This window comes from Cornus florida, unplaced genomic scaffold (assembly GCF_030987335.1).
Source record: "Cornus florida cultivar Cherokee Brave unplaced genomic scaffold, ASM3098733v1 CherokeeBrave_3.0.0_Hap2_Chr03, whole genome shotgun sequence".
NCBI classification, from domain to species: Eukaryota; Viridiplantae; Streptophyta; class Magnoliopsida; order Cornales; family Cornaceae; genus Cornus; species Cornus florida.
This window is the reverse complement of record NW_026775573.1, coordinates 51710537-51782625: the sequence shown is the minus strand read 5'-3', so window position 1 is coordinate 51782625 and position 72089 is coordinate 51710537. Positions and strand designations below refer to the sequence as shown.

At 37.3% G+C, this 72089-nt stretch overlaps 1 protein-coding gene and 1 pseudogene across 2 annotated transcripts; one reads left to right on the top strand and one right to left on the bottom strand.

Moving 5' to 3' along the window:
* Nucleotides 1–19813: 19813 nt before the first annotated feature.
* Nucleotides 19814–19912, top strand: LOC132301856 (small nucleolar RNA R71; annotated as a pseudogene).
* A 33237-nt stretch (nucleotides 19913–53149) lies between these two features.
* Nucleotides 53150–61597, bottom strand: LOC132300512 (disease resistance protein RPV1-like). 2 transcript variants are annotated; one of them, XM_059797620.1, is made up of 6 exons: nucleotides 61280–61597; nucleotides 59417–59970; nucleotides 55502–56618; nucleotides 54959–55414; nucleotides 53943–54869; nucleotides 53150–53852 (listed from the first exon to the last, which is right to left on the bottom strand). In XM_059797620.1, exons 2-6 carry the CDS (start codon nucleotides 59926–59928, stop codon nucleotides 53280–53282), a joined length of 3585 nt encoding a protein of 1194 aa, XP_059653603.1. In that variant the 5' UTR covers nucleotides 59929–59970; nucleotides 61280–61597; the 3' UTR covers nucleotides 53150–53279. The 2 variants fall into 2 exon arrangements, with proteins under 2 accessions (XP_059653603.1, XP_059653604.1); XM_059797621.1 differs by lacking the exon at nucleotides 61280–61597 and having other exon boundaries at nucleotides 55502–56487; nucleotides 59417–59479.
* Nucleotides 61598–72089: the final 10492 nt, after the last annotated feature.

Genomic DNA, 72089 nt, shown 5'->3' with positions numbered 1-72089 from the left:
TCAGATCGATCTTGAGAGATCGATCGAACTCATGTCCCCGATCGATCGAAGTTGTGAGATCGATCTCACTTATTTTCGATCGATCCAACTTTTGTGACCGATCTCACTCCTTTTTATGATCGATCAAACTTTACAGATCTCACACACACACTTCATTCATCATATCTTATGTTCATGCTATCTCATATATGTCCAATGCTTGTGATATTCCACATTGGATGCATTTCATACTTACATTGTTTAGTATGTTTCATATCCTGCCACTTGCATAGATTCATGTCATATTTGTTTTGTCTATTTTACTTGACATACATGTTTCTATATTGTGCTTGAAATTTCTTACTCTGGTACTAACTTCCATTGCAATTTTTTCTTTTTCTTTTTGCAAGCCATGGTTAAGAGGAAGATCATTGCCAACAGGAAACACGGGCCCAACCAATACATTAGACCATGGACAGAGAAGCTAGCAGAGCCCTCTTATGCATGGGAGGAGCCAGCACAGGCTACCCCACCGCAGTCACCATCTCATGAGGCCGAGGATGACCATATACCATCCACCTCTGCGGCTCATCCTGCTTTTACACCATCACTATCTCCACCGCAGACTGGAGCTGAGCATTCACCTATACCAGCTCAGCTAGCTCATCTGGAGCATGATAGGCCCGCACCTAGATATACGCATATGATGGTCGACCATGAGTCAGTGTTCGACACGGCCTTTTTCTCTAGATCGGTGCTAACCCAATCCACTTACCATGATATCATTCAGAGGGGCCTAGCCGCTATTCTTGCCCCCGTCACAGAGCCGGTATACCCGCAGCTGGTATGGTTGTTCTACTAGAACCCCTGACCATCCCCGCATACCACAACCGAGCTGGTTACTTCTGTCGATGGACATCCGATCACCATCACATGGACTCACTAGCCTGCTCTTGCCACTGTCCACATAGATGTCCTCCGGAGCTTCAGGACACATATCCGAGGCTATTCAGGCTTTCATATGCCGACATGGCGGTTTTTCTTACAGGTTATCATGCCAGTGGCGAGACCTTCACCACTCGGACATTCTTTCTAGATGACCTTAGGTTTACCGATTCCGTTCTCTATCGGAACATTTACATGGCCGGGCACAAGATTCAGAGGAAGGGCGATTATCTGACAACCCTCTACGCCTTCTACACCGGGCACTGGGTGTCCATTCTCGCACTCATCTAGAGCGTGATGAGGAAGCTTTATGCCGAGTACATCAGCAAGGAGACGTTCGGACGGGCTAAGTCTCTTCCATTCAGCCACCTCATCACTCAGATTCTCATAGATCAACGCTACCTTATTCACCATCGGAAGCACCCCGAGAGAGGTTCATGTCACTTCTTGAAGAAGAACTGGGACAAGAGCTACCGATCCATCATTACTCGCCTACCGGACCACGCAGTAGTGTCTGTAGGGGAGTTAGAGGAGGAAGAGGCACAGGCAGAGGCAGTAGCAGCAGATCCCGCAGCGGACGACGCACCAGTCCATCCAGCTGTAGATCATATAGATATTGACTTAGAGCACCCTGCAGATGATATAGAGCAGTACTCTCCAGCTGGGTCACCCATTCATGAGCAGGAGCAGACTCAGGAGCTTTCTTCTGATTCATCTACGCCTGAGGCTCTAGATCTGACCCCCGGCTTTGGAGTACTTCTGCAAACGCTTAAGGATGTTGTTGTTGCGATCCGAGCTGATCTCACAGCCCACAGAGCTGATTTTACTGCCTTCCGCACGGATGTCGCGACTATGTTCCGAGATCTATTTAGAGATATCCGCGGAGCCCGACCTGCCCATCCTACCTCATCCTCTTGAGTTCCCAGTTCCTTCTATCTCATGATCCCTCTCTCCTATTGATACTTTACTTTTGTCACTGTACATTATTATTTTTTACATCCAGTCTGTCGACTTTGATATTTCTGTTATACCTGTACTTTATCTGTTTTATATATATCTGTTTTTTCTATGGATGTCATATGAATATATTCTCATATCTATATGTTTGACTCCATCAGGTGCATCACAGTGACTTCAGTGAGAAAGTACTACCTAATATCAGGACCACCCTTATACTTCTCTCATCTATTTATCTGTTTATCCCATTTACACTTGCATGTCCACTGTGCACTAATTATCCCATTTTGTTATCTGATAAGTTTATCTAAGTGCCAATTTTCAGGACCACAGTTCATCCCAAGTTTGGGGGGGTCATGCCACCCACTTCGGATACTTCAGTCCTAATCATTCTATGCCATAGTTGCACTGGTATACTCTTTCCTTTGTTCTCTTGCACATTGAAGACATTGTGCCATTTAAGTTTGGGGGGAATGGTGCTTTACAGTGCTAGTTAGTTTTAAATTCAAAAATTTTGAGTATGACTTGTGTATTTGAGGGATATTTCTATGATTGGTCCATATCTAGCTATGATTTTGATCTTTTGAGGACTATATTGCTTAAAATTTAAAAATTGCTTGACTTAAGAGTCCAATACTCCTTGTATGCCTTGTGGATTGCATTTAAGAGTAAATTTTTCGAAAGATTGATATCTTGCTTGCACTTGTGGTCCACATCATCCTGATTTTGTGATTATTTTGAGATTCACTCTAGGATTTTACATTAGCACAGGCGCACACTAGCATTCATTTTTGTGGTACATGCTTTGTTGATTATTGAATTGGTTATATCCCAATTAAGCTAGTAGTGCATTGAAAGCTTTCATCCTTGATAAAGTTGGATTACAACCCCTTTTCACTAAGTAGCTGGGATTTTAGCCTTATCAAGCAATGAACTTCTCGCGCCGAAAGGTGGAGGGCCCAAACTCTAAGTTAATAATTGAATTAAAAAAAAAAACAAAAAAAAAAAAAAAGAGAAAAAAGTTGCAAAAACAGTAAAAAGGGAGGACTTCTCCCAAAAGGTGAGAAGTGGGAAATGATTAGATGGTTGTTGTCTTGATTTGTAGCCTAATTGATTTGAGCTTGTAAGTCCGTAGGGGTATTTGAATACCTAATGCCCTAAAGCCGTCTGGTTTGGGAGTCATTGACCTAACGCTCGACCTCATGAATCGCTAGAAAGCTTAATAGATTAACGCATTGCACCATGCTTCCATCTTTGATCCTAAAAAAAAAAAAAAAAAAAAAAAAAAAAAAAAAAAAAAAAAAAAAAATCGAGTGAAAAGAATAAGCACACGTAGAACAATAAAGCTTTAATAAAAGGTCTACTTTTTGTCTTGATGATTGGTACTAGATTTGTGTGCTAGTTTGAGGGTAAGGATGTGATTAATTCTTTAGTTGGCTAAGATAGCAACACATTTGATGCCGGTCCACTCAAAAGGATTCTAGAATTGTTTTAATTTGCATGATCATTTTCTTGATGTGTGGAGGACCATATTTGTTTGCTTGATGTTAAAATTTTAGGAGATTGCTCAGAAATGTTTGAAAAATTGCATACTTGAGGTAGTTTTCTCCCAATGCTTGTCTGCAATATTGGTGCCTCTTTTGAAAGAATGAGCTTAATGTTTGTGGGTACCTTTTCTGGAAACCCTCACAAGACTTCACTCGTCCACTAGGGGTAACCTAGGGGTTTAAAAGGCTTGTTGCATATGCTAAGTGCAATCGTATTCCCTACGAAAGTGACATTATCCATTTATTGTTTTCTGGACTCATACTCGTATAGTTGTTCATTTCATTCCTTTACTTTCTAGTTCATTACTAGGGACTAGCAATATTTAAGTTTGGGGGTGTGATGAGCGCTGAAAAGTGCGTAAAACCCTTAAGCTTAGGCATTCTAGTACCTTTATCTATCTTACTTTACCGTTTTAGATTGATTTCGTATTATTTCTATTTTCAGGCACTTATCCCAAAAATAAGCTAACTTAGACAAATAAGAGCTTAATTAAAGCAATTCTGGGATTAAACAAAGAAAGGAACAAAGTGGAGAAAGAAGAAAGCAAATGAAGCCAAAGGTGGGAAGCAGCAAAGTTCGATCGATCCAAGTTCAAGGTTCGATCGATCGAACAATGATCGATCTCAGCACTTCAAGATAGATCCAAGCCTTGGCCCAAAAGCATAAAGTCCAAATGTTTGATCGATCCAACACCACCCTTCGATCGATCGAACACTTTTGCCCTTATTCAAATGATTGATCCTATCCACAGCTATACCACCCACTAACCACTTTTGTCTGTTTCCCATAAATATCTCCGAAAATATCTCAGATTTTTCTTTTCCCAAAAAGCCCAACCAGTTGGATTGATCCAGCCTAAGTTCGATGGATCTCAGCCAGTTCGATCGATCCAAGTCCAAGGTTCGATCGATCGAGCTTCCTCCAGTGCGAAAAAGTTAAATTTCCATCTCATTGAAAGTTGTCCTTTATCCAATCATTAGGGAATATTGTGTGTACGACCCCAGCTCATTTTGGGTGTCATTTTGACATACCTATATAAGGATAAAGATTGTTTTTTACAAGAGGAGCCAATATCATTTTCATATCATCTCTTGGAGAGCAAGCTTAGAGGTGGAGGAGGCTAGAGACACCATTGGAGTTCTTCATCAACAAGGAGCAGATTTCAACCATGGAGTTAGCCCTTGAGGGTTGCAGCAACATCACCATGAGTGGCTAGACATCCTCTTGGGGCTAAAGTTAGCCCCAAACATGCTTTTTATATCTTAATCTTGTGTATTATTGAGGGATTAGTGTTGTAATAGATGTTTTGACACTTTGATATATATAGATCTTGTTTATTCAATGGTTTATATGGTTTAATACTTCCAATTGATCATTTCATTCTATCCATATGTCTATGTATGCTAGAGTAGATATTCATGTGCTTGTCTTTAGATTTTGTGTTATTGATGCATGTCTTTGTGTATTGATGCTATACATTTGGAGATTATCAAAACATAGTGCTTAAAGGAATGCTCTTGTGATTCTTTTGATAGTTCATACTTATTCCTTGATGGATTATGCCTCTCCCCTAGTTTATTTTCATGCTAGTAGTGTAGATGTAGTGTAGTTGTAGTGTAGTGTTAAATGGGAGGACAATCTATACTTGTTGTTTGATGATCCATGCTTTTGAATACAAGAAGCATATGTCTCTATCCTTGTGTTGTATTTGGATTGTGAGCTTAATGAAAGGATTAATGACTTGTCTTGATCTACTGTGCCTTTCACAGGTTGTTTAGACAATATATGCTTCATTGCTTAGATATATTGTGCCTTTCACATGATGTTTAGACAATACATGCTTAACTAGTCATCCTTGCTTGTTGAATCAACCAAACACACACACATTTCAATATTGCAACACACCATTTGCCCTTATTAGTCACTTGTCAACGGTATAGAAATGCATTGCTCGGTGGTGTTGCTTGGTGGTGATCTCTAAACCCTAAGATCTCTCTATCTCTCTTACTTACTCTTAATTGTATTCTTTTGTTATCACTTAGTTGAATTTAGTTGCTCTCTAATCAACCAACCAACCAATTGTTTGATCACTCAACCTACTAGCCCTAATAACAATTCCACGACCTTGTTCGATCCTCAGAATCCCCTGGGACGTTCCCTACTCGCCCTATCTATATTTATAATGAAAGGTAGTAGTGGCTTCTATAAATGTAAAACTCTTGGCCCTTGCCTTAATGCACACTCTTAAGTTTATGGTAGGACGACGACCAGTAATATCTTTCTAACTCTCTTTTGTTCTCACACATTAAGGACAATGTGCACAATAAGTTTGGGGGTAAGGTTGTGTTGGGAAATTAATTTTTTTTTTTTTTTTTTTGTTTAACACAAGGCTATGATTTGATAGTTGATGATATAAGCATATTTTTGTTTCTATTGATGGTTATATACTCTGTTTACAGTCTAATATTGGTTAGAAATGGTTTGTATGCTAAAATACTGTGAAAAGGATTCCTTAAAATTTTTGAAATCAGTTGGTGGCTTGTGGTCTACTATGTTAGGATGATTATTGTTTAATGATGTTGATCTCTGAGATGTTACACTTTGCACATATTCACACTTGCATGAATTCTGTGGGGTAGAAATTGGAAGTCTTGTTTTGTTTTGAGTTAGACTGAGATGGTCAGGTAGATTTGATAATTTTGATAACTGAGGCAGAGGAAAAAAAAAATAGAAAGATTTGGTATGTATGCAATGCAATAAAGAAAAAAATTCTTCACCAATGTGAATAAAAAAATGAAAAAAAAAATTATGAAAAAAAATAAAAAAATGATCAAGTTCAGGTTTGTACTTAGATTGCTTGAGTGATTAAGTCCTTAAGGGTGTGTTCAGACACCTAATGCCCTAAGATCATCTGGTCTAGGAGTCATTGGCTAAAAGCTTGTTACATAAGGGGTTTAGGTTGCCTAGATTACTTGAACAATTAAGTCCTTAGGGGTGTTTTAACACTTAATGCCCTAAGACCATCTGGTCTGGGAGTCATTGGCTGAAAATTCGTTACATGGGTGATTTAGAAAGCTTAATAAACCTGAACATTGCACAGTATCCTTTTTGAAAAACGCATACCCGAAAAAATAAAATGCCTTGGGATTTGGAATTTGAAAAGTCTGCCTGCGAATTGAGGAATAACAAGGAATAAATGTAAGGTGGATAGTAAGCCACACGTTGAATTGCAGGATCACTATCAGAAAGTGTTTTAGAGATTAAAATTGTTGAATAATTGATTAAACTGATATGTGGGGACTATGGTTGCTTAATTGAAATTAGAAGTTGAAAGTTTTTTTGATTACATGATTGGTATACTTGCTGTATTTGACTGATTAATGAACTGCAAGGGAGGATCTAATTTGGAAACAGGCTTGAATTAGCTTGTTGTGCAGTAAGGCACTAATTTGAGAAGTTTATGGGTATCTTTAGTGGAAACCCTCATGAGATTATAACTCGTCCACTAGGGTTAACCTAGGGGTTTAAAGGCTTGTTGTATAGGCTAAATGCAACCGTGATTCTCACGAAAACGGCTTTTTAGTTCTCTATTGTTAAGGGACTAGCAATATGTAAGTTTGGGGGTGTGATAAGCATTGAATATATGCATATTCGAGCCCCTAAATGCGTATATGTTAAGGCCTAAAGTGATACTTCTATCCGTAGTAAGACTAATTTATGTTTAGTGTGTGTTTGTAGGTACTTTCCTAGAGAAATGGTTAAAACCGAGACTTTATGATAATATCGAAGCTTACAGAGTCGTTGCCGGTCATTCAGAGCAAGCCGAGAGCTTAAATGGTGAAGTTTAAAGAAATTCAAGCCCTAAAGCTTGAGCCTAAGTGTTGAGATTCGAGCATCACAACAAAGAAAAGAATAAAAGTCAACAAAACCCAAAAGCTCGAGCCTTATACCTTGGTGCTCGAGCCTTACCATAAGGTGCTCGAGCCTTAACCAAGGGTGCTCGAGCCTTGACCCTCAAGCTTGAGCATGAGGTGTCAAAAATTAAAAAGTTAATTTAATTGAAAGGCTATGCTTCCAGGTCCCGTGCCTCACCTCCAAGATCGAGCACTATCCACTGAGGCTCGAGCCTGGTGTCCCAAACGCTCGAGCCTGGTACCTAGTGCTCGAGCCCATGAAGCTTGGATCGAGCAATGTTAAAAGATTTCAATCCCAAAAATATTTTAAGTGTTGAAGAAAAATATGCTTCGAAAAATAGTTGAAGAAAATTGGCTAAGTGTCAAAGTAAAGATCGAGCACCATTTATTGAAGCTCGATCATCCATTCAAAGAAGCTCGAGCCTTGTTCCTGAAGCTCGAGCCTGAACCTTAAAGCTTGAGCCTTTACTCCTGAAGCTCGAGCCTTCCATGAAATATTAGATTAAAGTTACGGGATTGCTCTCTTTATCAGCCGTATTTTATCCTAGTTGGGCCAGAAGACCTAAAAGCCCACCAAATACTTATTTTTTTCTATAAAAAAAGGCGTAAGCCTCAATAGAAGAGGATCAAAATTTCAATCTCTTTTACGGTGTTATTCAAAAGGCTAAAGGTGTGATGGCTTTTAGGGTTCCTACAACCTTAGAAGTGAAGATCCTGAGAAGGGAAGTGTCGTCCGTGACGATGGAGATGAACTCAACACAGATGATATCCAACCTCATCATGAGTAGCTAATTCCTCTCTTAAGGCACTGATGTAACCCAACCTAACATTATGATTTGATTGTTTTAACTCTGGGATAATTTTTAATATATGTTTTTTCTTGATTATATGATTATAAGCACCTGAGACAACTCAAGTGGTTTTCATGCTTTAGTAGATTCTAAACTGTTACTACCTTATCTTAGATGTAATAGTCTATTTTCTATCCTCAACCTATCTTATTGGACGGTATCTAGTGGAGCCTTGCCAGTCATAAGAATAGAGGTCATATAATGGTGTTCCAATATATTTTACAAAAGAATGTTTTCATAGTCTATGCTTAGGAATTGTGGAATGCTTGCAACGTAGTTAAAGTAGTTAGAGTAGGTAGGTGGATAGTCCACGCTAACTATAGTTAGCTAATTTTGTAAAACATTTTTCTTTAAAACCCAATTGAACGAATGCTATTGAGTTCAATTCATTTGAAAAATATCATTGTCAAATTCCCAGAGTTAGTATAATTAACCATAATGTGATGGTTGTGGTGAAGTCAAAGCCCTAAGATTCCTCTCTTTCTGATAATTCAATTTAGTTTAATTCGCTTTAATTTAATATTTTGTTTTAATTTTAGCTTGTTAAATCGTGACAACCAACAAACTCTCCAACCAAGTTACCTATAAATCATGAAATTAACTTAAAAACTAATACAAATCCCATCTCCCTGTGGGTTTGACATCCTTTTTACGTAGAGCTATCCTATACGAAATTATTCTATTGTGAGAGACATCAACAGGGGAAATGCACCTTTCTGATGAAGCCTGCTTGAAATAACTTGTCCACCTCATCGGCAATTATTTGGTTTCTTTCAGGGGCGAATCTCTTATACTTCTATTTGATTGGTTTGAATAAGGGATCGACTCCAAGGCTGTGGCATGAGACCTAAGGATTGATCCCTGGCATGTCCATTTGGCCCGAAGTAAATACGTCTGATCAATATTTCATTTTCCTTGGGTGAGAATAAAGATCTTACATAAGTAATTTTTTATGTCTCACCTGGGATAACTTCAATAGCTTCAAGCAATTCTTCAGTGGCCTGTCATGCCTCTACTTTTGCTAACAAACATCTGGGCAGTGGGCTCTGTAATTGCTATTTAGCAGTGACTTTGGAAACCACGTTCGACTCATGTGGTTTGTTGCCCTTTTGTGCTTCTTTCAGCATGACTATGTAACATTCCTTAGCCACGACTTAATCTCCCCAAAGGTTGATGACTTTTTTACCCTCTAGAGACAAACATCGCATCACTTGATGTAGAGTAAATGGAACACCATTCATTCGGTGAATCCACCATCTTCCTAAGATCAGGATGTAAGAGGGTTGAATTTTCGTTAGAACGAAGTTTTCCTTCAGTGTTCTCTTCGCAGCAGTGACTGATAGATCTATCCCCATAGGGTCCACTTTGGTTCCATTGAATCCCATAAGTGGGTTGAACGAGGTCCTGATAAATGATGATGGGATCTCCAGTCACTTACAGGCGACCTTTGTGATGATGTTGGTTCTATTGCCAGGGTCAACTATGACTCTTTTGATAAGGCAAATTGCTACTAGAAGGCTGATGACTAGTAGATCTTCATGGGGGAGTTTCACCCTAGTCAAATCTTCATCTCCATATCCGATTCTGATATATCCTGAGGAGATCAAATTGATCGAGGATAATTTCCTCAACTTGTGGACTGCTCTCAGTCTAGAGCGATAAACTTCTTCTGGTTCCTGATCTTCCTCAGACTTTCCATATATCGCATGGATAATGCTGTCGGTTTCCTTGATGGAGTCGCCACAACCAACAAAGCTTGAAGAGTTGTGAATTTAGGAGGTGGCCAAGTTTTACATTTATAAAAAGCCACTACTACCTTTCTCTATATAAAATATAGATAGGGCGAGTAGGGATCGTCCCAAGGGATTTGATGGTGTATCGAATTGTGAAACTATGGTAATTAGGGTTAGTAGGGCGAGTGATCACACAATTGATTGGTTGGTTGATTAAGCTAAATTGAATTCAACTAAATAAAATAATATAAAGTAAACAAGAGAGAGAGAGGTCTTGGGGTGTAGAGATCACCACCAAGCAATACTTTTCTATACTACTAACAAGTGATCAATTGAGGGTAATGGATGTATTGCAATATGATAAGGGTGTGTGTGCATTAGGTTGATTCAATTGGCGAGGATGACAAATCAAGCAAGTATTGTCTAAACATCATGTGAAGAGCACAATATATCTAAACATTAGAGCATATATTGTCTAGACAACATGGGGATAGCACAATAAATCAAAACAAGTCATTAATCCTTCATTAAGCTCACAATCCACATACAACACAATATTAAAGGAATATGCCATTTGGACTCACAAGCATGGAACATCAAACATCAAGAGTAGATTGTCCTCCCATCTAACATTACACTACCACTACACTAAATCTACACTACTAGCATGAAAATAAAGCTATCTAGACTAGGGGAGAGGCACAAACCATCAAGAATAGGCATAAACCATCAAATGAACCAAAATAGCATTCATTAAGCATATCATCTTGATAATCTCTAGATCTATAGCATCAATACACATAGACATGCATCAAAAACACTAAATCTAGGGATAAGCACATAAATATCCTACTCTAGCATACATAGACATATGGATAGAGTAGAATAGTCAATTGGAAGCATTAAACCATACAAACCATGAAATAATCAAGATTTATATATACATAAATATCAAGATGTATCATACAATACTAATCCCTCAATAATACACAAGATTAGAGTATAAAAAGCATGCTTGGGGCTAACTCTAGCCCCAAGAGGATGTCTAGCCACTCATGGTAGTGATGATCCAACCCTCAAGGGCTAACTCCATGGCTGCTCCTTGTTGGTGAAAATCTCCTCCAATGGTTGCTCTAGCTTCCTCCCTTCTTCCTCTCCAAGAATAGCCTCCAAGATGATTTTCAATGTGTGACAAGAGACTCTAGAGACCCCCTCAAAAAGTGTATCATATTCCTTATATAGGTAGGTTAAATACACCCCATGATGAGCTGTGGTCGTGCAAGGCATATTCTCCAATGATTAGATGAAGGACGGAATAAATGAGTTGGACTTTAACTTTTTCTCGCTGGGGGAAGTTCGATCGATCGAACCTTAACTTGGATCGATCGAAAATGGGTTCGATCGATCGAACTGCATCTTGGATCGATCGAAGTGGTCTGAATCCTCCGGATAAGGACAAGGCTGAGATATTTCGAAGATATTTATGGGAAAAGGACAAAAGCGGTTGGTAGGCGTACAGCTGTGGATAAGATCAATCATTTGAATAGGACAAAATAGGGTTCAATCGATCGAAGGTGATGTTGGATCGATCGAACTTGGAATTTCAGCAAAGGCCAAGGTTGGATCTATCGAGAAGTACTATGATCGATCATAGATGTTCGATTGATCGAACTCTAAGTTGGATCGATCGAACTTTTCAGCTGCAAAACTTGATTCCTTTTTGCTCCTTTCTTTCTCCACTTTGCTCCCTCCTTTGGTTTATCTCAGGATTGCTTCAATTAAGCTCTTATTTGGCTGAGTTAGCTCAATTTTGGGATTAGTGCCTGAAAATATAAATATCACGTAATAAGTCTAAAACGGCAAAGTAAGATAGATAAAGGTGCTAGAATGCTTAAGCTTAATGGGTTTAAATGTGCACTTTTCAGTACTCATCAGATAACTTTCACTTGATTGCCCTTGGCCATCCTGTGATTAACCTTCTTCGGCCTCAGCTGATTCTTCAGCCTAATGTATTCTATTAGATCTCCTTTAGCTATCATGGATTCCACTTGTCTCCAGAGGGTCCTACAATCATTAGTAATATGCCCATAATCTTTATGACAAGCATAATGCTTACGTTTGTCTCTCCATTCTAGAGGCTGTTTAATTGGCTGGGGGGCATGAATCGTGCCTTATTCTCCTGAAATCATCGTACCAAGGTTGTTCGGAGAGGGGTTTACTTCTCGTTAACTCTTTGATTCTTCTTTGGTGGTAGGACTACTAACGTCGAGGATTGTTGACCCCTCTAACTCTTGAGGTTTATTTTCCACCCTAACGAGGGTTACATGCTGAGATCTATTGACCACATTCTCCTTGAGTCAAATGTAGGTATGTGCCTTGGCATTGAGAGTTTCCAAGTCATGTTCGATCGATCAGAGAAGTAAGTTAGATCGATCAAACTTTTGGGATCTCTGAAAATGACATCATGGCTTAGATCTATCTTTGAAGTGCTGAGATCGATCATGTTGGATCGATCAAACTTTTCTCTGAGATTGATCGAAGATGCTGAATTTCACCCTTTGCTTCCTTTTACTTCTCTTTTGCTCCTTTCTTTGATTTATCCCAGAATTGCTTCCTTTTTGCTCTTATTTAGCTGAGTTAGCTTATTTTAGGGATAAGTGCCTGAAAATGGAAATAACACGAAATCAATACAAAGTGGGAAAATAAGATAGATAAAGGTTCTAGAATTACAAGGCTTAAGGAGTTTAAATGCACACTTTTCAGTGCTCATCACACCCCCAAACTTAAATATTGCTAGTCCCTAGCAATGAACTATAAAGTAAAAGATTGAAATGAACAACTATACAAGTATAAACTAGAAAGCAATAAATGGATAACACCACTTTCGTAGGGAACACGATTGCACTTAGTACATGCAACAAGCCTTTTACACCCCTAGGTTACCCCAAGTAGACGAGTGAAGTCTCGTGAGGGTTTTCAGAAATGATACCCACAAACATTAAGCTCATTCTCACAAAAGAAGCACCAATATTGCAAACAAGCATTGGGAGAAAACTACCTCAAGTATGCAATTTTTCAAACATTTGCAAGCAATCTTCCAAAATTTTAACATCAAGCAAACAAATATGGTCCTCCACACATTAAGTAAAATGATCATGCAAATCAAAATAACTCTAGAATCCTTTTTGAGTGGACCGGCATCAAATATGTTGCTATCAAGACAACTAAAGAAATGATAACATCCTTACCCTCAAACTAGTACACAAATCTAGTACCGATCATCAAGACAAAAAGTGGACATTTTATTAAAGCTTATTGTTCTAGGTGCGCTTATTCTTTTCAATCATTTTTTTTTTTTTAATCCTAAGGATCAAAGATAGAAGCATGGTGCAATGTGTTGATCTATTAAGCTTTCTAGCGATCCATGAGGTCGAGCGTTAGGTCAATGACTCCCAAACCAGACGGCTTTAGGGCACTAGGTGTTTAAACACCCCTAAGGACTTACAAGCTCAAATCAACTAGGCTACAAATCAAAACAACCTCCATCTAATCATTTCTCACTTCTCACCTTTTGGGAGAAGTCCTCACTTTTTTATTTGCTTTTGCCACCTTTTTTTTTTTTAAAGCAAGTTTAATTATTAACCTAGAGTTTGGGCCCTCCACCTTTCGGCACGAGAAGTTTAATGCTTGATGAGGCTAGAATCTCGGCTACTTAGTGAAAATGGGTTGTTATCTACCTTTGTCAAGAATGAAAGCTTTCAATGCACTACTAGCCCAATTAGGATATAACCAATTTAATAATCAACAAAGCATGTACCCCACAAATGAATGCTGGTGTGCACCTATGCTAGTGTAAAATCCTAGAGTGAATCTTAAAACAATCACAAATCAGGATGATGTGGACCACAAATGCAAGCAAGATATCAATTTTTCAAAAAATTTACTCTTAAATGGCATCCACAAGGCATACAAGGAGTATTGGACTCTCAAGTCAAGTAATTTTTAAAGTTTAGGCAATATAGTCCTCAAAAGATCAAAATCATAGCTAGTCATGGACCAATCAAAGAAAATCCCTCAAGTACATAAGTCATGCTCAAAATTTTGAATTTAAAAACAAACATTACAAAGCACCATTACCTCCAAACTAAAATGGCACAGTGTCCTCAATGTGCAAAGCAAACAAAAGGAAAGAGTATACCAGTGTAACTAAGTCAGAGAATGGCCGGGACAGAAGTATCCAAAGTAGGTGGCATAGCCCCCCCAAACTTGGGATTAACTGTGGTCCTGAAAATTTGGCACTTGGATAAAACTCATCTAGATAACAAAAGGGATAATTACAGTGCACAGTGGACATGCAAGTGTAAATTGGATAGCAACTGAAAATAGAGAAAGGTATAAGGGTGGTCCTGAAAATCGGGAAGTACTCTCTCTCACTGAAGTCACTGGGATGCACCTGATGGAGTCAAACAGATAGATATAAGAATAGGAAAATATAACATCCATAAAGAAAGCATATATAAACCAAAAATAAAGTACAGTACATCCAGTATGAAAGCCGACAGACACGGCTGCAAAAATAGTATACAATGCCAAAAATAAAGCATAGATCACAGAGATAGAGTATAAAAAGATAGAAGGACTGGGAAGCTTAGGAGGATGATACAGGACGGGCAGGTCATGCTCCGTGGATGTCTCTGGATAGATCTCTAAATGTCGTCATGACATCCGTGTAGAGGGAAGCAATGTCGGCTCTAATGGAGACAGTCTCTGCACAGATAGATACCACGGCAACCTCCAGAGTCTTAAGTCGCTCTCCAAAGTCGGGAATATGAGTAAAAGCCTCAGGTGTGGCTGGATCAGGAAAATGATGATCCTGAGCCTGCTCCTCATCTTGAACGGGCGATCCAACTGGAGAGTGATGCTCTGGGTCCTCAGCAGGCTGCTCTAAATCAATGTCCATGTGTACGGCAGCCGGATCGACTGCGACATCGTCCGTTGCCGGCTATGTTGCTGCTGCTGCTGCCTCGGCCTCAAGGTCCTCTGTATCTAAATCCTCTACCGCCTGTGCCGTATCCTCCTGTAATCTTAAGATAATGGCAATGTAGCTCTTATCCCAATCCTTCTTCTTGAACGAAGAGGATCCTCTCTTAGGGCGCTCCTGTGGATGGAAAGGATAGCGTTGGTCTAGCAAGATCTGGGTGATGAGGTGGCCAAATGGGAGAAACTTAGCCCTTTTGGGCCGTTCCTTGCTAATGTGATCATCATAGAGCTTCCTCATCACACTATAGATGAGTGTATAGAAAGCGTACAAAGTTGTCAAGTAGTCGCCTCTCCGCTGAATCTTATGCCCGGCCATAAAGGCGTTGCGGAACAAAACTAAGTCAAAGAACCACAAATCATATGGCAAATAGGTGCGGGTGGCAAAGGTCTCGCCATCGGCATAATGTCCTGTAAGAAAAATGGCTATATCTGCATATGAAGGCCGGTATAGCCTAGGATATGTCTCCTGTAGCTCTGGAGGGCAGACATGTGGACAATGGCACAATCTGGATAATGTGTCCACAGTGATAGAAATCAGATGGCCATCAATGATGGTCCTCAGCTCTGCCGTGTTACGCGGGGCAGGCCGGAGGTTCTGGAAGAACATCCGTACTAGCCTCGGGTACACCGGGTATGTGATAGGGGCAAGAATGGCTGCAAGGCCCCTCCGTAGTATATCATCATAGGTTGGTCAGGTAAACACCGATCAAGAAAAGACATCTGTATCAAAGACTGATTCATGAGCCACTGAAAGGCATGTCTATCTCAGCAAGGGCTGGTCTAGCTCCTGAACTGGCTGAGCTGGTGGTGATGGTGATGGTGTAGGCTCAGCCTCAGCTGAATGAGAAGGTGAAGCCTCAGCAGATGAATGTACTCTACTATCAGAATGTGGAAACTGTGTGGGCTCTACTGGCTCCTCCTATCTATGTGAGGACTCCACTAGCTCCTCTGTCCTAGGCCTGACTCATCACTGTGGGCCGTGTTGCCTCTTGGCAACAGTCTTGTATCGAGTCATAACCTACAAAAGAAAAAGAAAAACTTACAATGGAAGTCAGTGCCAGAATAATAAATTTAAAGCACAAAATAAAAACATGTATGTCAAGTGGGATAGACAAAACAGATAAAGACATGAATCTATACAAGTGACAGGATGTGAAGCATGCTAAGCAGTATAAGTATGAAATGCATCCAATATGAAAAATCACAGGCATTGGGAATATATGAGATAGCACGAACACAAGATACGATGCATGGAATGTGTATATGAAATTTGTGAAGCTCGATCGATCATAAAAAATTTTGACATCAATCTTACTAGATCAATCTGAGAAACAAGTTCGATCGATCGAACTATGCGAAGAACGTGGACAGTCACAGATCTGTGACGTGGATGGCACGAGGCCTTCACAAACATGGTTGTGGGCCCATCAACACAAGAAACATCAATCCTAGTCACTTAATGAGGCCCATACTCCCAAAATCAAATCAAAAATTAAAAATCTAACAAAATATATATACACATATATACATATATATACAAAGTGAGTCGAAGCTTCATCAATGGCAGAAATCATCATCAAAGCAACCTAGATCTAACATTTAAAGCATAAATGCATCAAATCGAAGCTTGAAATCACAAGAGGGTTCGGATCTCACCGGAATCAAGAGAGAGATGGAGATACGAAGGGGGTGAGATGCGAAATCCAAGAGGAGAGAGAGAGAGAAACGATGCTCTAGATGCTCGCCGGAGATGGAGAAGATTGGGTGTAGCGGCGATGAGGGACAAGGGGTTAAAGAGTGAGAGAGGGTGAGATCGATCTTTGGAATCGATCTACAAACCCTCAGTTCGTATTTTTAAAAACTTTCCCGAACCAATTCGATCGATCAAATTGTAATGATCTCTCCTTTGAAAAAAAATTTTAGAATTTTTGAAATTTTTGAAAAATTTAAAAATTGAAAATATTTTTGGGTTTTTGAAAAATAAAATAAATTAAAAGAAAATATTTTTGGAATTTTAAAATAAAATAAAATATTTTTGGAATTTAAAATTAAAAAGTCAAAACAAAGTCAAAGATAGTGAGATGAAGAACATAGATCGATCTGAACAAAATGTTCGATCGATCTCACAGGGAGGTAAAAATATGCAGGTTTTTGGGTTCAAAAATTTTCTAAGTGTTGGGCACTGCAGATCGATCCAATGGTTAAGTTGGATCGATCGCAGAACTTTAGATCGATCTAGGAATATCTTCGATCGATCTAATAGAGAGCTGAAATATGCAGGTTTGTGCAAGCTCAAAATTTGTCTAAGTGTTGGAACTGAAGATCGATCTAACTTAAAGTTTGGATCGATCAAAGGACTTCTGATCGATTTGAGAACAAATTTGATCGATCTGACAGAGAGGTGATTTGGATGCAGGTTGAATGGAGGTCAAATTTTTTCTAAGTGTTGGATGCAGGTAGAAGTTCGATTGATCGAATCCTCCTTGGAGATCGATCGAATTTAAGCAAAATGCTCAATTCCAACATGAAAGCTCATGCAATCCTAATCACAAGTCCTAACAATGCATATAAACCAAAAACAAGTATCTAGACTTTGCAAGAAATGAAATTGAAGATAGAAATGAGGGAGGAATAGGGTTTTGACACCCTACGAAATACTTTTGCTAGTCTTTAACGTCTCTAGCAAGACATTAGGCTTTTTTAACCCGGATCAAAAATCTTGTTATGTATCCCCTCCTTGACGGGGTGATAAGTGCTTTGAACTCCACCCAACAAATGGTACTTTGAAGAACTTGTTGGATTAAGCTCAAAAGAAGCTTTTGGTCCTTAGTCAATGCAATCTTTGGGCTTCCATGCCCTTTCATAACAAGAATTCGAAATAATTTTCTTAGAATGCAGGGTTGAAGATGAACTTTTTGAAACTTTGGTTTCACTCAAAAACTCTATTCCTTCACTTTTAAGGTCATAACATTTTTCTACAACATTAACCTCTTCATACTTATCAAATGAGTTGGGGGTTAGATTGAAGATATTCAACTTAACCTTCATGTGGCCAAATGAGATTTTCATTAACCCCATCCTACAATTAATGTTGGCATTCGCGGTTGCCAAGAAAGGACGGCTAAGGATAACGGGAATTTGGCTCTTAGAATTTGGAACTGGTTCCGTGTCAATGACAACTAAATCAACGGGAAAGAAGAATTTATCAATTTTGATCCAGACATCCTCAATGATATCCCTAGGCTTTTTGATTGATCGGTTGGCAAGTTGTAAAACCACCGACGTCGGTTTCAAGTCTCCTAAGCCTAATTTGACATACACCGAATATGGAAGAAGATTAACACTTACTCCTAGGTCAAGGAGAGCCTGATTAATGATATGATCACCAATGATGCATGAAGTGGTAGGTGAACTGGGGTCCTTAAACTTAGGGAGAGTGTTATGCTGCAAAATTGAGCTCACTTGCTCGGTTAAGACCACTTTTCTAGGTGGTTGGCTTTTGTTCTTCCTCTTTTGGGTGCACAAGTCTTTCAAGAATTTAGCATAAGCCGGAATATGCCTGATTGCATCCAAAAGTGGAAGATTGACTTTCACTTGCCTAATCACATCCATAATTTCATTTGTTTTGGCATTTTGCTTGTCAATTGAAATGGATCCTTTTAAGGCATCCGAAAATGGAGCTTTTGGCTCAAAAACCTTTTCAGAATTTTTCTTTGAACTCTCTTCAACACAAGAAGTTTTCAAATAATTTTGTTTCAAATCACTTTTCAACACATTCTCATTTATATAGTCATGCACATGCAATGAAGGAGGAATATGATAAGAAATAGGACGGGTATCAACTTGTGGTTGCACCGGTTCACTCTCTTCATTGGACATACCCACTTGGTTGTCCACAATCTTTCCACTTCTCAAGGTAGTCACCGCATTAACATGCTCTATTGTGTGACCTTTCGATGAGGAATGAGTTTCCACAACACATTGTTGCTTTGGTGGGGCATTCAAAGGCATTTTTCCCTTTTCTCTTGCATTTAATGTGCTAACTATTTGCCCTACTTGGGTTTCTAACTTTGCAATGGATTAAGAGTGAGAATGAAGTAATTGTGTGTTTGCCTCTAAAGTGCCCAAAGCGGTCAAAAATTTCTCCTCAAAAGCAGGACTTCTAACATTTCCTTGGGAATATGATTGATTGGGAAAATGAGAATTTGAGAATTAGTTGCCTTGTGATTGGTATGGTCTATATCCTTGGGAACCTTGGCTTTGTAGTGGAGGTGGAATGTACTTCCCTTGAAGACCACCTTGGGGAGGGTTTGAGCCTTCCCCTTGGCTTTTCCAAAAGAAGTTCGGGTGATTTCTCCAACTAGGATTATAATGATTGCCATAAGGATTGTTCCCTTGGTTAGCAAAAACAACATTCGCTTGTTCATGGTGCTTACTTTGCACATATCCATGGGGACAATTGGAAGTAGAATGTAAAACACTTGAACAAGTCATACATGATTTATTAGTTGCATGATGAGAATGGTTGGGGAAGGAAGATACTTGATTCCCCGAGTTTTGGTTGATCACGAATTGATCAAACCTTTGAGATAATGATTTTATCTCGGCGACAATTTCATTAGAATGGTCGACTTGATGTAAGTCAACACTCTTCCTACCACTAGAATATCTACCATTCTTGGAAGATAAAGTTCAATGCGAAGAATTTTCACTCATGCTCTCATAAAGACGCCACACACCATCCTCATGCCTATCAATGTAAGAGCCACCCATAGAAGCATTAACCATGCCTTTGTAATTGTCTGATAAGCTCTCAAAGAAATATTGAACTAATTGCTATTTGGGCATATCATGATGTGGACACTTCCTAAGCAATTCATCAAAGCGTTCCCATGCCTCATGAAATGTTTCCCCATCCCTATGTGAAAATTCCCTAATTGAAGTTCTCATGGCATTGGTCTCAGACACCAGATAGTACTTCTTCAAGAACTCCTATTGCATTTCTGCCCAAGAAGTTATTGAAAAAGGCCTAAGATTGTTAAACCAATATTTTGCCTTGTCTTTGAGGGTGAATGGAAAAAGTTTAAGCCTTAAGACCTCTTCCGGCATGTCCGTGCATTTCATGGTATAACATACTTCAAGAAACTCATCCAAATGCTTGTAAGGTTCTTCACTTGGAAGTCCATGATAATTAGGAAGCATTTGAATGGTTTGTGGTTTGATTTTATAGTGGTGTGCTCTAAATGGTGGCAATTGAATGTATGTGGGTGCATTGTATTCATTAGGCACATAGTGATCTCTTAAAGCAAGAAGTGGATTAGCAATTGGAGGTACAATGTGGGCACCTTGATTTCCTTAGATGATGGGAGGTTGTGGAGCATACATTGGCCTTGCCATTCCCAATGGAACTTGGCCTTGTTGTTGTGGTTAGTGAATGAATGGCCTAGGCATGCCTAATGGTACTAGCATGTTTTCATTATGCACATTGGGTTGGAGGATACCTTGTTGGTCTATGTGACCAAGGTCCTCTACATGCTCTTTATTAAGGACGTCCATTGATGAAATGGATTGAGTAGAACTTCCTCTTCCCCTAGGGTTTCTAACTACGGATTCAAGATGTAAATCAAGAAGGATAAGAGTAGGTCTCAACGATCGACAACCATGCATGCACAATGCAAAACACAACAAGCAAAAATGACAAACACTTCACCTTCACAACAATTCAATTAAACTTCCTCCACAAACAATAATCCCATACTCCCATGCTTTAACAATATGCAAATAACAATAAAAATGCCTCCACGCGGGCTCACGATTTATCTAGAAATGGAAAAACAAGCCTCCATGAGGGCAGACAATTTAACTAAGGGATTGAGTAAAGAAAAGCTCACAAAGGTCCTTTAGCACTTCAACTCCAATTTTCAGCTTTTAGCTTAGCAATTTTTTATGATTTTTAGCTTTTTCCGTTGCCTTGCTTAGCTCCTTGGTAGCTCATTTGTTCACCTTCTTAGCTCAATACTCCTAGTCAAACAAGAACAAACACAATGAGCAACCAAAATGAAAATAAAAATAAAGTAAAAACACGATCAAAAGAGTACTAATTCTGAATTGATTCCACAAATACGATGTTGCCTTCAATCAATACCTGGCAACGGCGCCAAAAACTTGTTGCCGCACCAACGTTTAAGAGTGTGCTAACAAGGTGTGTCCAATGTGGCCAAGTTCTACATTTATAATATGCCACTACTACTTCTAACTACAAAATATAGATAGGGAAGGTAAGGATCGTCCCAAGGGATTGGTGTCGTATTGGACTGTGGAAACAAGATTAGGGTTAGTAGGTCGAGTGATCAAAATAGTGGTTGGTTGGTTGAATTACAGTAGATACAAATTACACTAAAGTAAAAATAATAGAATGCAATAAAGAGTAAGTAAGAGAGAGAAATCTTGGGGTTTAGAGATCACCACTAAGCATAGCTTTTCTACACCCTTAACAAATGATTAATGAGGGAAGCATATGTTGCAACATTGGTGTGTGTGTGTTTAGTTGATTCAATTAGCAAGGCTAACCAATTACATATATATTGTCTGAGCAACAAGTGAAAAGCACAATATATCAAAGTAAGCCATTAATCCTTTCATCAAGCTCACAGTCCAAACACATCACAAGGTTAGAGACATATGCTACTTTTATTCAAAAGCATGGAACATCAAACAACAAGCATGGATTGTCCTCACATCTAACAACTATGCTACAACTACACTACAATTAAGCTACTAGCATGAAATTAAACTAATTAAGCTAAGGAAGAGGCACAATCCATCAAGGAATAAGCATGAACCATCAAGCAAATGACAAGAACATTCCATTAAGCACTTATGTTTTGACAATCTCTAGATCTATAGCATCAATACACATAGACATGCATCAATAACACAAAATCTAGAGACAAGCACATGAATATCTACTCTAGCATACATAGACATATGGATAGAATGAAATGATCAATTGAAAGCATTAAACCATATAAATCACTGAATAAACAAGATCTATATATATATACGTCAAAACATGTATTACAACACAAATCCCTCAATAATACATAAATCAAGATGTAGAAAGCATGCTTAGGGCTAACTCTAGCCCCGAAAGGATGTCTAGCCACTCATAGATGTGCTCCTCCAACCCTCAAGGGCAAGCTCTATGGAAGAAATCTGCTCCTTGGTTAATGAAGAACCTCCTATGGTGTGTCTCTAGCCTCCTCCTCCTTTTGTTTTCTTACTAAAAATTCTTTAAAACCTCTCTAGATGAATGCTACAAGGTATGATATGATATATGTAAAAAGTAATCCTTATCCTTATATAGGTAGGTCAAATGACACCCAAAATGAGCTGGGGTCGTACAACAAATATTCCCCAATGATTAGATAAAGGACAACTTTTTATGAGCTGGAAATTTAACTTTTTCGCACTGGAGGAAGTTCAATCGATTGAACCTTGACCTTGGATCGATCGAACATGGCTAAGATCTATTGAACTTAGGCTGAATCGATCCATGATGGCGGCACCTTTTTGGATAAGAACAAGTCTGTGATATTTTTAGAGATATTTTTAGGAAAAGGACAAAAGCGGTTGGTAGGGTGGTACAGCTGGATAAGATCAATCATTTGGATAAGGACAAGAATGTTCGATCGATCAGAGAAGTAAGTTGGATCGATCGAACTTTTGGGATCTTTGAAAATGACATCATGGCTTAGATCTATCTTTGAAGTGCTGAGATCAATCATGTTGGATCGATCGAACTTTTCTCTGAGATCGATCGAAGATGCTGAATTTCACCATTTGCTTCCTTTTGCTTCTCTTTTGCTTTTTTCTTTGATTCATCCTAGAATTGCTTCCTTTTTTGCTCTTATTTGGCTGAGTTAGCTTATTTTAGGGATAAGTGCCTGAAAATGAAAATAACACGAAATCAATACAAAGCGGGAAAATAAGATAGATAAAGGTTCTAGAATAACTAAGCTTAAGGGGTTTAAATGCGCACTTTTCAGCGCTCATCAGTTCCAATAATCCTAATAGTATCAAAAATAAAATATTCCAAGTAATAGAAAAATAATAAGAGCTCACAAAAGGTTTAATAATCCGAAGCTTTTCTCCCTTAAGTGTCTTTGTCCTCACTGCTAATTTGTACATGAAAAGAAATAAAAATAAGATGAGATATCAAAAAGTCCGAAGACTGGTAAACCAAAATAACTAATTAAAAACTAAACAAATATAATCTCCCCGGCAACGGTGCCAAAAATTAATGTGTCTCTCGCAATCGAATGATATCGTGTAGGATAGTTCTACGTAGAGAGAATGTCGAACCCACAAGGAGATGAGATTTGTACTCAGTTTTCAATTTAGTTTTATTGGTTTACAGGTAACCGGTTAAAAAATTTGTTGGTTGTCACGATTTAGCAAACTAAAATGATAACACAATATTTAAATAACATGAATTAAACTAATTTAAATGATCAGAGAGAAAAAGTCTTAGAGCTTTGATTTCACCACAACCATCATATTATGATTAATTATACTAACTCTGGGAATTTAATAATGATATTTTTTAAAAGAATTGAACTCAATAACATTCATTCAATTCGAGTTTTAAAGAAAGATGTTTTACAAGATTAGCTAACTATAACCTATCTGCGGTTAGCGTGGACTATCCGCCTACCTACTCTACCTTCTTGAACTACTTTGCGAATGAACCACCTTTCCTAAGCATAGATTATGAAAACGTTCTTTTGAAAAAAAAACATTAAAGTACCATTATATGACCTCTATTCTTGTGTTTGGCAGGGCTCCGCCAGATACCGCACAACAAGATAGGTTGGGAATAGAGAATAAACTATTACATCTAAGACAAGAGAATAACAGTTCATAATCTATTAAAGCATGAAAACCACTTGAGTTGTCTCAAGTGCTCATAGTTATATAATCAAGAAAAATAATCATATATTAAATAATCCTAGATTAAAACAATCAAACCATAATAGTAGGTTGGGTTACATCAGTGCCCTAAGAAAGGGTTTAGCTACTCATGACGAGACTGGATAACATCTGTGTTGAGTTCATCTCCATCGTCACGGACGGCACTTCTCTTCTCAGGGTCTGTACTTCTAAGGTTGTAGGAACCCTAAAAGCCACCACATCTTTCAGCCTTCTGAATAACACCGTAAAAGGCAATTGAAATTTTGGACCCCTTCTATCAAGGCTTACGCCATCTTTTATAGAAGAAAATATGTATTTGGTGGACTTTTAGGTCTTCTGGCCCTTCAGGAATGGATGCTCGAGCTTTATGGTTCATGCTCGAGCATAAGGAACAATGCTTGAGCTTCTCTAGATAGATGCTCGAGCTTCAATAAATGGTGCTCAATCATCACATTGACACTTAGCCAATTTTCTTCAACTATTTTTCGAAGCGTCTTTTTCTTCAACACTTAGAATATTTTTTGGGGTTGAACTCTTTTAATATTGCTCGATCCAAGCGTCATAGGCTCGAGCACTAGGTACCAGGCTTGAGCATCTAGGGCTCAATGCTCAAGCATCAATAGATGATGCTCAATCCTTTGTAGATGGTCCTCGATCCTAGAAGTGAGGCACGAGACCTGGGAGCATAGCCTTTTAATTAAATCAACTCTTCTTATTTCCGACGCCTCATGCTCGAGCTTTAGGGTCAAGGCTCAAGCACCCTTGGTTAAGGCTCGAGCACCCTGAACTAAGGCTCGAGCATCAAAGTACGAGGCTCGAGCATTTGGGCCTTGTTAACTTTTCTTCTCTTCTTTGTTGTGATGTTCGACCCTCAACACGAGCTCGAGCTATGGAGCTTGAATTGCTTCAAACATCTTGAATTTCAGCTCTCGGCTTGCTCTGACTAACCGGCAACGACTCTGTAAGCTTCGATATCATCATAAAGTCCCGGTTTTAACCATTTAATAGGAAAAGTACCTACAAATACACATTAAACATAAATTAGTCTAATTATGGATAGAAGTATCACTTTAAGCCCTAACATATAAGTACTTAAGGGCTCAAATATGCATATATTCAGCGCTCATCATGGACCATAGGCCACCAACTGATGTCAAAAAAATTTAAGGAATCCCTTTCACAATGTTTTAGCATAAATACCATTTTGAACCAACATCAGACTACAAAAAAATTATATGACAATCAACAGACCCAAATACATGCTTATATCATCAACTATCAAATCATATCCTTATAAAGCAAAAATTTAAAATTAGCCTTAGCCCCAAACTTAGAATGCACATTGTTAGAAAGATATTACCATACAAGCAGACCAGTAAAGATATGACAAAATAATGCAAAGACGGGTAAAAAGAGTTTCCAGCATCTCCGCCTTCAACATTAATCTGTTGTATCTGGTAAAATCAATAAATTCCAACACAAATCAGAGTGTCAAGTATATGGAGTAAGCGTAAAGAAATATCATATAAGGAAATGAATTAAAAAGCATGTATATATATATCAGAAATCAGTACAATGCTTTTGAAAAGAAAGACTTAGGGCAGATATACATCATATGGAAATAAATACAGTAAAAAGATGCCCTAGTCAACAAGCTAATCCATAGGTGGTGGTGGTGGATCGAAAGAAGAAGAGAGAGCTGACGGAGTGCGGCACAGTAACTCCTCCAGTATACTCTGTTGCACAGTCAGCATCTGTCACAGCACTATCTGGCCATCCTGCAGCTCGGCCACCCTGGCCTGTAAAGCTCTAATCTCAGCCTGAGAAGAACTCTCAGGCTGGGCTGCAGGAGCGGGCCTCCTCCTAACCTGAGGTTGGGAATCGGAGAGATATATCTCCTCATCGATAGCCTCATCATCGTTTCTCCTTACAGTAACTGCAATATAACCCTCATTGCCATACTCTACTGCATTGCGGCGAAGTGCCGACATGTGTCTCCACACCTTATCCCTTTCCTTCATTCCAAACTTTGGAGACTTAGTACAAAATTCCTCCTCATTAACTATCATAAAACCTTATAGCTCTAATAGCCTGGTAATCATATATGGAAAAGGCAAAACATGTGTAGGAGCATTCTTAAGTGGCCCAATCTCAGACCAAAACTCCAATAACTGGCAAAAAATCATCCTAGGGAACGAATACCAATGCTCAAATTGTATAGCATAAAGTGCCTGGAGAAAATCAGTATTTCTACTATTCTTATGCCCAAGAGGATGGACATTAGCTAAGATAATAAAATCTAGAATCCACAACCTCTTTGGAATCTTAGCCTTGGTAGTACTACTACGCTTCCGCTTGGCAAACGTCCCATCACACAACTTTTGAATCAAAGTTTCTACAATTGTTACCCTAGAAAAAGGTGTAAATCAATCATGAGTTGATCTAAACAACTATTCTAAGTTAACGATGCATAAATAAAATCCAAATAATCATGTATTCAGAAAACAACTCATACCCTTTCTCGTTAGAGCTAGCAAATTAATGGAAAGAGGAAGAAGAAAGAGGGGTTTACCTCTATATTCCCTTCGAATCTGGGACGAGAAGATGAAGCAAATCTATAAAGAATATTGATTGAACTTGGAGAGCCTATATAGAGAATGGATATCCTTTGTGGTATTGGAGACGGATTACTCAGTTTCCTGATTTAAAACTTTCAAAACCCCAGGCTCGAGCTTCAAGTGAAGGAGCTCGAGCCTGCCACCGCCAATCCCTAAATTCACTAATGATGTAAGGCTCGAGCTTGAGGTACTGATGCTTGAGCCTTTAAGAGCTGATGCTCGAGCTTCAACTTTCAGGCTCGAGCATTGTGACAAATTTTTGAATTTTTATTATTTTTCCAATTTTTATTTTCTTTCTCTTTTTAACCTAAAACTACAAATAAATAAACCTAAAAATTATTAAATCCTAGAAAAATAACTAATTAAAACATGCGAAAATAACGAAAAAGAAAAACCAAACAAATTTATGGTACAACATACAAATGCTAAGTTTAACGTCGATAGCTCAACAACATGCTAAGTTTAACGTCGACGAAAACCTGACTCTCTAATCCAAGTAAATAGGATCATGAAGTTCTACTACCTCCACTGTGCCTCTCTACACACTACCCTCTATGTAGGGTTTCAGTCTCTGTCCATTGACTTGGGACAACTATCCAGTGTTACAATCTTATATTTCTATTGCACTGTAAGGTGTAACATAAATAACCATATATGGACCCTCCCAACGTGACTTTAACTTTCCAGGAAAAAGTTTCAGTCGTGTATTAAACAACCAAACTTTCTGCCCAGGCTTAAAAGTCTTACACAAGATATGCTTGTCATGAAATGCCTTAGTCTTTGATTTATAAACCTTAGCACTCTCATAAGCATCATTACGTAATTCTTTAAGCTCAGTTAATTAAAGCTTCCTGTTAGAACCAGCAGATGTCATATCAAAATTAAGCTTTTTAATTGCCCAAAAAGCTCTGTATTCTAATTCTACAAGAAGATGGCACCCTTTACCATAGACTAGACGATAAGGTGACATACTAATCGAAGTCTTATAAGTAGAATGGTAAGCCCATAAAGCATCATTCAGTCTATAAGACCAATCTTTACGATCTAGCTTAACCGTTTTCTCAAGGATTCTCTTAATTTCACGATTGGATACCTTTACTTGGCCACTTGTTTGGGGATGATAGGCAAAAGCAATTTTATTACTGACTAAGTATCTTTGTACCAAAGTACGAAAATACCTATTACAGAAATGAGCACCCCCATCACTAATGATAGCTCGTGGCATACCAAACCGACTAAAAATGTTCGTTTGAATGAACTCAACCACGACTGCATAATCAGTGGTTTTAATAGCTACTGCTTCAACCCATTTAGATACATAGTCAATAGCCACAAAAATGTATTCATTTTTATTTGACAGAACAAAAGGACTCATGAAATCAATACCCCAAACATCAAAAACCTCAATAATTAAGATTGGAGTAAAGGGCATCATATTTCTTCTGGAAATTGATCCTAGCTACTGACATCTAAGGCATGACCTACAGAACAAGTATGCATCCTGAAAGAAGGAAGGCCAGAAGAAACCACACTGAAGAAATTTAGCTGTAGTTTTTTTTGCACTAAAGTGACCTCCACATGCCAAACTGTGATAGAAGGTCGGAATACTATGAAACTCACTCTCAAGAACACATCTACGAATGACTTAATCAACACAATACTTAAATAGCTAAGGGTCTTCCCAATAATACATCCTAATTTGGAAAAATAATCGATCTTTTTCCTGCTTTGACTAAGACAAAGGAATTTTGCCTATTGCGAGGTAATTCACAATATCAGCAAATCAAGGCAAATCCTTATGAGAAACCTCAAACAGTTATTCATCTGGAAAAGAATCACAAACTGGAAATGAAGTTAAGGTATCCTCAACTAGAATTCTAGAAAGATGGTCAGCTACAATATTCTCCGATCCTTTCTTATCCCGGATTTCATAATCAAACTCTTGAAGCAAGAGAATCCATCGAATCAAACAAGGCTTGGTTTCCTTTTTGGAAAGAAGATGTTTCAAAGAAGAATGATCAGAATAGACTATGACTTTGGAACCCAACAGATATGATCTGAATTTATCCAAAGCAAAGACAACTGCAAGCAACTCTTTTTCAGCAGTGGTGTAGTTCAATTGTGCATCTAAAAGAGTTTTGCTCGCATAGTAGATAACATGAGGAAGCTTATCCACTCGTTGTCCTAAGACAGCACCCATAGCATAATCAGATGCATCACATATAATCTTAAATGGAAGAGCCTAATTCGGAGGTTTCATGATAAGAGCGGAAGACAGAAGAGAGCAAAGCTTTTGGAAAGCTTCTAAGCATGATTCATCAAAGATAAAAGGAGCGTCCTTTGCAAGTAGATTACACAAAGGACGGGAAATTTTGCTAAAATCTTTAATGAAGCGTCAATAGAACCCAGCGTGCCCAAGAAATGATCGCACTCCCCTTACGGAGGTAGGAGGAGGCAATTTAGAGATCAAATCTACTTTAGCTTTATTAACTTCAATACCTCTCTTTGAAATAATATGGCCTAACACAATTCCTTCTTGAACCATAAAATGGCTCTTCTCCCAACTAAGAATATGATTGGTTTCCCTACAACACTGAAGCACTAGGGAAAGATTTTGGAGACAGTTTTCGAATGTGGACCCCAAAACAGAGAAGCCATCATAAAGACTTCGAGAAACTTTTCAACCATGTCCGAAAAGATAGACATCATGCACCTCTAGAATGTTGCTGAAGCATTACATAATCCGAAAGGCATCCGTCTATATGCAAATGTACTGAATGGACAAATGAAAGTAGTTTTCTCTTGATCCTTAGGATCAATGGCCACTTGATTATAGCCGGAATATCCGTCTAAAAAGCAATAATAGCTCTGGCCAGCCAATAGCTCTAGAATTTGATCAATGAATGAAACTAGAAAATGATCTTTTCTAGTAGCGGAGTTGAGTTTTCGGTAATCAATACACACACGCCATCCAGTAGTGGTGTGCTGTGGAACTAATTCTCCCTCGAAATTCTCAACCACTGTAATACCTGTCTTTTTAGGTACTACCTGAGTAGGAATCACCCACTTACTATCTAAGATGGGGTTGATTATTCCCGCATCTAGCAACTTCACAACTTCCTTCAACACTACCTCCTTTATATTAGGATTCAATCTTCGTTGGAGTTCCCGAGATGTTCGAGAATCCTCCTCCAAATGAATCTGATGCAGGTAAATTGTGGGACTAATTCCTTTCAAATCAGCCATACTCCACCCAATAGCCTCTTTATTTTGACCAAGAACTTTTAAGAGACTACTTTCTTGGGAACTTGTAAGATTGGAAGTAATGATCACCGAGAGGGTGTCATTTAAACCCAAGAAAGTGTACTTAAGCTTTTCCAGTAGTGGCTTAAGCTCAAGCTTAGGTGGAGACTCTAGTGAAGGAATAGGCAGAGTACTAGAAAGTGGTGGAAGAGGCTCTAACCTAGATTTCCATGGTGGAAAATCTGTGATAGGAGTGGAATCGAGCAACGAATTCACTTCAGCTATTGAAGATTAATATCAAAGTCTTCATAATTAAAGTGACTCAGACAAGCTTCTAAAGGATCCTTGGATAAAATAGTTGGGAGTGATTTCTCAACCAACTCATCAATGACATCAAGGAAGAAGCATTCACTATCATCACGGGGATGATGAATAGCATTGAAGATGTTTAGCTTAACTTTCACATTTCCAAAATATAAATCCATGGCTCCAGTCCTACAGTTAATGCAAGCATTACCTGTGGCTAGAAAAGGATGCCCAAGAATGACTGGAATACACTTTTTGAACTCGTGGACTGGTTCTGTATCAAGAACTAAGAAATTGACCAGAAAATAGAACTTATCCACTTTTATGAGTACATCTTCAACAATACCTCGTGGTTGTCTAACAGAATGGTCAACAAGCTGTAGAACAACCGACATAGGTTTTAACTCTCCCAAACCTAATTTCTCATACACCGAATAAGGAATAAGATTAACACTAGCTCCAATATCAAGAAGTGCTCGCTCTATCACATTGTTTCAAATAACGCAAGAAATTATAGGAACACCAGGTTCTTTAACCTTAAGAGGAGTGTTATACTTAAGGATAGCACTGACTTACTCGGTGAAACAAATTTTCTTAGGAACTTGGATTTTTGATTTTCTTTTAAGAGTTCACAAGTCCTTTAAAAATTTGGCATATGCTGGAATTTGCTTTATCGCATTAAGTAGAGGAAGATTGATTTTGACCTGTTTAAAGACCTCCGTCATATCTTAAAATTTCTCCCCTTGTTTACCAAAGTGGGAGGGTTCCTTGAGACGTTCAGGATAAGGCGTTTTTGGCTCATAAGCTGTCTCAAAATTAGGAGCAGATGAAGAAGTGACTCCATCTTCAACTCCTCTTATGGATTCTGAAATGAAACTCGAAGGAACATCCTTAGGATATGGATTATAAATGATAGGAACAATGGGAATCCTAAGCCTTTCTTTTTTCTCCTATCCTTTCTTAACTTGGTTGTCAACCACTCTACCACTCCTCAATGTAGTGATAGCCTGAACTTGCTCATGATGAATACCTGAGGAACTAGTTTCATCAATCATGTAAGTCTGCCCTTCCAAGTTGGCTATTGGCTGACTAGGCAGCTTTCTATCCTCTTTTCGAGATAGAGTACTTGTTATTTGCCCAACTTGTGCCTCTAGCTTTGCTATGGCTTGAGAATGAGAATTAAAAAGTTGGGTATTGGCTTTAATATCAACAAGTGCATTAAGTACTTGTTCCTCAAAAGCAGAATTTCTAGGAGAAGGTAGAAAGAGTAGGAGCTTGAGTGGATTGATTTCTGAACAGAGGTGGACGGTAAATACCAGATTGGTTGAAAGAATTGTTTTGTGATATAGGATTGGATGAATTTTGATACTGTCCCTATGATTGAGGAACAGCGGTTCCTTGACTTTGGTTACGCCATGACAGATTAGGATGATCTCTCCAGCCAGGATTATATGTAGAAGAATACGAATTGTAAGCTGGTCTAGAGAATGTAGCATTCACTTGCTCATGTGGGACCTCAGATGATTGTCCCGTCATAGGGCAAGTGTCAGCAAAATGGGAAGGATTGGCACAGATTGAACAAACTTCCTTTGGTAAGGCAGTTTATGAACTAGTAACAGAAGCAAAGCCAGATGATAGAATTTGATCAAACCTACGTTCAAGGCTTCTATTTGAGTAGATAACTCACTAGATTTGTCTACCTCAAAGACTTTTTCAACTTTATGCATTCTAGGTGAAGACCTAATCCTAGAGGAAGACGCATGTTGCATTGAATTTTCACTTAGGGCCTCAAACAGTTCCCAAGCGTTAGCTGGACTCTTTTGCAGAAAAGCTCCATTACTAGAAGCATTTACCATGTTTCTATAAGAATCGGAAAGACTATAATAGAAAATTTGAATCAAGTGCCATTGTGCAATATCATGGTGCGGACACTTTCTTAGAAGATTGTTATGTCTTTCCCATGCATCATGGAACTGTTCTCCCGTGATTTGGGAAAACACCATGATTTCTCTTCTCATTTGACAATTTTTACCTACTATGTAGTATTTCTTCAAGAACTCTTGTTGCAACATCTCCCATGTAGATATAGAATTTGGAGGAAGGGAATGCAACCAAGTTCTTGCTTTGTCCTTAAGAGAAAATTGGAAAAGTCGCATCCTGAATGAATCATTGGTAAGAGTGGTCAACTTGGTAGTTGAACACAACTCCAAAAATACATCTAAGTGCATGTAAGGATCCTCTGTTGCATACCCATGGAAAGTAAGAAGCATTTGGATCATAGCAGGTTTGATCTCAAAATGGGTTGCTTCAGCATCCAGAAAAATAAAGCACGAAGGGGAAGTGTACGTGATAGGAATGAAATGGTCCCTTAATTGTTGTTGTGGATGAACAGGTGGACCCCGTTCTCTATTACCATTACCATTATTACCTGGTGCATTACATTGTTCAGCCATGTTATTAAAGGAACTATCTATATTATTCAAATGCTTTTTAAGTTTTCTTAACTGACTCAAAGTTCTCTCTATTTCAGGATCATGCACTAAAGGTTTTGACCTAGTTTGGCGAGTTAACATGCATTCCTTCCACTAATCCTAAACAATGACAAAAATAAAAATTTCTAAGTAATAAGAAAAACAGTAAAAACTAACAAAAGGGTTTAATAAACTGAAGCTTTTACTCCTTTAAGCGTCTTTGTCCTCACTGCTACTTCTTTGTACCTTAAAAGAAAAAGAAATAAGGTGAGATATCAGAAAGTCAAAAGACTGGTAAACCAAAACTACTAATTAAAAACTAAACTAAAACTAATCTCCCCAGCAACGGCGCCAAAAATTTTATGTGTCTCTAATTTTACCACTCACAATAGAACGATTCCGTGTAAAATAGTGCTATAAAAAGAGATGTCGAACCCACAGAGAGAAGAGATTTATATTTTAGTCTTTAACCTCATTCTATGGTTTACAGGTAACTTGGTTGGAAAGTTTGTTGGTTGTCATGATTTAACAAACTAAAATTAAAACAAAATATTAAACTAGAGCAAATTAAACTAAATTAAATGATCACAGAGAGAGAGATCTTAGGGCTTTGACTTCACCACAATCGTCATACTATGGTCAATTGAATCAACTCTGAGACTTTAACCAATTATGTTTTCAAATGAATTGAACTTAATAACATTCATTCAATTCGGAGTTTAGAGAAAGATGTTTTACAAAATTAGTTAACTATAACCTATCTGCGGTTAGCAAGGACTATCCACCTACCTATTCTAAGTACTTTGTAAACAATCCACCTTTCCTAAGCATAGATTATGAAAACCTTCTTTTGCAAAAAACATTAGAGTACCATTATATGACTTCTATTCTTGTGTCCGGCAGGGCTCCACCAGATACCGTACAATAAGATAGGTTGGGAATAGAACATAAACTATTATATCTAAGACAATAGAATAACAATTCATATTCTACTAATGCATGAAAACCCCTTGAGTTGTCTCAAGTGCTCATAGTCCTATAATCAAGAAAACATCATATATTAAAATAAAATCCTAGAGTTAAAACAATCAAACCATAATATCAGATTGGGTTACATCAGTGCCCTAAGAAAGGAATTAGCAACTCATGACGAGGTTAGATGTCGTCTGTGTTAGAGTTGTCTCCATCATCACGGACAGCACTTCTTTTCTCAGGATCTTCACTTCTAAGGTTGTGGAAACCCTAAAAGTGACCACGCTACCAACCTTCTGAATATCACCGTAAAAAGACTTAAAATTTTGGACCTCTTCTATTAAGGCTTACGCCTTCTTTTATAGAAAAAAATAAGGATTTAGTGGGCTGTCTTATGGCCCATCTAGAATGTGATACGGTTGATAAAGAGAACAATCCCGTACTTTAAATCTGACATGTAATGGAAGGCTCGAGCTTCAGGAACAAAGGCTCGAGCTTTAAGGTGCAGGCTCGAGCTTCTCTGGATTGATGCTCGAGCTTCAAGAATTAGTGCTCGAACCTCACTTTAACACTTAGCCAATTTTCTTCAACTATTTTCCAAAATATCTTTTTCTTCAACACTTAGAAATGTTTTGGGATTGAAATCTTTTAACATTGCTCGATCCAAGCTTTTTGGGCTCGAGCACTAGATACTTGGCTCGAGCATTAGGTACCAGGCTCGACCATTTGGGACTCTAAGCTCGAGCCTCTATTGATAGTGCTCGATCCTTGGGGTGATGCACGAGATCTAGGAGCATAGCCTTTTAATTAAAATCAACTCTTCAACTTCCGACACCTCATGCTTAAGCTTGAGGGTCAAGGCTTGAGCATCCCATGTTGAGGCTCGAGCATCAAGGTACAAGGCTTGAGCTTTAATGCCTAGTTGACTTGTCTTCTTTTCTTTGTTGCAAGGCTCAAGCCTCATCACTAAGGCTCGAGCTCTGGGGCTTGAATTTCTTCAAACTTCACTATTTAAGCTCTCGGCTTGCTCTGAATGACCGACAACGACTCTGTAAGCTTTGATATCTTCATAAAGTCCTAGTTTTAACCATTTCTCTAGGAAAATACCTGCAAACACACATTAAACATAAATTAGTTTAACTATGGATAGAAATATCACTTTAGGCCTTAACATATGTATATTTAGGGGCTCGAATATGCATATATTCAGTGCTCATCAGTGTCGGTCTCTGATAAACATCCTGAGTGGAACATCTGGTGGTGTCTCTGGTATTGGCAACTGATCAATCTCAATCTGTAGAGGAGCATTGCTGTCAACTGGACCCTACTGGTCATCCTGAGCATCGTATTCAACATGTGTTGGAACATCTGTCGAAGAAATTGGATCCAAGTCAATCAAACCATCATCGTACCAAGGCACTGATTTCTCAGTTTTCTCAATATCTTGTATGATTTGATCTTCCATAAACACAACATCTCTATTTCTCACTAGTTTTTTATCAACTAGATCATATAACCGTAGCCAAACTCATCCAGGCCATAACCTAGAAAGATACACTGTCGGGTCTTCACATCAAGCTTAGACCTCTCATCTTTGGGAATATGCACAAAAGCCTTACACCCAAAGACACGCAAATGATCATAAGAAACATCCTTGCCAGTTCAAACTCTGTCAGGTACATCGAACTGAAGAGAAGTACATTATGTAATATTAAGAACATGTACAACTGTACTCAAAGCTTCACCCCAAAAGGATCTTAGCAATTGTGCCTATGAAAGCAAGCATCTCACTCTCTCAACTAGTGTCATGTTCATCCTCTCAGCTAAACCATTCAAATGAGGTGTCTTGGGAGGCGTCTTTTGATGTCGAATACCCTGTTGTCTGCAATAGTCATCAAAAGGACCTATGTACTCTCCCCCATTATTTGTTCTGATGCACTTCAGTTTATTTCCAGTCTGCCTCTCAACTAAAGCCTGAAACTGTTTAAACACATCCAACACTTAATCTTTTCTTCTCAAGGTATACACCCACAATTTCCTTGAATGATCATCTGTGAAGGTCACAAAATAACGAGAGCCACCGAGTGACGTCATCTTCATAGGGCCACAGACATCTGAATGTATCCAGTCAAGTATACCTGGCTTTCTTAAAGGGGGGGAACTCTTGAAAGAAACTCTATTGTGCTTCCCTGCCAAACAATGAGTATACTTTTTCAAAGATGCACTCTTAATTCCTGACAGAAGATTCTTTTTAGCCAACATTGTCAAGCCTTTCTCACTCATGTGAGCAAGCCTTTTGTGCCATAACTCAACTGAGTGCTCATCCTTCATTGCTTTAATAATACCTTTATAGATTCTTGCCTACAATACGTACAAACTAGAAAACTTCTTACCTCGAGCAACTATCATAGCACCCCTGGTGAGCTTCCACTGGCTATTACTGAAGGAGCTGCAATAACCCTCATCATCAAGTTTGCCTGTAGAAATCAAGTTCAAGCGGATGTCAGGAATATGCCTTATATCTTTAAGGACTAATCTCGTGTCATTATTCATTTCCAAGCACACATCTCCAATACCAATGATTTTGGCCAAGCCATCATTTCCCATCTTTATTGTCCCAAAGTCACCTGGCGTATAGGATATAAAGGCATCCTCTCGAAGTGTAGCATGAATAGAGGCGCCACTATCAATAACCCAGCTGGTCTCATGGCATGCAATATTAATAGTATCATCATATAAACAAAGAGGAAGTCTTCGAAAGTAGTGGTGGAAACTCGACCATCATCCTTGCCATCATCATTCTTTTTCTCATTCCCTTTCCCCTTATTCTCTCTCTTCAAGTTTCTGCAATATTTCTTGATGTGCCCTTTTATGCTACAATGATAGTACTCAATATTAGCAAACTTGTTGGACTTGCTTTTGCCTTTATCTTTATTCTTCACACCTCTGCTCTTACTTCTCCCCCTATTTTCTGTAACCAAAACCTCTGACTGTGAACTGGATCCTTGTGATTTTCTTCTCATCTCTTCATTCAAAACATTGCTCTTAACCAGATCCATATTGATTAAGCCATTCGGAGCTGAATTAGACAATGACATTCTGAAGGTCTCCCATGAGTCCGGCAATGTACCAAGTAGACATAACCCCTGTACCTCAGCATCAAACTTAATACCCATTCTAGCCAGCTAATTAATTATTCCTTGGAAAGTGTTCAAGTGATCTATTATTGGAGTCCCATCTTGGTATCTCAAAGTCATCAAGTGTTTTATCAAAAACATCTTGTTATTTCTAGTCTTCCGGGTATACAACTGCTCAACCTTATTCCAAAGTGTGCGTGCATGTGTCTCTTCAACAATATATGGTTCCAAACATTATCATCAACCCAATGTCTAATATATTTACACACTTGTCGATGTAGTAATGTCCATTCTTCATCAGATTTATTATCAGGCTTCACACTAGCAAACACCGGTAAATGAAATTGCTTCACATAGAGAAGGTCTTCCATTTTTCCTTTCTAAGTGTGGTAATTTGAACCATTCAAAGTGACCATTCTACTTAAATTAGCTTCCATTATTTAACACAAGAAATTCAGCAATAATAATAACCAAGCTCTGATACCACTTGTTGGGAGAATTCCAAGACTGATTCTAGCAACCTGAATCTTTCACAATTAAATCAGCAATAAATATATTCTCCCTCTATGTGTAAATCTATTAGGAAGAAATTAAATAGAGCACACTAATCTGAAAAATATAATCAACATCACACACACAATTGACATAATCAATTTTAGCATGGAAAAAACTCCCCGATGTGGGAAGCAAAAAACCATGGGACCGTAGTCACTAAATCTCCACTCTCAACAAAATAATGGGTGTACAAAGTTCTCTCTAGTTAGAACTAGAGGTAATCAATCTCAAGAAATAATCTTTCTTGGCAACAAATATCTTTTAATCAAAGATTAAGGAGAGATCTCACTAAAAACAGAGGTACTGTTCACGGACCCAAAAACTGATCCAGAATGCTCGAAATCCAATCTCTACTGTTCAAAATGTAGAGCCTTGTATTGCGAACCCACCTGCCAAATTTTAGCTTGATCGAACCACAAACGCCTGTTGAACGGAGCCGTTGATGAAATCTGGTCGCTCTTGGAATAATATGATTTAGGGAATTTTTCTCTATGTTTTGTGGAAAAGAAGACACCGGTGCGACTGTTTCTTCAATTCACAAACATACATATATATATATATTTGTGTATATGTGTGGGCTTCAAACCCACATGGGCTTCACTTGGGCCTCCTCAAATTAGGAGGGAACCCAGCCCAACAATCAACGGGGGCGCAACATACGAGCCAAGCCCCTCTACACCGTTGAAGTTCGTACCTTTTAAATGGCCTCAATTTTATCTTAGTTTTCTTTCCGCTCTTTAGCATCCACTTGAAATTCTGGCTCCGCTCTGACTGCCATTGTGCTTATATGTGGATGTATAACTTGTTTTAAATTGTATTGTTGAGCATTTTTTCTTCAGATGGTATGTCCCTTTGCATGTGGGATTCACTGTGATCTTATTCTGATCTTCCATGTCTTCCAGAAACATTTACCTCCAGAAGCAGTGGACCTGGTCTGTAGGTTTTTCCAGTATTCCCCTAATTTGCGATGCACTGCTATAAGTTAAACTTCATTAGAAAACCTGGTTGAAGAGGTATTGGTTACCATTTCTTATGTGGTTGTACTGCAGTTGGAAGCTTGCATTCACCCTTTCTTTGATGAATTGAGGGACCCAAATACTCAGACTTCCAAATGGCCACCCTCTTCCTCCATTGTTTAATTTCAAGCATCAAGGTAACTTTTGCGTAATGCGTTATACAAAATTTATTTTAGTCTATTATGTCAAAAATTTTAAATATATTCAATTTTTATTTGCAATTATGCAAGATACTGTTTATAAAAAAGAGTATATAAGTAGAATCTCAAGTTCTAATGAAATTGTCTAGAGAAAGGAATGTTGTTGTCTCCCTTAACTGTTAACAACCTGGTCTTTGTTGATTGGGCTTTGACTAGTTCTCTTAAATAGTTGTCCACCATTGGAGTTCCCTGGTAGTGCTGCCAGCATGCATGGAAAATATATTCCTTCCAGAGGCATCATCGTCTGAATAGGAAGAATATGCTATCCCTGCTTAAGCCTGAAAAGTCACTCCTAAAAGGTCCGGCTGCTATTTTATGTCCATAAGCGCTTTGTTACAAGCCAACTTGTTGGTGAAACTAGTTTGAGACCATGACAATCCCCCAGCTGTTTCTCAAAATGGAATCTCCCAGTAATGAAAATCGCCATTACTTGCTTCTTCAAGGTCTCGACGTCAATTTTCAACCTAGTGGTGCAATGGTCTTTCAATTGATAATATTGCTCAAATCTCACATTTGAAGAGGTCAAGTGGTAGTCTCATGCCCATAAAATAATTTCTCTTTAAAGTCTTAAACAAGAGGATATAATCTTATGGAACATGAACAGAAAATTCTCTAGGATAAGACGTTTCGTTTATATAGGTATTTTTACTTGTTCCCTTTCTTTGGGTCCTTGGTTTGTACTAGTGAATTTTTGCATGGTATCGGATCCTTGATGGATAAATGAATCTTTTTCAAAGTTATTAATCAAGATTATCATCATAGATTCATATAGCTGATGTAAATAGTTTGGATAAAGTTCTATTTAGTATTTTTGTAAATTTATATGATAGATAACAATGTCCATCAATTCCCTACACCCACGCTAATATGATCAGACAGATGCACTGGCAGAGAGATGGGTTTATTTTGATATTGTTTTCATTCAAAACTTTTTTCTTCTAACTTGGCTTCTAGTGCCTAAAAGAACTCGTATTCTTTTTGACAGAGCTTTCAGGCATCTCGACATAAACTGTCCATCGGCTGATTCCGAATCATGCTCGAAAGCACAATTTGTTCATGGCTCTGAACGACTAGCAACTGTTCGGTATTTCTCGTCTTCTACATGCCTTGCAGCAATAGTCTGTCGGCCTTGTGTCATATGTAAAGTGTAAAATTAGTTGTTCCACGTATTTATCTTTCAAAGTAAAATTTGCAAATGGAGTAACCAGGACAACCACAAGAAGTGAGGCTCTGAATTTCAGTGTTAATGAATGTTTTTCTTTTTCTTTTTCTTTTTCCACACTACAGGATGAGAATGTATTTATTTTCACCTTAGATAATGTATTTTGTTTCAGCAAATCTTTCTCCAATACCCTGTGTAGCGGCTTTAAACTATTATTATGTTGGTTATTAAGAAAAAAGTTTAAATAGTACAGAAATGAGGGTTGAGTGGATAATCAAAGTCGTATCGGATCCTGGATAATATTAAATTTGGCTCGTTTAAACATGAACTCGTGTAAGCTCGTTTATGTTAGTGAATATTAGTTCGTGCAGGTTTATAAATATAGATTTGTACTCGGTCTCAAGATCGATTCCTATTAGGTACAAACAATTCCTCCCAAGAATATCGAGTACGTAGTATTCTGGCCTGGGGTACTCTATAGTAGGGACCACCCTAGAGTATTTAATATCTTTCTTTCCATTAGGTTATTATAAGTTCATGAATGAAATAAAAGCTATCTTCAACTTGAGTTAACATAGCTTGAAACATAAATATGATATCGCGCGAGATTGATTTATTTATTTATTTTATTAAAATAAAATAATTTTAGCCAGGTCTGCCTATTTCAAAATAGTGATGAGCGGAGTTTGAGCTCACAACCACAAAAGCTGAGATGTGGCATCCACTTAATTCAAAAGTTGAAAACTGAAGTTTCAAGCGTATCATAATTATAAGACCTTGTCTCATCAATGGATATGGTTGCATTTGTGAGTAATATGCCCAGTGGTCCTTTTATGATTGATGGTGTGATGATAGCCATTTTATAATGGACACAACTAGAATTTCAAAAATCAAGAAAGTCGAGAACGAAGTACTTTACGAGTACAATACATCTGCCTAGACCTCACCATAATTGGTATACCTAGAAAGTGAGAGCAAATATATATATATATATATATACACAACTAGAATTTCAAAAATCAAGAAAGTCGAGAACGAAGTACTTTACGAGTACAATACATTTGCCTAGACCTCACCATAATTGGTATACCTAGAAAGTGAGAGCAAATATATATATATATATATATATATATATATATATATATATATTGATGTAAGAACAATCAGAAACTACCTTAAATTAACAAAGTGGTATCTTGAATCTACAAGGAAAAAGAGAATATGCAGAGAAATTTGATAATATATTGATATCCTGTTGTACATGTACTTAAAAAAAAAAAAAAAAAAAAAAAAAAAACCACCTAAGAGCATAAAAGAAACCTTAAAACCATAAGGAAACTATAAAAAAATAAACTGAAAATTCAAAAACTGCAAAATACCAAAAAGGAAAGCAATTTAAATCCATTTATGTGATGTTCTTTATTTTTTTCGCCATTTTCCATCTTTTTTGGAATTTTTTGATTTTTTTTTAGAGTATTTTCGTCTTTTCTCGTTTTGCGTGCTGATGTGTGTCAATAATAATTAATCATTCGTAATAGAACGAATCCCTGTAGGATAGGGCTATGTTGAGGGTGTCGAACCTCAAGAACTGTGGTGGTTTATCAAGTCTTCAATTAATACTATTTTAATTTAAAAAGAGAATTTGATTTGTTGTGTTATAATAATATAAATAGAAAATAAATAAAGTAAAAGAAAATATCAAGGGTAGAGATACTTAGGGATTGACTTCACTACGATCCTCCTACTATGGTCAATTGTTCAACCTTGGGATTTCAACAATTTATATATCATATGAATTAAACTCAATAACATTCATTTAATTCGATTTTAAAGAAAGATATTTCATTGAACTTAGCTAACTATAACTTATCAAAAGTTGGCACGAATTATCCATCTACCTACTTCTAACTAATGTTACAGTATAACTCGTCTTCCCTAAGCATAGATTATTAAAGAGTTCATTCAAGAAAAATGTTTGAACACCATTACATAATCTCCATTCTTATATCCGGCAAGGCTCTGTCAGATACCATCCAATAAGAATGGGTTGAGAATAATTTATGAGCAGTTATATCTAAGACAATGTAATAACTATTCAGAAACTATTAATTCATTAAAACACCAATTGAGTTGGCTCAATTTCTCAAAATCATATAATCAAAATATATAAACTAGTAAATTCCCAAAGTATAAACAGTCAAACCATAATAATCGAATCGGGTTACATCAATGCCCTAAGAGAGGAATTAGCTACTCATGACGACGCAAGATATCATTTGTGTTGTTGTGCTCTTCATCGCCATGGACCGCCAAAACTCCTTTTGGATCTTCTTCTTCAAACCCTAAAAGCCGCCGTGAGAGAGAGATATGAGAGAGAACAATCGATCCTTTTCTATGGCCTTCTCTTCTTCTTTTATAGTGGAGAACAAGTCTTAATCCCCTTTGGGTTGGTTTTCTAGCTTTTAGTAACAATTGGGCCCATTAGGAAATAAAGAAATATGATTTTTGGTAATTCCCGCATATATTTACGACTTCAAGGACATCCAGGCTCGAACTTTTGGGTTCAGGCTCGAGCATCTGGGTTTAGGCACGAGCATCACCTGCCAAAAACTTCTTCCGACTTTGTAACACGATTTTGATCCATTTAGAGTGTGAATTTGGAGATGGCTATTAGAGACAAAAACATTAGACTTTGAGTCTTCTTTCTAGTACCATTGAGTTTTCTTAATTTAGAGTTCTGAGTCAAAAGTTATGGCCAAAATACTGAAATAGGTTCAGAGTTTTCAGCCATGCTTGAGCCTTAAGTGTTGGTGCTCGATCCTTTTGATTCATGCTCGAGCCTTAAAGCTCAGGCTTGAGCTCTGGGAGCAAAAATTGTCCGGAATGTCTTTTTATTGATGGTGCTCGATCCTCTCTTCATGGTGCTCGATCCCAAAGTGTTAGGCTCGAGCTTTAAGGTTGTGGGCTTGAGCTTTAGGTGTTAGTGCTCGATCCTGAGGCTTGGCACGAGGTCCTGGGAGCTTAAAAATCAATTCCTACAAATTCTGACGCCTTGTGCTCGAGCTTAAGGGTCAAGGGTCAAGCACCCTATGGTCAAGCTCGAGCACCCCTTTGGTTAGGCTTGAGCCTAAAGGTACAAGGCTCGATCTTTGGATATTGAACTCCTCCAAACTTCACCACTAAAGCTCTCGGCTTGCTCTGAATGACCAGCAACGACGCAGTAAACTTCATTATCATTCTTTTCATTATAAAATCCTGGTTTTAACTAATTCTTTGGGAAAACACCTAAAAACATGAAATAAATATAAATCAATATAAAACAGGATAGATATATCACTTTAGGTCTTAATATATGTATATTAAGGGGCTTAAATATGCAATATTCAGTGCTTATCACATGCCGGACACCGTGGAGTGTGCCGGGTGTGTCCAAGAATTGGTTGAGGCATTTCTTTGAGTTCAGGACTCTTTGAAATGCCGGGTTGCCAATTCGGCATTTTTTTTGTTTTTCGGGCCAGACGGTCCCGGATAGGACCCACTACCAGAATTGTTGCGTACAGGAATTTTAATTGGATCCATTTTCATCTCATGCATTTTATTTAATGTGTTTCATGCGGTTATAATATAGTTAGTGTGCATATATATATATGTGTGTGTTGTAGAAAAAAAAAATAAAAAGAGAAGGTTTTTTTTTTTTAAGTGGTGGGACCCACCACTTTATTCTTAAGTGGCAAGGAGGCCATAATTGGCCTCACCTTTCTCACTCTCCCGTAAGTCTCTCTCTCTTCTTCTCCTTCTCAATTTTCTTTTTTCTTTTCTTTACAAAATTTAATTTTTCATTTCTCGTTCATCTTTTGGAATTTTTAGGTGCCATTTGCAGCAAAACGGAGAGCACGGCGAGATCTGCGCGTTGATGTAAGCAATTCATCATTTGGTGCACCCTAGGATTTTTGAGAATTTAGACCCATTTGAGAGTTTTTCTACAAAATTGAGGCAAGGGTCTCTAATCCATAATCTTCTTGTGCTTTTGTGAATTATCTTGTATAAATTGTTACCTAGCATGTTCAATTTGTATAAATTCTTGCAAAAATTGCTTAAATGTTGTATATTGAATGTTTTATTATGTGTTGAATGATGTGTTGTGATCGAGCATGCTTGTATAGACTAAAATTCATGTTTTATAAGCTTACCATGCTAGATTATTGTTGATTGAAAACATGTATATTTGTTTTATTTACTTGTAAAGCATGCTATATGGTTTGAGTTGAATTAATTGTATGAAAATGAGTATTGGCATAGTATGAAAAGGCATGATGCATTTCATGCATAAGCATTGGGAAAGGAAAATGGGAAAGTTATTTTGAAATGGAATAAAAAAGGTTTTGGGGAAAAAGTTTTGAAAGGGTTTGCGAAAAACCCAGCCGCCTAGGAGTTGCTTAGGGACTGCGGCGTTAGTACGGCCTAGAGGGAACTGGGGAGATTTCCCTAGCGTGGTTGAGTTACTTGGCCCCAAATGATGCCATGGAGTTGCTATGGGTCAGGAATAGTTAGCCAATCCTTCTCTCGTATCTCCAAGGAGTTGCCATGGGACGGGTTACACTAACGGTTTAGAAATGATGACGGAAAAGGTTTTGGAAATGAGGAGCGATATTGCATGACATGCATTCCATAGCATGGCATAGTTCATTTATGACTTGGATTATTGTTGTTGATGTTGTAGTTATATTTTTTCTCAGAAATGGCATGATCCTGGTTCTTTTTCCTATTCCTTGTTTGGATTCACGGAGTCATAAGAGGTGTGTCTTAGGCATCTCCTACTGAGCCATTGTGCTTATTCCTTTATTATTAATATTTTTCCAAGATACGGAAAGGAGGTAACGGACGACCATCCACCACAAGATTAGACGGGATTGGAGATTTATATTTTTGCTATTTTTGTTTAGAACTTTAATATTTTGTAAATGTAAATCTTGACTATTCTATAAAACTTTAATATAATTTGTATAATGTTGTAAATTATGGACTTTTGATTTCAGCTGTATTTCATCGACTGTAAATTGATGTAATTAGAGTATGTTTCTTGTAAAGGAGTATGGGACTAGGTAGTGGACTGGCACTTCCATGTTCTTTTTTTTGAAGGAATTGGAGAAACGGGACTCTTTTTATATGTATATTGTTGTTTTGGGAATGTTTTATATTATTTGCATTGTGCATTAGGACATGATAGATTAGTTTATGGCCAAGTGAGGTCATTACATTTTTTTTTTTTTTATGCATTTCAATAGGTTGTGGCAGGACCCTTTTTAGCAGGGTGCCGAATTTTTTTTTATAATTGGTATCATTTTAGGGTCGTTATAAATTTGGTATCAGAGCAATGGTTCGAAAATCATTAGGACGACGGGTAGAGGCCTACCTAGGGTTGTGTGGGAAGTCATTTGCATTATCTATGTGACTATTGCTAAAGTGTTTTGTTATTTGAAAAGCATGCTTAACTGTCTACTTGCTTACATGTTTATGTGCTTACGGTTTTGAAAGACATACTTCCTTGCTGTGTGTTTGCACGTTTATATATTTATATGTTAAAGTTTATGTTACATGGCCATGTATGAGGAATATTTAAATGATCTAACCATGTAAATAAAATGTGAAAGTAATTGAAAGCATGTTATACGTGATAAGATGGTAAGTTGTGAGTATGGGTTATGACATGTGAGTGGTACATGAGGATGGACGAATATTTAATTTCATATATTAATTTAATTTAATGGACTCATTGTTTAAACTAATGTGATAGGATACGGTTGTGTCAAGGGTCATGCTCCAGTTATTATTATTATTATTATTATTATTATTATTATATATATATATATATATATATAAGTATGTCTTGTATGTATACCTATGTATTTTTATGCATGAATGCAGTCGAGCATGGGAGGGTTACTAGTACAGTAGAGTACTTGTCACGGTATGGATGGTTATGCGAGTTTTGACCTGAGTAGGCGAGGAGCTCGGTTGCTCCAGAGTTGTTTAGGTGTCGATTCTTATCGAACGGGTGATTTGGTCTTTTAGCTCGTGGATTAAACAATTTGGTGTGCAGTTATTTTTTATCTTCTTATTGCATTTGGTGAGGTGCTTAGAGTATGACTTTAAAATGGGTTCATACTTCATGGCATGGTGCCTTTGTTGTGTATGAGTTTCATGCAATAGTGGATGGGTTTCTATGGAGGTCAGGTGTGCGAGTGAGGGTTTCAAAGGAGAAAGGTATAACCTTAAGAAGTTGGAGTTTGTGATTTGGGTCACGGTTTGGTGCGGAGGTTCTTTTCAAACCGGTAGTGGTTGGTGTGATAGAGGTTGTTGAGTCATGAAAGTGATCTATGGGTTGTAGATGTGTATTGTGGGTGTTCTGGTACGGTCTAAGGAAGTGTGTTGGTTGCGGTTGGTTGAGAGGTGATTCCCATTCCAGGAAACTACGGGAGTGTGCTATAGATAATCGACTCTTGGTGAGTCGGTTGCATGGCTTGGTTGATGAGTGGGGTTTTGGGTTGGCACGACTGTCTAAAAGGTCTCGAGGTGAGGTATAGTGGTAATTTTATTTGTACAGTATAGGGTCGCACTATAAGGTAGGTAGTGTGAGGTCATTGAGGTGCTTGGTCATTTATGGATGAAGTGATTGATGGTAAGTACTGTGTTATCGTGTGCATTGTGTTTTAAAAGTTGAAAGCTGTGGACTAGAATTGAATTTCAATTGTGTCTGGAGTACCAGGAGATAATGCTTCCTATTTAAGGATTCAAAGAGATGGAGTGTCGATTGGAATGATTCAGATGAGGTTGATCTTGTAGGTTTAGTTGGTAGCCCCATTTGAATTTCGTCGGGGCCAAAGGTGTTATGAGGAATGGAAATGATGAGGAGTAGTGATGTTGAACCTAGGGTATGAATTTTTCTTGTTTAGGCATGTAAATTACCTTAGAAATAGTGATTTGATGTTATCGGTTAAGCGATAATGATTGATTGCATCGTTAATGGTTTTAAGGAGACATTTAGGTGATGAGCATTTTAGATTTTTGTACTCATTTTTGTGTTAGGGATTTATCGGTATGGCATTACTGTATGGAGGTTCTTTTCTGGCGTTAAGTAGTGGTTGTTGTGGGGAGTATCGAGAGTAATGGTGCATATTTTCTTGTTATGGTGATGTTGTCTTAAGGATGTCTGAGGAAGAATCGCTTAGTTGTGGCTTGATGGTCTGGTGGGGTGATAGGTTTGAACCGTTGTTTCGAATGAATGGTAGTAGAGGCGTTATGGCATGATGTTTAGCATTAATAAGCATAATGGTTTCAGGTATAATCCGAGGATGGATTAGAATTGTGAGTATTATTGTATGTTGTCATGTAGGTAATGGGATTGTGCGCCAGTTGAGGCGATTATGGACGGCTTAGTCTTTAAAGCCAGTGAAAGCGGTGTTGCCAGATAGGCACCTTTTTCTTTTGAGGAGTCAGTAGACTGTTATGACTGAGGTCATGGGTCTTGTGTGCACGGTGTTCGAGGTAGTTTCGTTTTGAAGGGTGAAGGTGGAATGGGTAGTAAAGTGTCATTTTACGGCTTAGAGGTTGTCATTTTGGAGTGACGGTTTCTAGATGGGATGGGACACGGTGTCCGAAGGGCTATGATTGTTTCTTGTGACTGAGTGTCTTAAGCATTTGTGCTTTTATCTGGTTGGTTTTGGTTGGCATGAGTATCGCGGTGTAGCGTATGTGAGGTTCCGTGTCAGTGTTTGACGGTCCGTCAATGGTGAGGTCACCTAGATTTATGTTCGTAGTCTCGTATGTGTTTTTAGTTGGTTCTCCTCCTTGTGTGTAAGGAGTTTATTTCATCTCAGGTGAAATTGGGTGTCCACAGTTGGCCGATTGGTGAATAGCATGGGACAAGGTGTCGGCTTCATCCAAGTGCGAGTCGTCAGACTCTTGTGAGAGTGGGATTCGTTACCCTTTCCGTTTGCTCTAGTCTTAGCAAGGACGTCGTTTGTCATGAGTCTTGTTCTCCGTTTACAAGTTGTGCGCATCCGTGGGTGGATGAACCTGTGTGTGGTTTGTTATGTTGTTAAAGTTCACCGGTAAAGGTTTGGTTGAATGGGTCGACTCACTCCCACGGAAGGAAGTGGAGTCTTAAGATTTAGTTGTGCTTGTTCTGAGAATGGTCTTGACCCATGGTATGTGAGGCACGAGTTTCATAATAGGGATTATGTGTTTCCAGTGTTAGGTACTAGTGGTGATGGCTAGGGGATGAGTCATGAACTGTAAGTTTGAGGATGATTAGGTGATATGATATGAGTCGTGCACTCGGATGTTTTTATAGATGTTTGATTCAAGCAATGTCTTGAAGACAAATGTTAGTGTTGTTTGAGTGTTAATTAGCTAAAGAAAGTGAATGTGGGATTCCATTGACGAATAATAGAATGATTAAGGATGGTTTCGAGATCTCAGGCATGAGGTAGTTGTATTGTGTGTTTTGACGAGGTAAGAATTGAATCGAGTAATGTTATGAGTTATTTACCTGGTGTGGATGTTATAAGGAAATTAGAGATCTTTAGTGTTGGTTGATGATTGTGATGTTTGGTACTGTGTTGTTTTTAGCTTGTTACGAGTTGCATGATTGAGGAGTTATTGAGATTCTTAGAGTTAGTGTGTGACTGTATAGTTTTTGAAGTTATATGGAACGATGGATGGATAGTGAGTGGATCACTTGGTTGTTTTATGGATTGTGTGAGACTGTGTTTGAGGTTTGGACCTGAGGACAGGAACGGCGTCTGTGTTGAGATCGAATCAAGGATGGGAATGGCCTGGCCAACCATTTCTCTTAAATCAGTCCCTCTTTAGCACGATGTCGGGTCAAGGGTTAATGATCATTTTGATTTGTTAGCGACAGTGAGAGCACGGTTTTACGCATTGTGTTGTTGTGGCAGTGTTAATTCATATGACTTATCTCGGGTGACGAGGGGTGTTAGATGGTACTAAGTGTTTAATAAATGATTTGCAGTATAATCATTGATTATTGAAGATCTTGTTTTGAGGGTTTGTGACCTGGGTGCAGGATAATTTGTTTTATTGTTTTGGTGACTCATGATTATGTAGTTGTTGGGAGATTCATTATTCAGTTATCTTGAGGTTGTTAAGTGTAATGATTGCCAAATGGTGCGGTTGGTGGTTGCCTGTACCAATATATGGTGGCGTAGCTATATGTCGAGTAATGAGTGTTTGGTCTGACAAGGATGTGTAGATCTTAGTTGAGCTTGGTTATGAGATGGATGAGATCCTTGGTCTGAAATTTTGTGTGTCCATTGAAGGATGAGTTTGGTTTAGACGATTGTCGTGTTTGGTAGTCTGATGACTATTCTTTTCTCGGGCTTTAGAGCCTTTCGTGGTAGTGTAGAGTGGGTCAATATCCGTTTTGAGTCAGGCGTAAGGTCTAGTTGGTCTTATGTTATGATGAGGTGAGAGATGCGTACCCGCATTGGGTTTTAGTGGCAATGGTGTGTGATTGTTTGGTGACATCCGGTGTCAAAGGCAATAAGATTAGTGAGTTCATGGTTTTGGGATTTTGTGAGGTTTTCTCGGGAAAGTGAGTGGCTGTGACCTTCCTTCTTTAAGGAGGGTAGATTTTGAGGACGAAATCTTTTAAAGAGGGTAGATTGTGATGTTTGTTATTTTTTCACCATTTTTTTTGGAATTTTTTGATTTTTTCGAGGGTATTTTCGTCTTTCCTCATTTTGCGTGTCGGACACTGTGGAGTGTGCTGGGTGTGTCCAAGAATTGGTTAGGCCATTTCTTTGAGTTCATGACTCTTAGAAATGCAAAGGTTGCCAATTCGGCATTTTTTTCGTTTTTCGGGCCGAACAGCCCCGAGTGGGACCCACTACAGGAATTGTTGTGTACGGGGATTTTAGTTGGGTCCATTTTCATCTCATACATTTTATTTAATGTGTTTTATGTGGTTATAATATAGTTAGTGTGTATATACATATGTGTGTGTGTGTGTGGTGGGAAAAAAAATTTAAAAAGAGAAATAGTTTTTTTTTTTTTAAAAAAAGTGGTGGGACCCACCACTTTATTCTTAAGTGGCAAGGAGGCCACAATTGGCCTCACCTTTCTCACTCTCCCGTGAGTCTCTCTCTCTCCTTCTCTTTCTCAATTTTCTTTTTTCTTTTCTTCACAAAATTCAATCCTTGATTTCTCCTTCATCATTTGGAATATTTGGGTCCCGTTTGCGGCAAAACGGAGAGCACGACGAGATCTGCACGTTGATGTAAGCAATTCATCATTTGGTGCACCTTAGGATTTTTGAAAATTTAGACCCATTTGAGGATTTTTCGACAAAATTGAATCTTCTTGTGCTTTTGTGAATTATCTTGTATAAATTGTTACTTAACATGTTCAATTTGTATAAATTCTTGCAAAAATTACTTAAATGTTGTATATGGAAAGTTTAATTATGTGTTGAATGATGTGTTGTGATTGAACATGTTTGTATGGACTAAAATTTATGTTTTATAAGCTTACCATGTTAGATTATTGTTGAATGAAAGCATGTATATTTGTTTTATTTACTTGTAAAGCATGCTATGTGGTTTAAGTTGAATTAATTGTATGAAAATGAGTATTGGCATGGCATGAAAAGGTATGATGAATTTCATGCATAAGCATTGGGCAAGGAAAATGGGAAAGTTATTTTGAAATGGAATGAAAAAAGTTTTGGGAAAAAAGTTTTGAAAGGGTTTGCAAAAAACCCGACCACTAGGAGTTGCCTAGGGACCGTGGCATTAGTGTGGCCTAGAGGGAGCTGGGGAGATTTCTCTAGCGTGGTTGAGTTACCTGGGCCCCAAATGACGCCATGGAGTTGCCATGGGTCAAGGACAGTTAGCCAATCCTTCTCTCGTGCTGCCCTGGAGTTGCTATGGGACGAGTTACACTAACGGATTGGAAATGATGATGGAAAAGGTTTTGGAAATGGGGAGAGATATTGCATGACATTGCATTCCATAGCATGGCATGGTTCATTTATGACTTGGATTATTGTTGTTGATGCTTTAGTTATATTTTTTTTCCCGGAAATGGCATGATCTCGGTTCTTTTTCCTATTCCTTGTTTGGATTCACATGGTCACAAGAGGTGTGTCTTATGCACCTCCTACTGAGCCATTGTGCTCACCCCTTTATTATTAATATTTTTTCAGGATACGGAAAGGAGGTGGCGGACAACCATCCACCACAAGATTAGACAGGATTGGAGATTTATATTTTTGCTATTTTTGTTTAGAACTTTAATATTTTGTAAATGTAAATCTTGACTATTCTGTAAAACCTTAATATAATTTGTATAATGTTATAAATTATGGACTTTTGATTTCAGCTGTATTTCATCGACTATAAATTGATGTAATTAGAGTATGCTCCTTGTAAAGGAGTATAGGACTAGGTAGTGGACTGGCGCTTCCGTGTTTTTTTTTTTTGAAGGTATTGGAGGAGCGGGACTCTTTTTATATGTATATTGTTGTTTTGGGAATGTTTTATATTATTTGCATTGTGCGTTAGGATATGATAGATTAATTTATGGCCAAGTGAGGCCATTACATTTTTTTTTTATGCATTTCAACAGGTTGTGGCAGGACCCTTTTTAACAGAGGTCATGCCAAATTTTTTTTATAATTGGTATCATTTTAGGGTCGTTACAGTTTACTCTTCTAACGGAAATTCCAAAATATTCAAAATTGAGAAAATGCAATTCCCCAGCCCAAAACGATTGAATTCAGCCAAAAAATGTCCTACCTCAGCAAGACTGGATGTTGCTCTGACTGATATGATAAAAAGTGTGGCGGTTTCAAATAAAATATATATATTTAAATTAATATGTCTACTATAGCAAGACTGGAGGCTGAAAAAAAGTATAATTGAAGTAACAATACAATGAAATATTAATTAAGATTGAAATAGTATGTGGCCAAAATATTGCAGTCAAGAAAATGTTTTAAAAAAAAATTGCAAAAAAACAGAAAAATAGAGTTTCATTGTAGAAAGGGAATGCAAAATATTTCGAAGCCAAAAATTTAAGGGAGGACATTGAGTAAAATTTCAAAATAAAATAAAATATTATATGCATAAAAATAGAAAAAAAGCAATGTCGCAGTGGAAGTGATTAGGCAAAAAAGCCAACATTACTTTTAGTAGTAGTGGTAGAAATGTTGCACTGCAACATTGCTTTTTTCTTTAAAAAAAAATAAAAATAAATAAAAATAAAGCATACACACCTATATTTCAGTGATTGTAATTTTACTGACCAGAACATCATTGTAAAAGTTGTAGAAGCAGCGAGGTACTCTACCTGCAAATAAATAAAAACATGCCAATTACCCAAAAAAAAAATAAAAAAAAAAAACATAATAATGAAAACATGCCATTTTGATTTTCTCCGGTAACATGATCCAATTTGAACGTTAATCCATTTCGGATATTGCCAGCGGTTTACTCACTAGACTTTGGAGCTTAGTAAGTCCAAGGTCTGGGGTTCGAGTTTCGTTGGGTATTCTTTGTGGCTACCCTCCGCTGCCCCTGTAGTGACTTACCTGACCCGGGTGGGGAGGTGTCCTTCCGGGTCTTCGGGGATTAGTCAGGTTGTTGAGGGGCCATCCCAGACACCCCGGGTTAACTAAAATAAAAAAATAAAAATAAATTTTCCTATTTTATATTTTGTTTTCACTTTTATGAATTATGTTTACTCAATAGTTAAAATAATATACATGCCTTCGTATATAGTATTGTGGATGAAGTCCGCCAATATAGAATGCTATATATATTTATACAAATATAGTAATGGTTGGGGAGAAAGAACGGTCATGTTTTACATTTTGTTGTAAGGGCCATTTTTATCTAAAGACTTAGCTGACACTCCTCTCAAGTAGCTGCCACATTGCATTGACCATGTGGCCTGCCTCAGGACATGGTGTTATTCTTCAATTGAAAAAGAAAATACAAATTTTAAGAATTTTTTTTATGTTAAACCTTCATAAGTAGGAGAAAAAATTATCCTTAGTATCAAAATAAAGTGGTTTTTGTGTTTTAAATTGTTGGGAAAAAGAATTTGATCCATATAAAATGTGATAATAATGAATACAATAGCAAATATACAAAGGTATACCTCTGCAAGAATTGCAGATGCTTACTTACGAGTGGCCAATTTTTTTAATGCTCAAGTAACATCTGATGACAGTGTAACCATCTTTTTCACAACTCTAAACACTTGAGAGGTGTTTTTCCTCCTAAGCACCTCTCAAGTATATGTCTTGAGAGGTGTCTCCAAATAAGAGGTCATGATACCTTTTCGAACCATAGACCACATTGCATTGACCATATGGTTTGCCTCATTACATGATGTTATTTTTCAATTTAAAGAGAGAATACAAATTTTGAGAATTTTTTTTATGTTAAACATTCATAAGGAGGAGAAAAAGTTATCCTTAGTATCAAAATAAAGTGGTTTTTGTGTTTTAAATTGTTGTTGGGAAAAAGAATTTGGTCCATATAATCAACTAAGTTCGTATAGTTATACAAAAAATTATTGACAAATTAATCATTATGCCGTTAATATCATTCATGTTTGCATAGTTATCACTCATGTTTGTATGCTTGAGAGGTGTCTCTCCAAATATGCTCGGAACATATGATGATGGCCGAGGCTGTATCGACCTTTGGAAAACTGGTATGCTGATAAATCAGGACAAGAAGTAGAGTAACTAAGCTGGGTATCCTTCTCCTCTTCTTCATACACAATGTCCACTCCTAACTCCTTTACTTCATAATCCCACAAATCCTCACTTACATAGTTGACGCTCATCATCACTGAAACAACCACTTCATCACCAACTTCCAACTGATTCCCAATCTTCCAATGGCTTGACCATCTCATTCTTTTCCCATCATCTGGAATCCCTTGACACCCCGGGCTATAGGCCCACTTCACATCCTTCGTCTTATTGAAGATTTTAATAATACTGGTCCACTTGGGGGAAGAGTAACCCATTGCATAAACAACAACAACAACGCATACATTCAAGCCTCGGATCTTGAGATTAGGAAGTGAAGGAACATTGAAACATATGGAGGACTTTCTACTCTTTTTGCTGAACCAACATGGAACCTCATTTCCAGTATGAAATATGCTCACTATTCCGCATTCATACAGTGCCTGATCCATGCAAATCATCATAACTTCAATTACAATAGGAGAGAATGAGAGGCAGATATAAATATATAGAGTGAGAGAGAGAGGCAGCACCTGGATGGGACCAATATTGTACATACGCGTCAGGTGATTGTACACGTCAACCTTTCCTATGGATTCCAACTCAACCAATCCCAAATTCTTGATCATTTCTGCATCAATGTTTTGAATGGGTTCTGACCTGAACCAGTTCTGACCCTCTACTAGTTTGTCACATCCCAACGCAAGCACGGATAGACGGGATAGTGAAAACAACGGCTTTGGTAGATTGATCATTATTTCCAGTGACGTACAATTTCTTAAATTCAACCGTCGTAAGCACATTGGTAGCTCTGGAAGCAATTGGAGTCCTTTGCAACCTCCTAATTCAAGTGAGTGGAGCATGGCGAGTCCCTTGATGCTCTCTGGAAGGCTACTGATTGGATTTCCCCCTAGATCCAAGTGCTGCAACAAGGACAGGCTACCAAGATCCCTCGGAATGGCATCGTCTGACAAATTGCAATGTGAAAGATTCAAGCTTACTAATGAGCGTGGCAAGCAAACCAGTGAACAACTGATTGATTCTGGAGATTTTCGTGGCCAAGAAAACCAGCCTGAAAACCAGCCTGAATGCTCTGATTCTATGTCACTGCTGCTAGAGGTTAGTTGTTTTATTGCAACACCATCTGCGTCAAGAACCTTTAAAGATTCCATCTGGCACAGCTCTCTCGGCAACTTGTCAAGATTTGAGCAGCCACAGAGGATGAGTTTCTCAAGAGATTTTAGATGACCAATTTTTGTAGGAAGATTCCTAAGATTCTTGCAGCCTTTCAGATTTAACAAAACAAGTCTCTCTAATTTCCCAATGGATTCGTGAACCTCGATCAAATTTATGCAATCTTTAAGAAACAATCTCTCAAGATTTGGGACTTCTGAGAAATTGGGCGTATTTTTAAGGCCATGGGAATGACTAAGGTCGAGGATTCTCAATGATGGGAGCGCCTGTTGTCAAAAAGTAGGAAATTGATTAAAATGAATGTTTATATTAATCCTTCATAAAAGGAAAAAAGATAAATAAGTTAGTATTATACCTTGATTCCCTTCCAAACTTGTTTCAAACAGCTATATCGCATATCGAGAGCGACTAGGCTCTCTAAAATGAACTCATTGGGTATCAATTTTAAAGGAGACCCTCGCCAACACAACCATCTTAACTTCCTTGGAAATTCTTTGTAATCTCCGGTTACTAATGCATCGTTGAGATGGAGTATTCTTAATTTGTGCATCCTTGAAAATGCATCAGTTTTTAAGTATACTTCCTTTGATGTGGACAATGATTCTGTCAAGGCAGAGTTCGTGGGGAACCAAGAGAAGATGCCTAAACGACGGCGCTTTGATGAATTGCTTCCACAAGGAAATGTTAATTTGTCAAGAAAATCTTCAGAATGACGTCTTTTTGAATTATCTAAACCAAAGAAATTCTGAGTAGGCCAGTAGTGCCCGGACACATGCAAATTTAGGATGAGGCCTTCAATCTTTTCCGTGCCCTGATAAGAGAGGTTGATAAGTAACAGGCTAGTAAAAACATTTTTAAAAAATAAAAATAAAAAAGAAATGACAGGCATGTTTCTTACGGTTTTTTCTCTTAATACATTTAAGGCATCCTTATTGTGCCACACTCTGCTACGCTTCCCAGGTTCCTTAGGTGATTCTTGGCGGACAATCTCTCTTCCCATATCTCGAATCAGCTGATGCATTGTCAACTTGTTTTGTCTATCAATAGTTAAGAGACATCTATCGATGAGATTCTGAATCCCAACCTTTGTGCAAAAATCACATTCATCTAATATGGTAATTATGAAATCTTTGTCCATTCTAACAAAGAAACAAGAAATGTCAAGAAATAAATTTTTATCATGGTCATCTTGTAAAGAATCAAAGCTTATTTTGAGCTTTTTTAAGATCCGGCTATCAGGAATTGCTTCTAGTTTCTTTATTGCACTTTCCCACACATCTACACTTCTCCCACATAGAGAAGAACCCAAAATTTGAAGAGCTAAAGGATGGCCACTGCAGTATTGTACAACCTTTTTTGTGTGCTCCATATATCCTTCAATGGGGTGGTCTTGTCCAAAGGCATGCCAGCTAAAGAGTTGAAATGATTCATCATGACTAAAACCTTCAACTCTATGCCGCTTGTGCATTCCATGTGCCTTCAACAATTGTTCATTTAACAATTGTTCATTTGTAGTTGTTATGATAATTTTACTTCCTTGTTGAAACCAACTCCTCATTGCGAGTAGTGCATTTAATTGGTCTTGGTTTTCCACATCATCAAGAACAAGTAAAATTCTTTTGCAGCAAATAGCTTCTCTTATCTTTATGATTCCTTCATCAACATTGCTAATTTTTGTTTCTTTCCGCTTTAAAATATCGTAAAGAAGTTGTCTTTGTAAGCGGACAAGACCACGGGGTTCTTTTGATATTTCTCTTATATTTGCAAGAAAACTGCTACATTCAAATCTGTCGAAGTTCAAGTTATACACAGTTTTTGCAATGGTTGTCTTCCCTATTCCATGCATCCCACATATTGCCACTAGTCCGACTTCGTTTGATCCATCTTGCAACCACAAATTAATGTCTTTTATACGAATATCTAATCCAACTGGGCATGAACAAACACTCAATACTGTGCGATCTAATTTGTTTCCAATATCTTTAACAATTTCTTGAATAAAATTTGACTCATACCTACAAATTGCAAACTTCTTGTCAGCTGAAACGAATTAAGGAATTAATGAAAATACAAACAAGAGATAATAATGATTTCTTGGATAAAAATTGACTCATACCTATATATAGCAATGGGAATACGAAGGGTAACCAAGAAAAGGAAAACAAATGATGTTGTACGTAGAAATGAATTAAGAAGTTAAATGAAAATGAAATATATATATATACACATAGACAATAAATTTCATGTTGTTTAGTTTAGCCATTACCACTCAAATATATTCATGCAGCATATTAATTATTGTAAAATCTTGAATTAATAGAATTACATAATCAATGATTGTTAAAGATATTTAACTGAAAGGAAAAATATATATTTGTAGCAAAATGCGAGAATATCACGAAATTTCAAATCTAGCTTGAGAAAGCAATTTCAAGATAAGGGTTTCTTATTATTCACACTCCTCAATGGCATTTCCATTCTAAAAGTTTAATCTTCTTATTTCTAGTTACTAATTATTGACTTTATTCGTCCATTTGCTTTCATGTCATTTAAAACATTTAGAATTTAATTTATCGAAGACTTTAAATTCATATTTTAAACTTTAAAGGGTAATTTTTTTAAAATAAAAATAAAAAATAAAAAATAAAAGAATAAAAAAAATGTGAGTCTTACCATTTTGTATACATTTTGCATTAGTCTCTTTCAAAAGTTAATTAGATATTGGTCTTATTCTTTTAACCACACCGTAACTCTAATGTGCACTGACTATTGATAGAAGAGAGTTAACCTGTTAATTGATTAATAGTATCTACTAAAGCTATTAAGATTTTGTGGCTCAGGACCAAGCCTATTGGGCTGAAACTACTCTGTGGACCATACTTATATAGTTATATATTGAAGTATATATAATACTACCAAGTATCATTGATTGGGCTTTAACTTCAATCCATTAAAATTTATCACACTGAGGCCCAGGCCATAGGTTAAAGTAAAATCAGGTTATTGGGTGTTAACTTCAATCCATGCTCCTCCGGGCTTGTAGTCGAACTCATTTATAGACCTAAATGGGGCTACAAACGATCTCAAATTATGTTAATTCGAACCAATAACATCCAGACTAATAAGTTAATTCGGACCAATAATAGTCCTTTATTGAGAGTAATTCAGGACAAATAAATATATAAACAGACAATTGTGTTTAATTACTTATGAATACCTAGAAAAATATATTTGTAGATTATTAATTACTATGATATATACATATATATATATATATGATTAATAAGTTAGTACTAGTATACTTATATATTGAAGTATATATAATACTACCAAGTATCGTTTATTAGGTTTTGATGTAAATATTTAATGTTATTATAGTTTCACCATGTTGATCTTAAATGGTAATAAAGGGGAAGAGATCGGGTGTCTTAATAACAGATTGTAAAAGCACACCATACGATGACTTTAAGACTGTTTAGTCTTTGTAAGTTTAACAAGATGTGAGTTATTGGGATCCCTACCGTAGTGAGGAAGCTGTTATGTTGAGGGAAAAAAAAGACAAGGGGCTTTCGAACCAACTTAGGTCCTTAGAGCGTTTCCACGGGGTAGAACCTCCTCAGGGAATATAAGGTTTTCATGAGGCTGATCTTGAGCGGCCATCCAAGCACGAATACCTTCGTTTAAAAGAATATTTTTGGTGTAGAAAGTCTCAAATTCAGGATCTTCCGCTGCGCGGATTTCCTGAGAAACGAAGTCATAGGCAAGTAGGTTCAGGGCCAGGCCGGTGTCGGGTGCAGGTATATATCCATAAGTCAAAATTATCAAATTTCAAATAAAAGCACCCATGGACATTGCTAAATATTTATATTATTTACTATTTTTATTTTATTTTCTTAATAAAATAATGCATTATGTAACACAATGTTTAGTATAGGCATTTCACTCATTTTGAAGAAATTATATAATAAAATTAAATTGTTGGACATGTATTTTTTAAGAGCATATCCAACCAAAAGTATCGGACACATATCACATACACACGTCTAAATAATGTATATCGCAATGAGTACTTCACCTACTTTTAAAGAGTCCATGTACTATAGTTTAAGAACATCACAATGAAAAGGTGGACAGGAAAGGACCATTTGGCCTTTGTTAAATTTGGCTGCGTCTAGAACAAGATCAATTGGGCTTTAAGCCAATCTAGACCAACATCAACACCTAAGTTCGAGCCTATTAATTTATTGGGCCAGTTTGGGTTTTGGATATTGGGCCTTTTAAATAGCTAAACAAGTTTGTTAAAAAAGAGAATGACTCCTAATTAAATTTTTAAAAATGAATCAATATAAAAATGCATAAGAAATTGCACACAAATTATGTTTAGGAAATTATATAGATATGTAGCTTTGAAGTCCTCATTGCTTCATACGATATTGTTAACCTATGATATGCAATTCCCCTTATATTCTTAGCAATTTCTGGTTTTCCAGACAATGTAGAAAAGTTCCTGATCATATAAGAAGGATTGCACACCATATGTTAGCTTTGTATCAATCTTTTAGTCGTATATTGACCGAAAACTTTTCTATAATCAATTTTCCAACATTAAAACTTCTAAAATGGCTGAATTTGAATTTTTAATGTAAGGTGTTTTGTAAAATATCTTTCAAACACTTATAAATAAGATAAGAGGGATGGATAATAATGTAAGCATCTAAAGACATGCAGCTAATGAATTGAGTAGTAATGTTTATTCAATTTTATGAACACTTGAATCAAATGATGTCAAAGTAAATGAATTAGACAAGCTTACCTATCTCCTAAAACATGCCCGGCCAAATTTGCAACTTCTGTCAAAGCTTCCTTCCACTTCTTTATCTTATTCATTCCCTGCTCTTTTCTTTCATCGGATTCGGACATAAAGTTCTTTTCATGTTTTACAAATGCTTTTGCAAAACTTTCATTTTGCTTTCTAACATGGGACGGATCCACATGGTAGAACACGGGCACAATCGTATGACCAACACTCTTCTTGCGTTCAAGAATCTTTAGAAGTTCGTCAAGGCACCATGTTGAAGACGCATAGTATTTTGAGAAGACAATTATTGAAATCCTCGACTCTTCAATTGCCTTTATCAGTTCTGTGGAGATATCATCTCCTCTCGTAAGTCCATCATCATCCCTAAATGTGCGTAGTCCTGCATGTAGCAGAGCTGTATAAAGATGATCGGTAAAGGTCTTTCGGGTGTCTTCACCTCTAAAGCTCAAGAAAATATGATAAGAACACCGAATTGAGGAGGGTTCTTGGGATCCCATAGCCGCCATTGAACAAAATCAAGGAAATGAATGAACAAGGTCAAATGCAATCTGTACAAGCACAATACATATTTTTTTAAGAATTCAATAAATAAATAAAGGAATAAACTGAATGAACAAGGTCAAATGCAATCTGTACAAGCACAATACATATTTTTTTAAGAATTCAATAAATAAATAAAGGAATAAACTATAGGCCAAACTGTTTGGTTTTTTTTTTTCTTTCTATAATAATAAATAATAAATAATAAATAAAAAAAAGCCCTTACAATACCGTAGATAACCCCTAGTGTGGCAAATAGCCCCAAAATAAATCTTGACTTCCAAGGTTTTGTTCTTTGCACATTTTGCTTTTCTTCTTCTAATCTGGAGAGGTATAGAGATTTATGGGCTTTGGTGTGTTCTATTTTAATTCTGATCTATCACACTGTGACCCATGATCTCTTCCTCTCTATTCAATGGGTTCGTTTGTGAAGATTGGGGGAAAAGTTATGTATACATATAATATACTTATATTATAATGGACTTTTGGTTTGATCAATAGAGGCAAAATTGGTATTGAACGTCGTGGTGGAAATAAAGTAACAAATCGGTCTTTACATATTGATCAAAATTTGAAGGGCACTTGAGGTGGTGAGATATTAACATTTTGACATTTTATTGCTTTGCTCATTTCCAGAAACTTAAATTTTTGGAACAATTGGTTGTTTCACTTTGATCTTATAAACTCTTGGGTAAATCAACCAAGAAATGTGTAGATTTTATCAAAAAGATAAAATATAACATGGGTTAACTCACTGAGAACGAAGAAATCAGACCCGGAAAAAAAATAAAAAATATATAAAAATAATAATAAAGAAAAAAACATCACCCAGAAGCCAGTTTTATTCAGGCCATACTTCTCTATGTGGTCTCAGCTGGATGCATGCTCTTACACAACAAATTGATACAAAAATAAATAGATGTGTAATTAACTTTTAATAATATTAAACATCTTCAACATCATCATCTTCAATCTTCCCACCAATTAAACAATCAATCCTATGTGTACATGTGGGTATATATATTACTGTTTTTCTTGACCTTAGATCTTTCCAAAGCATATAAACGAGGATAAAATAGATAGGTAAAAGAATATATGATTGTTCAAAGCCTATAATATACGATTGTTCTCCCAGATACATTGGACAATTGGTTGATTCAAGATTTGCTATTACATATATTAACTTTGTGGCTTCTCTTACACAACAAATTGAAATAGAAAGAAGACAATACATACAAATAAATAAATGTGTAATTATTTATGTAATGATTAACTTGTAATACTGAGCAATGGAGTTGCAAATGTAAAACTTTTTACCTGTAATTCCGGAAGAAATTAAGATTCCTCCTCCCTTGATGGATTAAATAGTTGAGAGACAGAGAGTGAATATGGTGATTGAAGAAAAGAGGAGAGAAGCCAAATCAAGACAAGTGTGAGAGGGGCAGAGCATAGTGAGCCGATATAAATGAAGAAAAGAGGAAAAAAATTCATGAATGGGAATGGGATCCACATAGTAAGCTTTCTTGTAATGTTCTTCACACTTCAACAAAAAATCACCACTACTTTTTATTTTTATTATTTTTTGACCCCACCTTTTTTTCTTTTCTTACCATCTTCCGTGGGAAAATGATTTTCATAGCCCACAAATCAATTCATATTTAAATAAATAAATAAAATTTAGTGGGACGCTGCACCTATGAACCTTTAATAGGTCCAATAAAAAATGTACTCATGATCACAAAATAATAATAATAAATAAGGATAATAATATATATATATCTTTTTTAGAATAAATTTGAATCTAATTTCTTGATTTTATTTCTTTCTTGATTTTGTAATCACAAATTATATATACGCGTAATATCACGTACGCCGCCAACCTTTCAAATACCTCTTGGGTTCAGTTAGAAGGGATTTCTGCTCCCACTCCGAAAAAAGCACCGGCAAATAGGGACCATGTGAGAAGGGGAATCCTCTTCTCACACTTCGGCTCGGTAGCCACTCGCATTGCAAATAAGGACTGAGCAGGAAAGATGAAGGAAGTCTACGTGTACATTTTTTCTTGAACTACATTAGCAGTCAGTAAGAATGAACTACTCAACAGTAAGTAGTCAAGTATTATTCTTATCAGAACCCTACGTATCTAATTATACGTATCTATAACAATTACGCGGGAACTACACCGGTGACTTAGGAAATCAGAAGTCAAATCATCTTCTTTGCTAGAAGACAGCTAACAATTCTGCGTCCATAGTGCCCCACAAAAGTCCTTTCAGACACACCATGTAATGACCCACTCCACCACATGGTATGATATTGTGATAACCCTGTGGGCGGGTGTGCCATGGGCGGGTGCGAGAGACACTGATATGCTGCCACACTAGCGAGTTACGGGTGTATAGTCACACATCGCTTGGGTAGAGGAAATGTGAAGTACTTATATGTAAGTGTGTCATCTCCAATTGGTATGAGACCTTTTAGGGTGAAGCTCAAGAGCAAAACCGTGCAGGCTTAGGCCCAAAGTGGACAATATCATATTATGTGGTAGAGTGAGTCGTTACAAATGGTATCAGAGCCTGACCCAGCCGGAAGTGTGCCGATGGGGACGTCGGGCCTCCAAAGGGGGTGGATTGTGATGACCTTGTGGGCGGGTGTGCCGTGGGCGGGTGCGAGAGACACTGTCAGGCTACCACACCGACGAGTTACGGGTGCACAGTCCCATATCGCCTGGATAGAGGAAAGGTGAAGTGCTTATATGTAAGTGTGTCATCTTCAATTGGTATGAGGTCTTTTGGGGTAAAGTTTAAGAGTAAAACCGTGCGGGCTCAGGCCCAAAGCGAACAATATCATACCATGTGGTGGGGTAAAGTTTAAGAGTAAAACCGTGCGGGCTCAGGCCCAAAGCGAACAATATCATACCATGTGGTGGAGTGGGTCGTTACACACTATAAAAATGTGGTGCAAAAGTAAAGAAGAATAATCCAACTCCTCCTGAACGAAGCTTCCTTGCAATTTCTGGTGGGACAGTTTCCTGACCCTATGGCTAAAGCAACACTCCTAAAATAAGATTATTATTATTTTTTTTTGGGTAAAGTGCATTAAACCCCCCTGAACTATGGGGGTTTTGCAACTAACCCCCCTGAACTACAAAAAACCCCCCTGAACTTTCATTTTTTTGCAATTTGCCCACTCAGGCCACCGGAAAAGATAAAAGACAATTTTACCCTTATTCAAAACTACATCGTTTCTATCTCCCTCTCTCTATTTCTCTATGTGTGTATATATTATAAATATATGTATATAATATATATATACACATATATATATAGACACAAAAGGGAAAGGGAGCACATCGATCTCGCCGGCCAGTTATAGTGCCACCTCGTTCATGTCGTCGTTGACCGGCGACACCGACGGCAAGCAGCCGTCGTCCTCGTCGGCGTTTGAGATCACCAACATGTCCCATGTGTCCCGCGAAGAATAGAAGTAAAGGCGGCAAAGACCCGGGCGGCGGAGATGGACCATCACGACCGAGTCCTCACCGGACGACCTTTTCATAGTTGACCTCTTCACGGCGGCAAATGACGAAAGCAGATATGACATCCCAGTGTTGTCGACGGCGCAGATGATGATGGACTCCCGTAACTCCTTGTGCCACACCCAGCGCGTCATCACCACCTCACCAGTAACTCCTTGTGCCGCTGTCCTCTGTCCTCGTCGGCGCCGTTTCTGGGTTTGACGGCAACAAAAAACCATACCAGTTGCAGAGTTCGTGATTTGGGAATTTTTTATTTTTTACTTTATTTTTGGTTGAATATTATTTGGGGAAATTTGGCAAAGCCATGATCAAATTCATTTTTTCGGCTAGGGTGGATTGGTTGGGCAGTATGGTGACTGTGGAGGTTTTGGGTGGAGAGCGGTGATGGTTTTAATTGGTTGAAGGTGGTGGTGGACCGGTGGTTATGGGTTGGAGGCTTCGGACGGTGGAAAGGATGAAGGCGGCCTCGGCGGTTTCGGCTTTGGATGATGTCGGCTGTGATGGACGACGGGTGGAGCAGCGGCGGTGATGGACCGGCGAGGGCTCGGCCGTGAGGAAGAAATGCGGCGGTGGAGTGGACCGGCCGGCAAGGATGAATCCAAGCTTCTTGTTCTGTAAATGGGTTTTGATTTTTTAATTTTTTTGTAATTTTGAAATTTTCTTGTTCTGTAAATGGGATGAATCCAAGCTTCTATGCCTTGGATCGTTTCAGTTCTAATGCCAAAGGATCGGTCACGAGCATCTGTAAAACATACAACATATATATATATATATATATATATATATATATATATATATATATATAGATAGATAGATAGATAGATAGATGTATACATATATAGGCAGATATATACTGCACAGATCGATGAGGGAGACGGACAAAACGTTAGTGCTTGTTTGGATACTAGTTGGGTCCAAATGTCTTTAAAGGTTATTATGGTCTTTTTACATTCCATAAGGGCTCTTTGGTCATTTAGAGAAGTATGGGCTATCACATGGTAGAAATCCATTGGCCGGCTGCCGGATTGGGGTAAAGTGCAACCAAACAACATACTTCAGGGGATTTTATGCTACTTTATAAATTCAGGAGGGTTTTTTGCTCATTAAGGTATAGTTGAAGGGGATTTAATGCACTTTACCCTTTTTTTTTTTTTTTTCTAAGAGTTTGAACTTGTGTTGGATGGTTGGACGAATTCCGCATTGTGAGAAATTGGACTTATATGGAACAATGGTCCCTATTTAAGGGGTTAATTTTTGGAGTTGGATATCCTAATCCAACAAAGCCAAATACCAAAGAATCCAGCGAGACTTATATTTTATCCAGTGGTTAGATAGTTGGACAACTTAAAATTAAAATTGAAAAATATATATTTTTCAAAATTTTAATCTAAAGTATTAATTTGGTGCTCCCAAATATAGGACAATTATTGCTTTGGAATTACATTATAAAAAAATAAAAAATAAAAAAAGCCTCCAAAATTGTAGATTTAATAAACTAGATTTTATTATTTAAATCTGTGTCTAATATTTCATGTGGTTCGCTTCGATCAGATTTGCAGACAGTAAAGGCACACATATTCACATCTATCAGGAGGAACAAAAAAATATGAATGTGAACGTAGCTTTGGATCTGAGACTAATCAGACCTCAAAGTGCCGGAGCTGCTAAACATATATCTATAGTCCATTCAGCATTCAAAAACAACAGCAGCAACTCTTACAGATTCTTTTTTCAAATTCTCAGATAATTTCCAATAGCTGAAATTAAAAAACAACAGCAATCAATTATAAAGTTTCTGTTGAATAATGTGAATGCAAGTAATGCATTCACATTTATTTTATGGCTCAAATTTATCCACCATTTGGAGCTTAAATCAGAAGCTTACTTTTGGCCCACCAATTGGAAAAATGCACCGGCAATTCTGACAACCCTTTTTGACTTGCAATCAAATCTACTTGACTGAAATTGGAGAAATTTTTACCACTTTGCAACGTTTTTCTTCAAGTGCCATTACTGATTGCGTATAGAATTGGGTGCCATCTCATTTGGGAAAAACTATGTATTTACCTAAACATAAACAATTGTAAACTTTGTGATTGAATCCCTTTTACGATAAAGAATTGTACTTAGACCTCAACATTTGTGAGAAATCCCCATAACTCACCAAAAATAGTATTTAGACCTCAAAGTCTATCTTTTGTTTTGTTTTTATTATATATGGTATTAGAGCCATTTTACTATAACTTGAGATCAACCAATTTAAATTTTTATGCATGAACCCCACTAACAATAACAGGGTCCAAAAATAGCGAATGAAATCAAGATTCTCAATCAGATTAACCAAAAATTAGAGGGGTTGTTCTGTGCATTCATTTGGTGAGTTGCGTGAGGTTATGTGCACTTGAAAATGGTTAATGACTTATATCTGTATTAATCATTTTTCTTGGTGCTCATTGTGACATCGACCTACACAGATTTGTGAGTTATACACAGCAGAATATTTAAAAAGTTTTGTATTTTTTAAAAACAGATTTGTGTCTTTCCAACTTTACTTATTTTAGCAATTAAATAATTAACCTCATGTAAGATAAAATAAAGCAAAGTAAGAGTTAGAGATGACACCAGGATTTTTATCGAGGAAACCCAATTGAGAAAATACGTCAATTGTTTACGCGAGAAAAACCTTGTGGACTATGCAGTCTAAAGTAAACCGATCCACTATGTTTGAAACAAAGTACAGTGAATTTTGACTCTGGCTCACACCCTATTACTCTACCAAACACCAATAGCTGACAATCCTCTGACTTTGTGACGTCCCGTCCAACAACAACATGACCTCAGGCTTATGTTTGATTTTTGTAGAAGAGTAGCAAGTAACACTCCTCGAATGTTTTGACCCTTTCAAAGTGTGATTGCTTATTTTTGTTCTTCAATATCTGAATTCGATGTAGAAGTATATCTGTTTTTCTCTGATCATTGTAGAAACAAGACTTTGATCATGATTAGGATTTGAACAACACTCTAAACTCACTCTTGTGTTTATGTGTATGTTCTAGAAAGACTGACAGAGAAATCTCTTGAATTTTCTGTAAAGATAATCTTCCTAAGGCTTTTATGAATAATGAATTGATAGTGCAAAAGCCATTATAAACTTATATGTGTATCAGGGTTTATATAGAATTTTCAAAGACCAAATCCTTTAGAAAATAAATGAAATTTCATGCATAAGACTTTTTGGTATAATTCTAAACCAAATAGGAAGTTTAAAACTAATCAAGACAAAGTTACCTAAAGCTGAAACAACAGTGGTACTGATAGCAGGATTTGGTACTGATTCCCAAAGGATATAATTGAATTTTTCTGAAGGTCAGCTTCTTGAAGCAGTTCCCAAAGGTGGTACCACTTTACAAAATCCAAATAGAACATGAAAATTCTATGTTTTGGTAACTTGGAAAATATACCTTGTAAATATTGTGTCCTAAATGGGAAACGACTTCATAAAAGTGTAGTTCTTTCCTTTTCGATGATTTTAATATTTCTTCTTCTGAACAACCTTCCAATTCCGCAGTTGATGTCGATCCTAATATCGTAACTTGAAATTACAACTCGTCTTGGACTGGTTTTGACATCGAATATTGCCAATTACAAATTTATATCTCACAATCTCCCCCTTTGCTAATTTCGTGACAAAACCCTAAAAACAAATCTGTAGTCTACCCAAGCAGAAAAGTAAATTACAATTTTGTTTAAAGAAACACGAAATTTATTCTTCTCTGTTCTCTTCTTCTCTTAGACAAAAATTTCACCTGATTTCTTGTACATGGATTAAGCAAAACTAATAGTGAAAGTTTAATAAAACAAGTTAAAAACTCCCCCTGAATAAATATCCAATTTTTCAGTATTTTCTCCCCCTTGATTAACTATGTTTTCCCCCTTTTTGGAATAAATTGACAAAGCAATTATCAGATTATCAAAGTAGAAAAATAACTAAACGAAAAATAGTCATTAACAGTTTTAACATGTTATTAAGCAAAAGATAATATCCAAAATAATAATAACAAGTAAAGACTGAACAAAATATGATGCATGTATGATATGAACAGAATAAATCAAGCATCAACATCTCCCTCAAATGGAACAGCAGTAGTCAGTATATCCTCATCATCACCATTATTACTACCACTACCACTACCATCCTCAGAAACATCATCTGTCTCATCATCATCTCTCTCAATCTCAGCATCTAGTGATAACTCTAGAGGGGCTGGTCTGTAAACATCCTCTGATGTACTGCCAATCCATTGCTCTCGAAGTAATCTAAGCTCAGCCTGTAAAGCAGAAATAGCATCAAACATGGTCTTCTGATTCTATAGAAACAGTGAGTAGAGCAGAATAACGTCATTTGTCATGAAGTTCTGTTTAGACGGAAAAATCTAAGAGATCTCTGGAAGAAAAGAAGTAGTAGTTGAACCCCTGCTAACTTTCCTAGTTGTAGCCCCGGCGAATTTAGACTTATTAAAAGCCTGAAGATCCAACTCAGATATAATCTCAACATGATGAGCTCGGGGTGGAAGCATAATCTCAAACTTCCGATATAAGCCCATGATGATCATAGGGAATGGAGATGATTTCTTTTTGGTGTTATTCTTGTAACGTGCAACCATCAACCCACAAATAGAATCAACAAGATAAATTTATGCTCCTGTAGATAGTAAGAATAATACCTCTGCACGATCCGAATATATGACGTCCTTCTTCCAAAAATAGCCAAGGTTGGCCATAGTAAACAAATTCAGTAACGCTGCCTTGTCTGTGAGATAACAAGAAGAAATGTGACCGGTGTATCTCGGCAAGTCTAGAATACACAAAGTATCATAAATTTCTTCCCATTTAAGCCCTGAATGATCAAGTGAAAGATAGTACCCTGTGTCGCTTACCCTCTTAAGAACGCCTAGAATATCCCGAATGACATCTTCATTGACAACATAGTCATTACCAAACAAAGAAACCTCAAAATATCCACTATCATAGACTTTCCAGATATTAGAGTAGAAGTAATGTACTATGTGGTGTGTCTTATACCAGTTGCACGAAAAGTGTGTAGTGTGGCTAAGTTTGAATTTATAGAATGCCACTACTATTACTAACTACTAATATAGTTAGGGTGAGTAGGGATCATCCCAAGGGAAATGAGGTGTATTTTTGCTTGGAAATCAATGTCGGATTAGTAGGTCGAATGATCAAAGATGGTTTGGTGGTTCGATTAAACTACAATTTAAACTAAGCAAATGTAATGTAAAACAAGTAAGTAAGGTGTAGAGAATAAGAGAGAGGAGTCTTGGGTCATAGAGTTCACCACTAAGCATTACCTTCCTAGACATTCAATATTTGATGGATTAGGGGGAAAATGTGTTGTAAATGAAAGTGTGTGCCATTGATTGAAATATTAGCATGAATGGCCAAGTAAGCATACATTATCCAGCCAATCTACTGAATAGCATAACATATCAAATTAAGCCATTAATCCTTCCATAAGCCCACAATCAATGCCCACTAAATAAATTAGAAAAATATACTACTTGCATTCATAAGCATGGAACATCAAACAACAAGAATGGATTATCCACCTATCTAAGAAAGTAAGGTAACTACACTACAACTAAGCTAGTGACATAAAAATTAAACTAATTAAACTAAGGTTATGGCACAATCCATCAAGAAATAAGTATGAACCATCAAACAAACTACAAGAGTATTCCATTTAAACACCATGCCTTAACCATCACTAGATTCATAATATTAACACACATAGACATGCATCAATGTAACAAAATCTAAAGATAAACACATGAACATCCATTCTAGCATACATAGACATATGAATAGAATTAAATGATCAATTGGAAGCATTAACCTACACAAATCATTGTAGAAACAAGATTTATATATATCAAATGTCAAGACAAGAAATATAACACTAATCCCCATTAATTACGAAACATCAAAGTCTATGAGGCATGCTTAAGGCTAACTCTAGCCCCAAAAAGATGTTTAGCCCTCATTTATGTTGTTATCCAACCCTCAATGGCTATCTCTATGGTAGAGATCATTTTCCTCCTTAGTAAAAACCCTAGATGAGAGGAAGAACTTTCCTAATTTGTTTATTATCCCTCTAATCTCTAGCCAAGTCTCTCTAATCTCACCAATCTCTTTACTCAAAATAGCCAAAATCATTATATAGGTAGCTCAAGTGTTACACCTAATGGTCAGACCTCGTGCACTAAGACCTCCAAATGATTGCACCACGAGCACACCTTTTAATTGGCTGGAACTCTATTTTTCTTGCACTTGAGGCAGTTCGATCAATTACAAGGGTGCTTCGATCGATCGAACTATGGCGGCACCTTTTTGGAATAAAGACAAAGCTGAGATATTTTCGAGATATTTTGGGAAAAAGGACAAAAATGGTAGGTGGGGATAAGATCAAAAATGTTTGATCGATCGAAAGAATGTTGGATCGATCGAAAAGGGAAATTTTCTAAGGATAAGGACGAAAGGCTCAATCTATCTTGGCATGGTTGGAATGATCATTGTGTGATCGATCGAAGCTTGTTTCGATCGATCGAAGAAGGCTTCCTTTCACCATTTTGCTTCCACTTTGCTCCTTTCTTCCACTGAGCTTAAGATTGCTTCTTTTATACTCTAATTCAGCTGAATTAACATATTTTGGGTATAAGTGCCTAAAAAGGGAAATAACATGAAATTAGACTAAAATGGGAAAATAAGATAGAATAAGGTACTAGAACGTTCAAGTTTAAGGGGTTTAAATGCGCACTTTTCAGCGCTTATCACACCCCCAAACTTAAATATTGCTAGTCCCTAGCAATGAACTACAAGGTAAAGAAATGAAATGAACAACTAAACAACTATGAACAAGAAAGCAATAAATAGATAATGCCACTTTCGTAGGGAACACGATTGCATTTAGCACATGCAACAAGCCTTTTAAACCCCTAAGTTACCCCTAGTGGACGAGTGAAGTCTCGTGAGGGTTTCCAGAAATGATACCCACAAACATTAAGCTCATTCTCACTAAAGAGGCACCAATATTCCAAATAAGCATTGGAAGAAACTACCTCAAGTATGCAATTTTTCAACCATTTCCAAGCAATTACCCAAAATTTTAACATTAAGCAAGCAAGTACGGTCCTCTACACATCGAGAAAATGATCGTGCAAATCAAAACAACTCTAAAAGTCTTTTTAAGTGAACCGGCATCAAATATGTTGATATCTAAGCCAACTAAAGAAATGATCACATCCTTATCTTCAAACTAGCACACAAATCTATTACCGATCATCAAGACAAAGAGTAGACCTTTTATTAAAGCTTTATTCATCTAGGTGTGCTTATTTTTTTCACTTGAATTTTTGTTTTTTTTTTTTTTTCCTAATCCTTAGGATTAAAGATGGAAGCATAGTATAATGTGTTGATCTATTAAGCTTTCTAGCGATCCATGAGGTTGAGTGTTAGGTCAATGACTCTCAAAACGGACGGTTTTAGGGCATTAGGTGTTTAAACACCCCTAAGGACTTACAAGCTTAAATCAATTAGGCTATAAATCAAAACAACCTCCATCTAATCATTTCCCACTTCTCACCTTTTGGGAGAAGTCCTCATTTTTTTCATTTGCTTTTGCAACTCTTTTCATTTTATTATATATATATATATATATATATATATATATATATATATATATATATATATAATTATTAACCTAGAGTTTGGGCCCTCCACCTTTCGGTGCGAGAAATTCAGTGCTTGATGGGGCTAGAATCCCGGCTACTTAGTGAAAAGGGTTTGTTATCCACCTTTATCAAGAATGAAAGCTTTCAATGCACTACTAGCTCAATTGAGATATAATCAAATCAATAATCAACAAAGCATGTACCCCACAAATGAATGCTAGTGTGCGCCTGTGGTAATGTAGAATTCCAGAGTGAATCTTAAAACAATCACAAAATCAAGATGATGTGGACCACAAGTGCAAGCAAGATATCAATCTTTTGAAAAATTTACTCCTAAATGGCTTCCACGAAGCAACAAGGAGTATTGGACTCTCAAGTTAAACAATTTTTAAATTCTAAGCAATATAGTCCTCAAAAGATCAAAATCATAGCTAGTCATGGACCAATCATGGAAAATTCCTCAAATACACAAGTCATGCTTGCAATATTGAATTGAATGCAAAGAACACACATTACCCCCAAACTTAAATGGCATAATATCCTTAATGTGTAAAGAGAAAAAAGTGAAGAGGGAAGAGTATATCAGTGCAACTATGGCCAGGAACGGTCGGGACACAAGTATTCGAAGTGGGTGGTATAACCCCCTTAAACTTGGGATTAATTGTAGTCCTGAAAAGGTGGCACTGGGACAAAACTTCATCAAATAACAAAAGGGATAATAATGGTCCACAGTGAACATGCAAGTGTAAGTGGGATAGTAATTGAAATAGGAAGAGAAATAAGGGTGGTCCTGAAAAAGTATGGGCTGCACTCTCTCACTGAAGTCACTGGAATGCACTTG

Coding starts and splice junctions, on each gene's coding strand:
- LOC132300512 (XM_059797620.1), bottom strand. CDS start 59,928: ATGGCGGCTATGGGATCCCAAGAACCCTCCTCAATTCGGTGTTCTTAT. Junction 55,415..55,501: donor ATGTATTAAGAGAAAAAACC/GTAAGAAACATG, acceptor CTCTCTTATCAG/GGCACGGAAAAGATTGAAGG. Junction 54,870..54,958: donor AAGTTTGGAAGGGAATCAAG/GTATAATACTAA, acceptor TTTTGACAACAG/GCGCTCCCATCATTGAGAAT.